This window comes from Glossina fuscipes, unplaced genomic scaffold (genome assembly GCF_014805625.2).
Source record: "Glossina fuscipes isolate IAEA_lab_2018 unplaced genomic scaffold, Yale_Gfus_2 147, whole genome shotgun sequence".
Lineage (NCBI taxonomy): Eukaryota > Metazoa > Arthropoda > Insecta > Diptera > Glossinidae > Glossina > Glossina fuscipes.
Window position 1 is genome coordinate 1,925,303 of NW_023998490.1, and position 67,289 is coordinate 1,992,591.

Consider the following 67,289-nt stretch of genomic DNA (forward strand, 5'->3'; position numbering starts at 1 on the left):
AAAATATCCAAACTACAGGCAAGCATATGTAATTTCCTCAGTGCTTTTGTATACATAAAAGTCATCACTATTTAGGGTGAAGACGTTTTAAAATTTCATTCTTCTCGCTTCTTCACATTCATGTGCGTACGTGCCCTGATGCCATTTTAGAGAGAGACTGAGCCTGTTGTTATCTTAAAACTTGATGATTTTTTTTATTTCTTTTTTACCCAAGTAACTTGGAATAGCATGTTAGGATTTTTCAATTGATCTAATAAATGATCAAAAATGCGCTATGTTTAGCCTTCGGTTTGTGAAGGGTATATAAGTATATATTCTTCATCAGCCTAAATTTCTGCATCAATTTATCTGTGCTTATTGGTCCGTCTGTCGGACATCTTTCATTAAATGGAACTAGAAAGTGAAAATATAACGTGTGTAGCTGCAGCGATTAGTGCGATTCGACCGCTGCCGGGTCTTCGTGAGCGGTCGAAAAGTTGCCAAGGACAAAAGAGACAACTTGACCCTCACGAGCAAGCACTTGAAGCCGGTCTTTCCAACACAGGAGGTGCACCACGTATAACAGCAAGCATATAAAATTTTCTATACGAGTATGCAGCAACATATGGTGGAGGCAAACATCGGCAAGCGCGTCTAAGCAACAGCACTGTTGCGGCTTGAATTTCTCGTGGCAGCAGGTTCCTGCACCAACTCTAGCAGCCACCGCATAAATTTGTTTGAGTACATTTTATTTATCCTTTCCACATGCAAAAACTTAAGAGAGCCCTTCGATAAGCAGCGCACCGCCCAGCAAAGCCTTATATAATTACTATTTATTTACGTATTTTCATTCCAATTTTGAATACGAAGGAAGCACACCGCTCAACACACCGCCAAACCATAGACGCTCATCGTCGGGTAGCATTGCTGTGTGCCAATGGTAAGTTGGTGTTAATCATTATTTATTATTATTTTTTTTATTAATTGATTTACTTTTATTTTATTTTAGCGTAAAAAAGACGTATACCGCCCAACGACACATCAGCAAGCAGCACACCCAACCACCCAACAAAAGAAGCACACCGCTCAGCAAACAACACACTGTAGATATCTCTCTCTGCCAATCGTACTGGAGTGTATTCATCATTTACAGGAAAATTCAGCAATCACTAAATTGTTCCATTATACAGATCATTGTCAACAAACACATCGCACAACATACTGCCACACTGCACACCACCGATATACTTTTGTATATTTATCTTATGTATGTCTGTCCATATTATTCGTATATTTTTTATATTGTATATTTATGTTATATATTATTATTATTATTTTTATAAATTTAGCCAGAGAATAAATTGTAAAACTAAAGTCTTAAAAGCCCTACATCTAAACGCTTTCGACTTTTATTATTATATTATTATTAGAAACTCTACCGCACTTGAGATTTGAACCCACGACCATTGAACTTGCTAGTCGAGACTCTTGCCTACTCGTCCACTCAGGCGGCTGAAATTATATAATCCATATTATAATTCTATTTTATATTATATACTATATTTATTTACGCATGCGTATATTGTAGCTATATACTAGTATTTTTATTTAAAAAAAAAAAACTTGCCTGGGGTTTTAATTAATATTGTCATTATATATATTGTGAGGGCTAAACTTTGCCCGAACCTGTTGCTGGGGTAGCTCAGCGACTCCAGGTTTTCACAAGGAATTTATTCAAAGTATTCGTTTGGATTTTCCTTATCCCTTATTATTTATTTCTCACGATGAGTTTTCTTTGCTCTAATTTTTCACAAGTCAATCCGTACTTAACCATCACTTTAACCGCACCAACCGAACCGAGATGTCCCCCCGTTAATACACCCCGCGACCAACCCTCCTCTCTAACTTAACTTCTAATTTTCCTGAACCTTGGCTTAAAACTCATTCTTCGTAACTAACTATTCTTTCTCTTTTCTCTAACTTCTCTTTGCTTAATCCTAACTTGTTCTACTTAATTTCTAGCTTACTCTAGCACCCTCTCCCCCTCCAGAGACGGAGAACCCTTGAGGCCAAAACGAGGAACGACTTTTGGTATATATATATATATACATATGTATATATTTTTATTGTAAATATTATGTTACAATTTTAAAAAAAGTATATCAATTGTAGGGCTGTGGGCGTACAGGGAATGCCAGCCATTTAAAATAATTGGCAGCGCGCATATCACGGTACCTTAAAAGGTGGTGCGGAAAAACGTGAGAAGAATTTTATGATTTGATATTTTTTATCCATCGAAAGTGTGGACAGAGCTAATTAATCCGCTTGTGTCAGGCCTTTAGACGTAAACAAAGCAGCTAATCGAAGTATAATTTGAATTTTTGTGGTTGTGTTATGTACAAAAAGACTTTGATCTTCGCAAGAGTACCCGGCGAAATGTGATCAACTAGTTGTCCATTTGTTAGGTAATTATCAGGCATTAATTTTCGCGAATTCATTCCCGATGGTAAACTTATTTGTTAAGCGACTGTTTTAATCTTGCAAACTGTTTAATGTTTAGGTATTTTCAGAATTTTCTAAAACTGGCGTTGAGATTCGATTAGAATGCCTGGAATATGGGTGTCTAATACCTTCTTATAATTGGACACGAAAAGAGCAACCATTACAACGCAATGCATACATGACAAATTATAATCGAGTTTTGATTATGCAAAATACAGCAACAAATGATAATGGAGGATGGATACTTGTACAATAGCCAGTTCTCGTAGAGCAGACGATTTAATGATGGACATTATTTATTATTTAGATAATGTTATTAATATAGCTGAGGCGGCAATTGATTCATTGGATGAAGCTGATCCTCAATTGCTCATCTTTGAAAATATTGTCGAGTCACGAGCCCGTTCACAGTCAATGGAACAGAATGAAGTTTCTGAATTTCTTTATGCATTTCATGAGAGAAAAGCTTCGTTCGAACACGTTTATGCAGAAACGTTCTCATTGTCTGAATTGTTACGATATTTCCAGAGATCAATAGGAACCGACTCATAACACTCACGTCGAGGTATTGGAAATTAAACGTATTGAACGTGGATGTTTTCATATAGAAGCTAATATAATTGGTCCGTCAACGCAAAAATGTTCAGACTATCGTGAACGCTATTTCAACTGAACTGACAATGATTTTATGCAGTTGTGGTCTTTATACTGCCGCTCTCAAATTGGCCAAGAGACTTTCTATATCTTACCGGACGCTTGCATGCGAAACAGCGAAGAAAATCCCAATGACGTCCGGACATGTTTGTTGGAAAACAATTCAGCTTATTTATCATATCGTAACAAAGTCGCTGATTATGCTTGGGGTTTATTGCAAAAATTACTGGAAGATAATGAAGACGAGAGATCCTCACAATTAAAAATATGCGTAGTTAATAAGCTATTAAGCTTACTGGCTTTCCTAACACAATCGCTTTCTAATAGCTACAAGTTAAGCAATTGCTCCAAACTTTTACGATTATTCGTTACACATAATCGTTTATTGGAGTCGTCTTCTTTCGTAAGTACGATAGCGTTTCATTGCATTCTTTTAAGATTTTAGATAACAGTTTACTGACACTTGGTCCGGAATATTGTCAAACTTCGGCTCGTCATATCCAAACGTACGATAAAACTTAAAAACATATTAGATTAGATTAGGGCCTCAGCGAAATGAGCAATTTAAGTTTTTGCGGATAACTCAGGAAATCTGGAAGTATGGCATACGTGCTGATGATCATTTAATCTTTATGGGCAATAGTAAAATTTCTTTCATAGAAACTTTGAATTTTTACAAGGCCCAGAATAAAGCAAGTATGACATGACATCAGTTTTTGAGTTTTGCCAATGCTGTTAGTGCTCAACTTTTTTTCTTTCCGTTTAAGAGTTTGCTTCATTAGTTTAAGAAAATTTTAATAACAATATTAATAATAAAAATAATTTGCTTTAAGGCATATTCCGCACGAAAGAACTGCTATGTGAGCAATCGAAGCTAGACCGACCTGTTTAAGTCACAAACTAATGAAAAGAAAAAAACCTCTCTGAACTTGCTTGGAAAATTTAAGTACCAGATACACTTGGATCTTTCCAGAAATCAATAACGAGGATAGAGCAACGAAGTTTATGGCAATTGTATGTTTTATTATCCACGATTGATGGTACAGATGTTTTAGTTCAATTTTATACTAAACTTTTACGGCTAGCACCGTCTTATTGTAATCAAGGACATGCGCATATACTTTATGCGCGCTTCTGCTTGTTACAAACCGCAATAGTAAACTTATTGCTTTTAGTGTGCTTCGGTGGTAGATAAAATTATTGGGAAATTCAAAGGCGAATAATTTCAAACTTAAGAACGATTATAACAAAAGCTTACAGTAGTAGCAGTAAGAAATAGAGAGAGAGAACGAGAGAAAGGGAGAGCGTTTACAAAATTATGCACGCAAGTAAACAGTTGTTTAACGATCTTTAATTTCTTTTAAATTTTCTCTTTCTCTCTCTGCTTCTCGCTTTCTTTCCAGTCTCTTTTATCTTTATATTAGAATTAGGAGAAGAGCGAATGCATTTCTTTGTTATCTCTTGAAAGAAACGGTTCTGTCGTGACCTGAATTTAACGTTTATTTCACGGCCTAAACTAATCGTGTGGCTTGTATTCACCAAACGTTTGATAAGAGTGCTTGTACGACGAGAAATTTGGAAAACTTCTTAAGGTATTAATAAGGAATTAATTTTTTGTTTTTCGTGTTGAGAAATAAGAATTGAATTAAATTTGAATGATTAGGAAATTGTATAACTAAAGGTTAATACCGGTTTTCAGGGTGCATGTGTTGCGGTGAGTGAAAAACTTAAGAATTACACAGAAAAAGAGAAAGTTCTTCAACTTGTACTTAAGACATTTATTATGTATTTCTGTGTGTGCGCGTCAAGTTGATATAAGAAGTTTATATAAATCTTAAATTTATTTATTGCAGAAAAAATGGGCAAAAATAATAATAGAACTGTGGCAAGAAATGGCAAAGTAATGAATAGTGAAGTAAATGCCTTACCGCCTCAGAAATCAGTGTTTCTCGCCTATGTATTATGGTTATTTGGTGGCATTTTCGGTTTACATCATCTTTATTTGCATCGCGATCGTCATGCGTTTCTGTGGTGGTGCAGTTTGGGTGGTTATTTTGGTATCGGTTGGCTTGGCGAAATATTCACTATACCGTCTTACGTTCGCGACGCTAATGAGGATCCGCGTTTCATTGAGGAGTTTATTAAAAAGCTGCAAACTCATAAGAAACCCCCGTACTCGGGGAAACGATTCCTTTTTATGATAATGATCGGGTATTTGTTCGGTCAATTGGCCAACATGGCCATACCAAATGATATGTACATGGCCATGGATTTTAATTTTCTACATTGGCTGATACCATTTTTTGTGGCCTTAGGCGTATGGACGGTGGGGAATATTGGTCGTGAACGTGGAGTTTTATGGCATTGTTTGCTAGCTGCTTTCGCCGCCTATCCAATACGATATTTTATATATGACGAAACGTATACCATACTTATAACCAGTTTGGCGGCAGCTCTTGTTTTCGATCATGCCTCCAAAGAATGGTTACGGACTCCACCGAAAAGACGCGGGATCTGTGAACGTTTCTTTAAATTCTCAACGGCCATGTTTATCTATTTCAGTTTATGGGGCTGTTTCTTTTACTTCAACGGAACAATAACCGACGAGAATGGCAACGAAGTGCCAATCCATGAGGCTTTTCAAAACTTCCTAGCTTCAGCCTGGTGGACGGATATTAAGCAAGCTTTAAAAGACATGTACACGTACGCGCAGCATCATGGTTGGTATGAAATATGGAAAGAATTATTAGAATCGATGGATGTTGACGGGGAACGTAATGCCTATAAAGTGTTGGGCCTTAGCGCTACCGCTTCACAAACTGAAATAACAGCAACGTATAGAAAACTATGCAAAACTATACATCCCGATACAGTTAAAGATGAATCGCAACGAGCAACCGCCCAACAGCGTTTCATTGAAGTTCAACAGGCTTATGAAATTTTAAGTAAAATTAAATCAGCTCGCATACGAAAAAACAAGAAAGTAGTCAATGATGATAATGAGAACGATACTATTGTGCTTTAAATTGACGACAGGGAGCATGTTGCGAGTATCATATAAATATCGTGCTCATCACATCTGTTTTTATCTACGTTTATAGTATGTTAATAGTCTTATCTGTTCCTTCTTCTATTCTGTCTATTCTTTTAATTTAAAGTTACACGTCCAATTATTCGGATAATATTTTTAAGAATAATTTTTAATAAACGAAATAACATAGAACTTACAATTACAATACTGTGGGCGTACAATCAAATTGAACGCGAACTTGCACTGTGTGAAAATTTGAAATCTTTACAATCATTGCTACTGCATAGTCTCAGAAAGGGAAGAAGGGCCTCTGGGCAAAGCCCAATGAATGAAAATTGAATTTTTTCTTTTTCGGAAGCGAAGGAAACGCAAAATTAACAATTAATTTAAATAATCCTATTTTACACGATATTATATCTTTTCCCTAACAAAAGTCTTAGTTGAGAGTTTCATTGCTAAAAGTGCAAAAATGTCGCTCGTTATTCCTGAGAAATTCCGGCATATATTGCGTATTATGGGTGCCAATATGATGGCAGACGTGAAATCGGTATAGCTACGACTGCTATGGACATCGTTAATCGAACGTTGCGCTTAAAAAGGCTGAAATTGATTTAAATACACCGGCCGATGAATGTACCGAAGAGGAGGTAGAGAAAATCGTTACGATTACTGGTAATCTCTACAAAGTACAAAGTGCCCAACTGGTTTTTAAACAGACAAAGGGATATTATTGATGGTAAATAGACTCAGTTGACATCGGCAAATTTCGATTCCAAGCTACGTGAAGATTTGGAACGTCTCAAAAAAATTCACTCACACCGTGGCTGTCTACATTACCGGGGCTTACGTGTGCGTGGTCAACATACTAAAACTACTGGTTGTCGTGGTCGCACAGTGGGTCTATCTAAGAAAATATGGCGGCTTGCACTATTTTACACTGCTTGTGGCAAAGGACTTGCCTCTTACTTTTGATAGGATAGGATATGTCATGATTCACCTTGTAACACAACACTTGAGATGGTAATAATTTTGTTTTTTACATCCATCACGGAAGAATGAGGGATATATTCCTCTTTTTTTATGAAAAGAAGAAAGGGAAAGACAGAAAGACAGAAGCGAAAAGCCCTCACTACACCTACGAAAAAAGGAAACTTTACCACACTTGAGATATGAACCCGCGATCACTGACTTGTTTTATTATGATTGTGTTAAAGGTATTACGCTACGGGTTAAATAATAGCGAGTAAAGCATTACAACAATTTAGACGATTGTCATCACGAGTCTTATGAACTGTTATGCCACATTGATCAAGAGAACTCTTAGTAACTTTGTGAACATCCTATAGGAATTTTGAACATTGGCGTGAGATATCTCTTGCAAAGGGACGAATACGCCCATTGTCAAGTTGACAGTCGATACACAGACTAAGAGGAATGCACGCCTTATTAACTTATAGTTTTCAAAAACAACTGTATTCAGAAGTTCCGGTGAACAAAGGTAAGCCAAAAATTTCCCTGAATGTGTCGAAACACGCAAAAGGTACACAAAAGGCATCAGCTTAATCCCACGAAGTACTAAAAGAAAGTTGATCTATTCTCGTTAAACGTTTAAATACTGGAAATATCAGAGCCTTGTGCGAATTATCATTCACTTAGAATTGCTGGACACCTTTTGTATTTGGCATATCCGAAGTCATGGATATGCCAAACCTTAGCCGTCGTCTTTTTGATTGGTATAGTTGAGAGACTAATGAGAATTTTCAATGGCGTTTTGATTTATCGAAAGGAAAAATTCACAAAAGTTTCTTGCCTTGAAACGAAGTTAGCAGGAAGGGGGCATGTTGGGCGAAACAATGTTTACTGGTGTTCCAAGCAATCGAAAATTTCTTGATAATGGCTGCAAGATTGTTTCAACAGCGCTTAGTGGAATTACCACGATGACGCAATCATCCTATCTGTCTTCATTACATAACTTGTTATAGCTTTTATTCCTAATTTTCAGATTTGATGGAATGGATGGGGTTTAAATTCATTCTGTTGGCATTTCTCAAAGTGAAAACTGCTTTAAGAAAATGTATAACATAATCGTGTGGACTTTACCGATCAATAGTTTATTAATAAATAGTTATCAACCGATGGATGGATGGTTGGCACCAGGGTTATTACCAGTATTTAATGTAAACGGATTGTTTTGCTCTATAAGCTTCGAAATTTTTATATAATTTTGAAAAGATATTCCGCGCGACACTTTAACCAAAACAGAGTCGGCCGCAGATCCTGCCTGCAGATCTTCCCAGTGGCCGATTGGCCGCAAGCAGGTAAGCTATTTATATTGAACACTAAATACTAATTGGGAAGACTGGACGAAAGCGTCCAGTTGTTGTTGTTGTTTTGCATTACTATGAAAAGCATATTAACACCAAAGCTAACGACGTTTTGTGCACACCTATTTCTAACGAAAGGTATCGTCTTGCCGACCATTTTGGTGTATTCGGTCATTGTAGTGTTAAACAAATAAAAGTAGAATTTTCCAAATATAATGAATTGAACGATTATTTAGTGACAAACAATGAAGTGGGCATGAGAAGCGAAGCCGAAGCCTTCCAATAGTCTACATAGAAAATAGAATAAATGGATATGTTTGCAAACAAACATTTATGTCGTGTTAAATGTCTCAATTAAAAAAGAAAGTTAATTGTAATTAGATTAAACTTTAGTCGATATTTATTTTCTTAAAAATGTTTTTTTTTCTTTTTTTCTTAATTTACGACATTGTGCGATATGAGTGAATGTTGCGAATGTTGTGCCGTATTAAACCCTTCTTTTATTCTACATGTTACGCACCATGTAGATAAATTCAATGGTTCGGTGACTTTAAGAAAAGTAACTGAAAACTAGCAACACACTTGCAAGAACAACAACAACGGCAATAAACTTTGATGACATGTTTATAAACTCAAAGTAATAACATATACATATATAGTATTAGGTGTTTGCAAAAATTTTGATCAGCGACTTCAGTAAAAGTAAAAATGATGAAGAACTGGGAAATACCAGTGCACTTAACGGTTGAATTCGATGGTTTTGTTCTTTCTCTACATAAAGCAGTTTTTTACAGTTTTCCATTTAGTGTAATCGATTTAGTAAGCGACGCCGACGCTAATCTTAGAGCATTCAAAATTCTTCTTCTTCCAAATTTATTACTTTTGTTATTTATTTGAAGAAATTTGCTGCGGAAGCCCACCAAGCACGTTCAGAGGCTTATGATGATGCCACTCCATCATATGCCAGTTGGCGGTTTCGTTTCCAACGGTTTAAAAGTGATAATACAAGTTGACTGGAAATGCCATCCGTTTTTCGGCTACTTGTTGTGAGAGTGGCAGCTGGAAAGGGAAGTTCTTTCTTCCACCCAGCATACTCACATGGCGGCTCCTAAGTACTACTTGTTCAGATCGATGCAGCATGGTCTGGCTGACAAGCGGTCAGTGGATGGATCGCTGCCAAACCATGATATCGCCACGTTGCCACATTGAAAGTATCTTGACTAATATATGTTGTACCCAATCTTCCACAATAAACGCCTTTTTCAAGCGAAAAGGTGATCAACATTTTTGCAAACACCTAACATATAATAGGTTCACCGAAAAGTTCTGCCGTATATTACTATCTGTGGGTGATATTACTTGTCTTATCAAGGCAAATGGGTAGAATTCGCGATGTGGGGTCTACTTTCAATACCCATTTACTAGTTAGTTCCGGGGTGGAGGTGGCTTGTACAAGCTTATATGACACGTCCAGATATGAAGATGTAAATGTTCGAATTTGCCCGAAATGGTTTGCCAAATTTCGTTGTGAAGATCTCTTAAAGAAGATCGGTGATCATGTTAAAGAGTAACTCACACCTAACCATTGTTCAAAATTGCAAAAGAACTCAGCACCGGCCGTTCGACTGCTGAGGAACACATCAAAGACATTCACATTCAAATGTTTTATTTCAGATGCGACAAAACATTCCCATCAACCTAATATATACGTGAAAAGTCATTGGTACGTCACTAGGAGAACTAAAATCACTGAGCAAACTTTATAGGAATCATAATAAAAAGAGAGTGCGCTGAGCGATATACACATACATTGCAGTCCAGGAAGATAGCTTCGCGAGTCCACTAATTGATAGCACACTTCCGTTATATTAATTGAAAGGTATTTTAATATATATTTTAATCAATTTGTATGTTATTTGCAACCAGAAGTTGACAATAATCGATCGAAAAGTAACGGGATTTAAACATTTTCTTTTCTTTTTTTTTTTGGTTTTGTAAAGTAATTCACAAAGATTGTTTTCCTTAGGACCCCTGTACTGAACTTTACGCTACAGATTTCAATTAGATTTCGAAATCATCTTATTTAAGAACCCAAGAGAAATGAAAAATTTATTATTCTTCCGCGCGGATTCTCATGAATCGATTGAGCTGATTTTTGTGGTAATCAAACATTTTTGTTGGCTTTGTTGCAATTGCATACTCGACACCATTGTTCTCTTGTAAAAAAAAAAAAAGAAATGTAGATAAATAAATAATATTTGATATAGATTTTACCTAAAGTTAATACTTGAAAAGAAATAATTGCAGATCGAGCTGGTTCTTATTAGGTATCGTCAATGTTCATTTTGATTGAAAGGACCTATTTCGAATCAACAAAAAAAAAGAAAGAGTGGAAAGGAGTGGGAGAACAGTGCCATTTCAAATGACAGGCACAAACTGAATTATAATTGTCAGGTGACATTTGTTGTGAAGTTGTGAAACTTTTGGCACGACTGTAGGCTAAAATGCTTTCGGAGTAAGAAAATTATATTCAGCTCCGACCGAATCTTTTAAACTCATCACGGTTGTGCTATAAAAGATTAAAAAAGAGAAGAATGTAAATTTATTATTGGGTAGATGCGGTTGATTTTTTTTCAGTTTTGTAGAATAATTTTGTGGAAATTTATATAGTGTATCTGTTGTACATTATGAGCAACGCGCAAAAGATACGGAAGGCAAGGTTCTTCTCAATTTTGGTTGCACGGGCTAGTGGACGTCAGAGGTGTGCTCTTTGACTTATTTAGCCATTTTCAAACTCTTTTGCGCTATCTTCATTCTTGTATATGTATCACTGATTCTACATAGTTGGACAGACGCACAGACCTGGTTGCTTTTCTAGTTCGAAGCTGGACAAGAATTTATATATAGTTTACGTGGTTTTTGAAGCTTTTTTCTGGGCGTTGGCAAAATGAATATATATACGACTTATCCTTCGATGGTGGTTATACAACTTGATCAGCTTTCTCGCACTTTTCGATCAATTCGCATTGCTTAGATGTATGACTGGTATCTTGACTGGTTGCCTTGCCTTTTCTCTTCAAAAAATATATATGCATATACATACTGTATATAGGCTTTCATCTGTAAACTTCCATGGTATCAAACCGTGTACTATTTGAACAGATTAGTATTTTTCTTATTAATATTTTTCGATCATTTTTTTTTTGATATACATACGTATTGTATATAAAATACATAGGAGCATATCTGTTAAATGCTTTAAGCAGTTCTTATCTATTTTTGACAATTCCCGGGACTTTTGCTTCAAATTCCAATTTAATTTTTACTATGTTTTAATGGTTTACGAGAAACACTATATTAATTTTCGATAGTTTTGTTATGAAACCACTGGATCTTGTCTTATTACTTGTTGAGGGAGTGATTGTAGTACGTCTTTGATACGTTTTAAGTTAGTTTTCATTTGTTTTCCAAAAATTCTCGTTACTTTTTGTTCAGATGCAGATGCCCCATTAAAATCGACGCATATCACTTAGTTTAAGCAAAAAACTCTTTTTCATGGAGACTATGTGAGTACATGTGCACTGGTTTAATAGATCCCGGGTACTGTCGTTTAAAGAGCAAATACTATAGATTGGATGGGTTGGAGAACTTTGAACGCAATCCCGTTAATTTTTGTGCAATATTAGTAGCGTAAGTGCATGGATAAGATTAATCAATCCCGATACTTTTTGATGAGATCGCGTTGCCTTTTGTATATAACATTTGTCAATATACCTACAAGTGTTTTTATAAGCGAGGCTAGAAAGATTATAACGAATTACAGGTGAAGAAGAAAAATTAACGAACTGCGCTCAGATGTGCAGAGGAAAAGATAAACAAACCGTAACTAACGCATCACATATGTGTAATATGTATGTGTGTGTAAATAAGTATGTACAATAAAAATAATTAACTCATATCTATTTCCCTTCTTTCGTTTTGCTTCCTATCTCTAAAGGGGGAGAGAAAACACCTGAATGAATTTAAATATCGGTACGCGATGGTAAAATGAGTGAAATTTTATACACGCGATCTCTATTTCGCTATTATTTCACCTACATATATATATATATATACTTGTACATATATACACATAGTTAGACTTTTTGAAGCAAAGGATAAATAAACAAATGGTTTATGCTGTTAGTTCTATTGACGTTTATATAGTGTGTTGTTGCCGTATGAGTTGTTTCGGCCACATGCTTGAAAACGTTTATTATGCTATGGCGCTTGGTCGACGACGAGCAATCGTTTGCTACACTGTTTTAGTGGCCGGGCGCAACCAATTGGAACGAAGTGTACGTTATTTTTATACATAAATTACACTCAACACGATCGGGCAATTTTTGCTCAGTTGTTGGCGGTAGTTCACATTTTTCTACAAACGGTACGGTTCAGTGTCTTGTAAAAAGTCTTGGTGAAAATTTTCAAATTTTGTGAATTTTACTTCTTTTTTTTTCGTTTTTTTTATTATCAATTTGTTGTGTTTTGCGTCTTTACTTTACTTAACTTTTGCACAAACCGTTTCTTAATCGTTGTTGCTGTTAGTGCTCTTTTTAAACACTATAAATATTTCCAAATATTAAAAAAAAAAAAAAAAAAAATATTCTATATATATATATATATATTTATATATATACTTTTTGGATTGTTAATGGTCATCGTGTCTTTTAAATGTGCGTGTGTGCATGCGTGAACAGTTGTGACTGTTTTACTTTTTGAATCATCGAATTTTTGCCTTTAGTTATGAAGTTTTTCATAATATTAACGTTTAGCTTGAGTGTCATTTTATTTCAAGGTAAAAACAAACAAAAAAAAAAAACAATTTTTTTAAATATATTTAAATAAAGTGAAATAAATTGAAAATGATTTCATCGTAGAAAATCTTGAAAAATTTTTCTTCAAATTGTTTAAAATGCATGAAAGTAAAAAATATGTGTGCGCCTGTGTGTTTTCGTGCTTTTGGGTGGATTAATGTATATATCGTTTGCTTTCCTGCACAATTTTCCTCTTTTCCTACAACAAATATCGCACATGCATTTCTTCTTGAATCATATTCCGATCAAAGGTTACTTGTTAAGTGTTTTCATTACTACACCCTTATCGCCCTCAAGGACAAATTTGTGTGTTTATGTTTGCAATATAAATTAATTTTGTGCCATTTGTATATAAGATTTTTGAAATTTACTAAAAATATTATTCATTATTGTTCTGATATGTCTGGCGGCACTTGAAAAAAATTCGTCATTTCACGAACGGAGTTAATTCTGCGAGTAGTCGTAAGAATAAAATCTCTGCTGCTCAAACAGGCCGTTAACCATTGCATGAAGTTAGTGAAAAAACTTCGGTATCATGTCTTCCACCACGTCTGTGCGGCTGTTTATCAACCCAATTATTTTCGTTGGCATTAGGTTTTATTTTAGTTGCTCGCTCGCACTTATAGCGTCGTCTCTTATCCCTCTTTGGATATTGTCGCCAATGATAATTTTCCCAAAACTCAAGGAAAGCCCGGCACTCTACTTATCCATATAATAGTTATTCATACGACGTTCTTTCAAAGTAAGGTTTCGTATGAGAAGCGGTCGAAAAAGTGGTCCGATCGCAATCATTTTCAGTATAGTTTCATCCTTGGACCACAACGTGTCGGTATAGCATATTTCATCAAAATATCTCAAAAAATGCTACCTGATGTCGAACAAAAGAGAACAAGGCAGACAGAAGAGTTTAAATCGGTTTAATAAATTTGGGTCGGCGTCAAGTCTTTTTGGTTACTGCATAAGTCCCGACAAACTTAATACACCTTGACATCAGAAAGTTGCAGGAATAAATTACGACTCTAAGACAAAATCATATCAAAAACAAATCAAGACAGTGGAGGCGGGCAAGGGCAAGCGTTAAAAAGCCCTGCATTAGTATTTTCATCACAACATACTAAAGAATTAAGCACAGCTGCAAAGCGTTATTTAGAATATAGTCTTGACCCGACTTGGTACACGCACTTCTCAGCTGCTTGGCTACGCAGAACTCATGTTAAATAGGTTTTAGCCTTGGGTCAAAATGTGTCAAACTTCTTCACTTTATAGATTTTTAGTTTCAACTTACACACACCGACAAACGGGCTTAAGTCGATCCGTGGGGTAATTTTAAAGCGATTGAGTTAATAAAAAGGAAATCTCTTAACATTACACAAGAGATCAAAAATTAATTGGCAACAGTAAGAGTTAAATAATTGATCGACCAGAAGAACAGTTATATCCACTTCCTGCAGATTTTAGCAAAACATTTGTACATAGTTTAAAGCCGATATCTGTTACGTATTGCAAATTGTAGTTTTACGTTCACTCGTCGTATTTGTGAGTTGATCACGACTTTTTCGCACTGAAATTGTGTCTCATGTCTCATGTCAGTCATGTCTGTTATAGACAGTAAATACATACTTAGGTCTATTGCAAGAGTAAGCGGAGGACTTATATGCAAACTTAAAATCGCTCCTACCCTTGCGACAGCGAATGTTCCAACTTCCGATTGCCAGCCGACACGCTGGCAGATAGACATTTAGTATATCCTCACTTTGACATCCCAAAAAACGTTGGAATGAGTTACACGATATTTGTTTAACTATATGCGTCTGGCCGTCTGTCTGTCAGTTTGATATGTACTTGAGCAGACTAAAGTTTTTTGTCGATTCATCCATGCCCACTTCTAAGTCACTAAAATTTAAAATACAATAAAAATTATGCTTCGAAGTGTCTCCAATCTGGCTATTATCATATTTCTTATAACAGTTTTACTGTCCACACCTAGCACACAGAGCTAAATACTCGCTGGGACCATTAAAAAATTGAATTTGAAATTCGGAGCGTAATCAATAGAACACTACGTCGCCAAGGGACCAAACCTCTGATACTAATCTAAATAACGTAGCGTCGAAATGGTTCGGTTTCACAAACCGATAAGACAACAGTGATCACCAAATGGATCTGTGGGGTACTAAAGATTAACCTAAGTAAAGTCGAAGTCATTTAAAGTTACGGATTACAAAAGTTCTACATCGAAGCTAATTTGGCTAGTGAGTCTGGCTTTCTTTTAAGATACTGGGGTTTGGGTTGTTATAATATACGTATTTTTATTTCATAGGTCTAGAATGATCGAAATAGAGCATCGACATTATTTAGAGAAATTTAAAAACCATTTGAACTTTGAATCCATTTAAAATCACGCATCAGAAACGCTTTCCAAAAATACGCTTTAAGGCAATCATTTGTTTAAATTTTGCTCGTATAAAGACCAAAGCACAAGTTTAATCCTTGCATAGGTAGAGAGAGAGCAAAAATGCCCTTCGGCGACGGGTATAAAAGTATGTGTATGAAATGATAGATGCCAATGTGGGCAACCTTGGGTACGCTACAGCACACATGTAGATAGTTTATGCATAGACAAAAATACAACCTTCTCTTCGAAAAACGGGTAACTATTTCTTTATACATTGACTTTGATTATTTATTGAAATTCTTAACTGAAATGTTAGATGAAATTTCGAAAAGGATCAAAACTTAAACGACCACGAAAATATATCTATTAAAACCAGAAATTTTTCTTCATAAAAAAAATTTAAGTAATAAGATATATATATACGAGGAAGCGAACTGATTGCCTCTTTAAAAACAAATTTCAATTGTTTATGTGGAGGTCTTCGGTTCTGCTTGGAAAAATGTATTGTAATGGAGGGAAAGCGATGTAAGTTTTTCTTATTTGTTTCTTATTGTTGCGTTTTGTTTTGTCTTGTTTCAGCTGCACACAGTATTACCTTACATGATATAGATGTTCCGCACATGGTGGTCATAGGTGATGATGATGAGAGTGACGATGTCATTAACTTGGATTGTGAATACGAGCTAGAAGATAATCCCACATATCTGGTTGTTAAATGGTTTATGAATAACAATGCCATATATCAATGGATTAGGGGGCAAAAACCGTCAGTCGTTGTAAGTACGCGTAAGAAAATTTATAAAATAAATATTATTTCGTCTCTAATACATATAAGCTATGCTAAGGTTTCCATTTTAATTAAAACCCCGCAAGTCGTACTAAAAATTTCACGACATATGTATATTTGCTTTAATTGTGGGCAAACGTCGACTTCGTTTGTCCATTCATTCTTACTTGTCTTTTTGTTTGACAAGCGTTGACAAAATTTTAAAATCCCGATTCGCGCACGATAACTGAACAAATGAAAACGTTATATTCGGCCAGAACTTGCCTACTATCGCTTAAGATAATTCTTGACTTCACACTAGCTTTTATGAGACTTTTATACGGCAAGAGGTCCAAAAGTTAAACCTACGTAGCACAAATGTCGCACTGTCATATTGCTATTCCGGATTTCATTTAAAGACATTTTAACCGCACATACGGTACCGGTGCGGTCATTAATTATGATAAGGTTTTGCGGATGGATGTAACACCCAGAAGCGCTTGTGGTGGATCCACCTTTTATTGCACCGATTATACCGATCGAGTCAGTCGAATTGTTTTCCGAATCGATCTAAGCTTGTGTGCCCGTCGGTGCATTTGATATGTGTCCACGTGCTTTTGTCCTGAACCTACAGGTTGCTATTATCTATTATAAGAACAAATATCGTAAGTTTTAGAATTTCGCGACAAAAGCTGCTTAGGAATAGTATTTCGACATTCTGAATGAGTGTGGAAACTTTGGATCGGAGGGGACAACTTTTTGAACCCCTTGCTATACAATCGCTCCTACGGAAATTGAACCTTTATATGGTAAAACGGCCTGCGTGATCTCTCGCGGGCATGACGTTCTCTGCACATTGAAAGCAGAGCCACAAAACTAATTTATATCGCCCGCCTCTGCAAAAACTCGATCACGCCTAAAATAAAGTGATATATAATCCTCAACACTGACTGATATCAGATTCAAAAGATCGTCTAACATCTTCCGGCCATATGAGATGCTCTAACGGATTTGATTGTATTTATTTGTACGAAATATTTAAAATAAAGAAACTGTTAGTCTAAACTAAGGTCATACAAAATAAGTAAAATCTACTTTCAGCCATGGTTCCGCGATCATGTGGGCGAAATTGTGGAAACGTCTACGGAGCCAAATCACCAATATCGAGGCCTTACACTAATAAACCCTTCGATTGAACTGGACGGTGTTTACAAATGCTTGGTGCAAACTGAGAACGATTCGAAATTTAAGGAGGAAGAGTTAAATATTGTTGATGTTAGCAACTTTACCATCCATTTTGATCATGTTCAAGTGCAAAATGAAACGCATCTGGAATGCAGTGTTCATAATATTTATCCTGAACCCATTATATCGTTCGAGTAAGTTCACTGAGTTCATTCATTGCAAACGTAAATTCAATACAATTTTTTCAAATTGATTTTTACTCTTCTTCTAGCCCTGATGATGAAGTGTTAATACATACGACGCCAATAAATGTTACTAAATTAGATAACGGCTATTATGATGCAATTGCGGGAGCAGTCGTTCAAAACATCGATGAAGATGAAGATAAGTTCGTGTGCAGTATAAAATTTGATGGCTTGCCGTACAATATAAACGTTGATGTTGTTTCTTCGGCAGATGCGCTAATCTCTTTCGAATCGTTTTCTCTCCTTTTGATATCATCTCTGGCGAGGATAATGTTTTGAAAGGTTTTTAAAGAACACTTCTTTTCCTTTTGCTTTGTTCTCTTCTCTCTTAAATTTTAAATCTCAACTATTTTCGTTGTATATAAATTTCGATTTTCATATGTATGTACATATATATGTGGATATAATGTGTATAATGTGTTTATAACCGTAACTAAAAGTAATATTGTTTTTGTAAATTAACCAAAAATTAATCAAAAATTAGTCAAAGTACTTATAAGTAAATAATTAAGAAAATTGAATTTATTTAAAGCGAATGTTGGAAATGTCCACCGCAATCATCTAAAGTCATGACTTGTAAGACGCCGCTTATTTAACTTTCCTTTAGAATCCATAAGTAATCAACGAAGACGTACCGAAACGATCACTTTTTTCCCGTATGCTACTTCCTTTCTTTTTTGTGTCATTTTGACTATTGTGGGCGTGTTTGTTGCTGTGATATTCAAGTGGTACTTGTAGCACTCTACTCTATTTTGAATAGTTAGTTGATTATCAGACCAATAATAATAAATACGGACAGTTGGATGAATGAACGAACGTATGGTCATGGAAAGGTATAAGAGCAACACGATCAGAAATGTCGTCAAAAACGCAGGTGGATAAATGAACGACGAACTTTTCTCGAGATGAGAGGAAAAGGGTAGAGAAAGGAACAGACAAATGCATGGACGACAGTGACAGGCACAGATGAGCAATGGGAAGGATGCATAGATGAGGAAATAAATGGGGCCCAATATATAAGATCGAAATGTGGACATTTTCACAGATGAATGTATAAATTGCGATATTAATCTATGAAAAGTTCATAAATAAAACCACAAGCGGGTATAAGGTGAACAGGTGACTAATGTCATGGATAACTAGAAAAATGGAAAAGTATTCCTCATGCTGGGGGTGGTGAATAGATGAACATCTATATGGCTGAGTGGAAAAGGAAAAGCATAGACAAGTAAATAGGTGAATAGACAAACGGAAGGATAGACAGAAAAGATAACATGACCTTGCAATCATAATTGTAATAGATTGTCGACATGTACATCGCTATGAGGCGCACTGCTAGTACCGATAAGACCAGTACAGCACCTAAAGTGGTGGCTGTAATAACATACTTTAGTTTATTTAATTTATTTTAATGTTTTTATAAGAGTATTAAGAAAAAAATAAATGAAAATAAAAACAAATTCCTAAGGAAACAATCTTGAGTCGTTTTTCTATTTTCTATTTTCTAATTTACTGTATGACCTTGCAAGGCAAATTGTACATTGGGCGAACTTATATGCGCGTAAATACAAATTTTCACTTCTTAAAAATAAATGTATAAAAACGGACGGATTCTAAATACGTCAAACGATTGGAGCGATTTGCATTCGTATTGGGATCATATTTATTTTTAATAGACCGTTAAATGCACACATACATATATATATATATATATATATATATATATATCATACATATATGATGCGTATCTCTCGTTAGCCTAAATAGACAAAATATGTGTATACGTTGGTCGGCCGCGCGAGTTGAAAGCATATTTTTCACTGTAAACATTTCACACATAAATGCTTAAAAAAGTCGATTCCCTCTGTTTGGAGAGAGCATCGTTTATCCAGCAAATTTCATTGCACACATAAATAATTTTATTTGTCGTCGTAATATTGACGTAAAAAATTAAACAGAAAATGAAACTAAACTGTGTCAGACGAGTCTTTCTCGTTTACTACGCATCCCCTTCTGGATATAGGCGATCACATTTTTTTTTCAATTAATTATTGCCTAAATTGTAGTGCTAAGTAAAGCCCAAAAGTCGTCTCGGCTCCGTGCTGTGTATATAATTTCACCGAGGTTTCTCAGTCCGAACATTACGCAGCCACGACATTTATTTTCCGCCCAAGCCTGTACGTCCTTCCCCTATTAACGGTAGGAGTTCATGTTTTTCTTCCACGCACCATATGTCCAAAAGGCGCAGTTTTGCCTTTTTTAATACTTCATAGTTCACGACAAAAGCTTATTCTTCTCAGAACTTGAATGTCGGATACGCGATTTGCACACGACATTTTTGGGATTTTACGATAGCACCAAACCTCAAAGGCTTCCAGTCCGTAGTGATTTTTCATATCCATGATTCTGGACCACACAAGACCACCGAACATACGAAGAATTTCATGCTAGAATTTTCTATTATTTCGTGTACGCTGACCGACCCATTTCTATTCTTCCCTTTATTTCCGCGTGTCTGCCCGTCCCTGTTTTTGCGCAACAAAGATTCAAGGTATATAGACTTGAGAATCCATCGTTTGCAGATCCTGCATATTATCTGCCAGGACAGTTGCGTCGTCCGCATTTCGCTGCTGATGTATCCGTTAAAGATGAATTGCCCATTGACTTTAATGCCTGCTTCGATCGTTTAAATAGCTTCTTGAAAGATTACCTCAGATCAGGCCTTAAAGAGAAAAAGAGACAAAATGCATCGTTGGCGAACCTCTCTGTTTATAGGAATATAATTTGTCCTGACATCATAATAACGGATCTCTGCTGTTTGTCTCCAGCAGAAATTTTTGTGCAGCGCATATCTTTTCCGTCAATGCTAGAACCTTTCAGGATATCTGTTGATTTATATAAGCTGTATTTTGTCACTCGCTTTTCCTTAATCTATGAAACAAAGAAAAACGCCTTTATATACACCTCTACAGTTGGGGACAAGAGCCTGAAGGTAGAACAAAATTTATCTGATGCCCGCTTCTTCCCAAAACACATATGCACACCTCTACAGTTGTGGACTAAGACCTGAATGCAAAACAAAGTTTGTCTGGTGCCCGCTCCTTCCCAGAAACCACATTCAGTACGGCCAAGTAATGATTCGAATTTACCATAGAGGCTTTGCTGAATCATTCTTTGGAATATTTTCGGAACCTAATTCATTAGGAACATAATTCAAAAATTTTGGCGTCTCCTGGCATCGTTTTGATGAATAATAATGAAATAATTTATTCAATAAATAATAATGTAGGATATCTACAGTCGGTATTTCATCGTTATCCACGGCCTTGTTTTTTTTTTTGAAACTTTTTATACCTCTTCTTATTTCATTTTTCGTAATGGATAAACTGCTTATCATCAGCTTCAAAGTCTACAGATCGGATGTCATCTGCAAATAATTGATGAATGTAATCTTCCCATATCTCTCTTTTTTCTTCCATCTCGACGACGGTATCATCATGTCAGACCAATACTGATGTCAAATATAATGCAGTACCCCAGCGTACAGGTTACTTGTTACAAAATGTTGGAATTATTCGACTCTAAGTTCGAGTCCAATATTTACCATAATGTGGCGAACAAGCCTACGCCAAAACGTGTTAATCGTTACTGAAGGGCGAATGCCAAAGACTTACTAAATCTCCAAATAATAGAAATGAAAAATTTAGAAAACGTCAAATACTTTAAAAATATTGAGTCTTCTGATGATGATTATGTTTCCAAGCTTCAACGCTGGAGGTTAGCTTTCGCTTTTGTATTCAATCCTTTTTTACTAAAAACCGGAATAGAAAACAAAAGCAACAGCCAAGCATTTCATAGGTGATTATCGTCCTGATCGATTTTTGAAGCGAGTCGGCTTTTCTTACAACTTAACTATGTCTTACTTCCTATTTGGTTCTTTGGTTCTTTGAAGCGAACACAGACGCTGTACAGGTTAAGGATTTTCAAAATCATCCTAACTACGGGCGAGCAATAGACCTGCGGAAAACGTAAAAATATATATTTTTCAAAAGTCATACATGACCGAATTGTCAACTATCTCGACATGGTTAAACTTATGTAACAAGGGGATATGTTCGTTTGAGAGCAATGACATCTAATTGAGGACGTTTGCTCGAAGAATGGTGGCGTGAAAAGGAAAGGAAAAAAAGCAATCAAATTTCGGATTATACAGATTACAAACATCATATTGACCTCCAGCGGAAAGGTTATCATACATTTTCGCTGAAATATGATTGATTTTATTAGATATGGAAATAGGAGTAAAATTCAAGTTTATTTAAAAAATACTCCTTACAAACCTTAACAAGCGAAATATTCACAATCATTATTTAGAACCTTTTGTCTCAAACCGGGCTGGCGGGTTTCCTTTGAATGCAAACTTGGTGATTTCGAGACAAAATGTTCAATGAATTATTTTCGCATCCATCTTCTGCTTTTGTGAACCGCTGATGGGTTAGCTATAGTTCCGCCAAACGGAGCTCCAGAGCTTTCCTCGTAATAAAGACTAAAAGTTTTAATACGAAAACTCTCTTTCTGGATTACTTACTATATTTCCATCCCATGCCAACTTAATAATTTCCGCAACAACCACCGATTCTGCGCTGAGTAACTCTCCTAAGGCTATCTGACCCTCGTGGTTCCTCAGTGAGTTGGCGTACTTCTTGGAATCCTATTCGATATTCCCTTTGCAGATTAAGAAGATCCAAGGAGAAACTATATGGTCTGCATACACATACGCCGCTTAAAGCCGCCACGTTCTCCGTTGATTGCATATAAACAACAAAATACTTCAAAGACACTTTCTCCGACTACGACGGATTCCGATCCCTATCGTCGACAAAAACTTTCAGATTAAAAGAAAAGGAATTTCGTTCTTTTTTTTTTTTTGGTGGTGAATATAAATGATTGGCCGTCTGCCGAATTGTTGCATATTTGAGTGTGAGAAGCATAGCCATATGACTAGTTTGGGAGAAATTGCATTTGCTTGAAACTTCCACGAAGACGTTTTTAGTCATTTCTCGAGGGAAAAGAAAATTCACCTCACGAGAATCATACGTCAATATATAGAACTATGGATCAGACATTGGCTTAAATTCATTGAAAAGTTACAGCCTACTCTAAAGGCGACAAAGTAAATTTGTTTTTTTTTTTTTTATCAATTCCTTTTTTATCAATTCCTTAATATAGCCATTTTTCTTACCCCAAAAGGTACCGCATACAGCTAAGCCATTTATAAATAGATTCATTCAATAATACATTGAAAGACTATTGATATAAAAACAGGTAAAAAAGTTCCAGTCGGGCAGAAGTGACAATTAAAAGCTCTGCGCCACTCCACCTTAAACAATTCTTTATTTATTCTCGCGATAATATATCAAGCCTTTGTACCTTCGCTTTATCTAAAAGCCCTTTTAATGGAGAGGGTCCAGTGGATGGACCGACGTAGTTTAAATTTATCAAAATTCATTTTCATTAGTTCCAGAATTACAAAAGTAATAAAAACTGGACTTTGTTGACATACTGAAGTTTTTCTCTCTTTGAAATCTCCATATGAGATGATATCCAAAATATAGACTTACGTGATCCACACGTTCAATATATCATTTTTAGATCAAATTACGTTTAGAAGATAAATTTTGGTCATAAAATATTTAAAATAAGAGCCTTTTGCCCTATGAAAGTTTACTTGTAGTAGAAAGCGTCAAACATTCACATTTCACATCAGTTGAGCACGCCGCTATCCTATTACTAACCGATTTTTTCAAAAAAAACTGGAATTTTCTTTTCATACAATACCTATTTTTTGATTGGGACCTTATATAGGGAAAGGGCATAAAAATGGCATGACATAATAACATTCCCCCGTAGATCAAGACTCAAGCTTAATGTATCAAATTTCGTGAAAGTATCCCGAAGATCGCGGACGGTATGTCAAACGCAACCTGCGGAGACAGACAACAGACAAACTTAGACCTTTTTTGAAAATGATTCTAATCTGATCTGATCGGCATAATAAAAGATATGTCTGTCTGTTATCCTTCTGTCTGGTTGATACATACCCTGAATAACATAAATGCTTATAATTTGTTTTTTCAGATACAGTTGTTCGCCTGGACCTGATGGAATTCCATCATGTGTACTTAAATCTTGCGCTGTTGAGTTATGTGGTGTGATCTCAAAGATTTTTAACATGTTCTTGTGTTCAGGTGTTTTCCCTTCATGTTGGAAGAGTAGTTTCCTTATTCCTATCCACAAAGGTGGAAGTAGACAATTTGTTGAGAACTACAGAGGCATAGCCAAGTTGAGTGTCTTGCCCAAGTTGTTCGAGCGTATTGTGACTCAGCATTTAGCCTTTGCCATTAATTCGTATATTTCTCCGCACCAGCACGGCTTTCGGAAAGGGCGGTCTACAGTCACCAACTTGTTAGAGTTTACCTGTCATGTTTTCAAGGCTTTTTCTAGTGGCTCTCGCACAGATGTTATTTACACTGATTTAAGCAAAGCATTTGATTTGGTTAACCATAGACTACTTATCTTTAAACTCCAAGCCTCTGGTTTCCCACCCTACTTAGTGAAATGGATAAGCTCTTATCTGCACAATAGATCCTTCAGAGTTTTGTTTAACTTCATTAGCTCGGATGAATTCCCCGTTACGTCTGGCGTACCTCAAGGAAGTCACTTGGGTCCCATTTTATTTAGTTTATACATTAACGATCTCCCATCGGTGGTTAATTCCAGCCAGATCTTAATGTATGCTGATGATGTGAAACTGTTTTCTTCCTTCTCTGTTGAATCGCAATCACATCAGCTTCAAGGTGATTTAGATAATTTTGTTGCATGGTGCTCTTTGAATCTCCTGCAACTAAATCTGAGTAAATGTAAGAAGCTTTCATTCTCAAGAAGAAAGTCATTCATTACTCAGTATTTCATAGATTCGCATAAGTTGGAGGACGTCGATTCGATTACGGATTTAGGCGTCCTATTTGACCATAGGTTACGTTTTAACTTGCATATTGAGCTCTCGATTAGCAAAGCTAGGTCCGCGCTTGGTTTTATAAAAAGGTGGTCCAAAGAGCTTGATGATCCCTACATTACGAAAAGGCTGTACATGTGTTTGGTTAGACCCATACTCGAGTATGCCTCAGTTGTGTGGTCTCCTTCATATAGGTGCTACGTAGATTCAATTGAATCTGTTCAAAAGCAATTCTTGCTGTTTGCCCTTAGAAATTTGGGTTGGGATCCGATTGCCTCTCTTCCTCCGTATGAAAATAGGTTGCTTCTGCTGTCCCTACCGTCTCTTGAGAAACGTAGATTTGTTCTTGGCGTTTCCTTTCTAATTAAAGTAATAAATGGTGCTATTGACTCGCCTTCATTACGCGGTGAAATAAGCTTTAATGTCCCTAACCGCTTCTCTAGGCACTTTATCTTGGTTAAGCTTAATCAGTGTAAGTTTAATTATGAGCTGTTCAATCCGCTCAGATTCGTTTGCAAGAATCTAAATGACGTCTATCACTTATTCTCGTTATCGGACTCTTTAAAGTCCATTACAGCAACATTGCTTAATACGCGCGATTTACCTATGTCGTATTTAAACTAGCTTTTATCCTTAAAAAGTCGTTACGTTTCGAAAATGAATTATTGTCAATTTATTATCGGTTGCCAGGCTTATGCATGTTTGCGATGGTTTAGGGGTTCATTTGCAATTTGGTCCTGTACCGGTTGTAAGTGTGTCCCTATGCTGATACTGTACATGCTTTTTTTTCTTTTTCTTTTTTTTTTCTTCTTATTTGTTTTATTGTACTTATACTAAATTTTATTATTAATTAATATAAGTTTTGCATTAAGAGCCAATTGAACTCGACTGTTATTTGTTTAGCTGAGTTTCTAGTATAAGTGGAATAAATAAATAAATAAATAAATAAATAAATAAATAAAGAACAAGGTGGAGACATTGTAGCTCTAACAATACAAAGTGTCTTTGGTTTAATTTGATCATTAAAATTTTTAAGAGAAATTCATCTGATTTCCTTTCAACGTTGCCGGCAAATTTGAAGCTGGTGTCCCATCTTCTACTACCAGCTGAATATTTACCACAGACATTACGCAGACAGACAGACGGACATACTTAAACGGATTCGACATTTGGTGTTGATCAAGAATATATATGTATGTTGAAGCCTTCTTTTGAATGTTGCAAACGTTCTAACAAAGTGAATATACTGCGATATTTCGATAATGAGAATGAAAATTGATTTCATTAAAACCATATAGGAACAGTGTAAATATAATTTAAGAATTAAAGTTGAATTCATTGAACATAGTTCGTACGAACTTAAATTTTGCGCTTAAAAAAGCAATCAGAGCACCTTGTGTTTTCCTCGTTAATCTGTAAGAGTAAGTAGTAGGATTACGCATTACTTACAGAAGCACAATACACATACAGTCGTCTAATAGGCACCACATTCACAAGGACCATTAGTCTAATATCGAATGTATGCATAAATGTAAGAATTATAATAAAACATTTGTTTAAAGCAGCAAGTGAAAGTGAAAACATTATAGTAGGCCAAGCCCTGTCGTTAAATACTCGTACATCAGCTCGCTTAATACAGTTATTTATCTTACAAAGCCCTTACAAAGTAAAGTGTTAGATGAAAAGTGAGCGAAAAAATGATCCGATGCCAAAGCACTTCAGTGCGCCAATCAAAATTAACCCAAAAATGCATGAACGAGCATCAAGCATGGGCAAGCAGGCAGACAAGCTTAGATCGATTCTTAAAGTGATTCAGAAAGTGATTCTGAATCGATTGGTCTAATAAAAGTTAGAAGGTAAAAGATATACGAAGCCTTTTTCTATATGTTGTAATCGATCCTTTGGTGTTGGCCCACTTACGAAAAAATATTCATTCGTTACAGTTACAAAATTGGCAATAATCGAATAGAAATTGGGGAAGCTCAAGCGCGGCCAACTTGAAAATATGGTTTGGAAGAAAACACGTGCAACCTTCAAAACACTTATATTATTGATAGACAACCATCTTCGGGGAAAGAGCTTTTTAACCACATTTCTAAATAATTTTTTGCTTGTATAGGAACTTTTTAAATCAATAAAAAAAGGCCTAAAAAAAAATGTAAAGAGAGTAAAGTGGTCCAAATCGCATCATTACATCTACACCTACATCACTTCGTTTAGTACAACCATTAATACAACAGCGTTTCACACTAAGCTGTTATATGGTAAGCGGTCGAAATAGTAACCCGATTAGAACCATATCACGCATTCCGCATAACATAACATTCGCCCTTAGGCCAAATCAAAATATTTTCAAAATTGCTACCTGTAGCTTAAACACAAGAGATTGAGGCGACAGACAAGACAGGCAGGCAGGCTTAAATCGATTCAGAGATAGTAGCAATGAATCAGATCAGAATTTAATAGAAGATGGGTGTATCCTAAGTCTTTCTGAATCTATCATACATCCGTACGAAGTTATTATACCCGTAAGTGGTGCAGGTATAAGGTCATACAAAATGGTGTAAGTCGACAAGTGCAAGCGTTGCAAACCATGGATCAGCTTTTTCATAAGCAATGCAACCCTATTACAAGGCTGTTGATGTTCGCAACAATTCTTGCGCCGCAAGGGGCCCGCAAAATAGACACATTTGATTCGAACTTAGTGCAATAGACAAGCAAAGCGTTATGCTGAAGCAATTTTTATCACAATATATTACAAATAAAAATCTGGATTATCTTTTATCCAAACCTATATACGGGAATGAGGTCAAAGAATTGTCCCATATAGTTTAAAATTTCCGCATAGACCTTTAGAATGCTAAAATCCTAATTTTTGAGTATTAAAAAGGGGAAAATGGTATTGATGTAATGACGATTTGTCAAGAGGAGAATATTATATAGGGAGCGCTTGTACACTTTATATATATATAAAGTCAATAGCATAATGGATGTCATTTCTTTTCTAAATCATCGTTTATTTATTTTAATGCTACTTACCTAACGCTATTAAAGAAGTCAAAGATGGACTCGCATTAAAATGAAACATAGTTTATGTGTTTTTTTTTTTAATATTTTTTACATTTTTTTAAAATTTTTATTAATATTTTTTGTGGTTTTATTTGCTTTTGTTTATATACTCTGGTATATATTACTAGGTTTTTATTTATGTTTTTATTTTGTTTTTGTTTTTTTTTTTTTTTTTTTGGCGCGAATACTTTATTTAAACTTAAAATTCACTAAAAATCTCTTTTATGCACGTATATGTGTAGTTACGAAGTAAAGTGTTTACTTTTAATTGTTGTCGCTATTGATATTGCTTTGTTGTGCGCATGTATGCATTCAAATCCATACACACGCACACACACATAAATGGAACAACAATTTCTTTACAAATAGTTTATAGTTTATATATGTATACGTATGTATGTATATACTTTCATGGTTTTCATCTACCGTTACTATATATTTTTTCTATATGTTTATAGCAGTTTATAACACATTTATAACAGTACATTAAAATAAAATTTGAACAAAAAAACAACAAAAAAGAAAAAAAAAAGAAAATTAAAAAAAATTAAAAAAAAAAAAAAAATAAATTATTACATAAAATAATATTCAAATACCGTTCACCTTTAACGAGGGAAACATTTCGACAGTTGTTGTTGTTATTGTTGTTCTTGTTGTTCTTATTGTTGTTGTTGTTCCTTTACTGGACACTATAACTGTAGCAGTAGTAAACGTAACAGTATATGGATAGTGTAGAGCAGTAAGACTAAAGGGATAAACAATACAAGTCTGTCTGTCTGTCTGTCTGTCTGCAGTGTTGGTTGTTTTACTTAAATAAGTCGTTTGATTTTTTTTTTCCTTTTTCCTTTTTCTGTTTCTTTTTTTTTTTTCTTTTTAATTTAAGAAATCAAAGTATTGTTTAATATTTTATTTACTTTTTTTGTTTGTTTTTGTTTTTTACACTTTATTATTTTTATGATGCAGATCATTACCACTTGTCGACAACAACCTCGGGAACTGCACGAAATGAAATTTTGTTGAGAAATTTGAAGAAAATAAAATAAAAGAATAAAGAATTATCACATGTTTACAAATAAAGATAATGAAATTGTTATTTAATTCGGCTTTCTGGCTTTAAGGCTTCAAGGCTTCAAATTCCAAAAAATTAGCGGGGGAAATAACTTTGCGGCCATTTAAGTACGGATAGGGGGATTATTATTAATTTGATATCTACACTTGAGTTGGGTTGTGTGTAGTAGAAGCTGTAAAAAGTAAAATGTAATCGCCAAACCAGACCAAAGCCATACTTCTCGCTCTGGTATAATATGAATAACACAACAAAAAATAATGCAGGAAATAGACGCATTTTCCTTTGGAGTCGATCAAAAGCAATTATTACTAAATTAAAAGTCACTCATATATTACTCTTGTTTTGTTTTTTTTTTTTTCTACAATTTTTCCCTAACCACCACCGATAAAAGCTTATGTGCTTGCTATTCATTGAAAAGCCGAAGAGACCAAAGCATCCCATTGCTACAGTGCCTTAATTCGGTTTAACTCGATTTCACTTTTACACGATTTTCGCAAGCGAACGATATTAGAAACGTGGCCAACATCTCAAGTGAAAAAGCAGAATGTATCGGATTTTTCCAGTAAAATGGTTATTGTTATCATAAGCGCTACACTTGAGAGAAGTAAAATTCTATCTTGTATAGATCTCGATGCTGATCGTTCTTTTTATGGAAACCTCACCATTACTTTTTCTCATCTCATATCTGTTGTTATCGAATCTTTAGCATATCTATTTTGTCTTTATATATTATTTTTCACTTCACACGATTTTCGTTTAGACGAGTTTTTAAAAACAAGTAAGTCCAGCACTTTATGGTAGTTTCATCTGGCCTTGATCGTGAAGATCTATTCGTTTATCTATGTTCCTCGCTAGCAGGGGCTCGAGTTTTTTCTCTTGCATTTTGCTTACGAAGAGTTTTCATTTCTCTGGCTAAATTAATAACAATAGCAATAATAATAATAGCAACCTCAGTGATCTTTTCACTGTTTGGGCCCACTTTCCGTATAAGGTCCTATTTTGAAAAGGCGTTACATGAATAGATGCAGGTGGTGTAGGGTATTTAATAGTGTGTTTGCTTGTTTCTAAAATAAAATGAAAATAAAATCATCGTTTGCATATAATAACCTTAAAGCGATTTCGTGTGCAGGGGGAGGTATGATATTGTATTTTGTTTTTTATTTAATGTTTTTAGATTTTTGTTGAAAAAAAAAAAGATGATTTTCAAAAATATAACAACAATAATGATTCGTGTTCGCCGTTGCGGTTTTTATATTCGTTTGCTTTCTCTTTCTTTTTTTGTTATTTTTGGTATCTGCGATTAATTTCGTTTTTGTTGTTTTGTTTATTGTTTTTTTTTGTTTTTTGTTTTTTTTATATATATATATATATATATTACTTAAGCAGCTAGCATCTTAAATTAATTAATTAATTATTATAAAATCTCTTTATAATTGAAATACATCGGGGGATTCAGGTGTGGGTTGAGGGATTGCCTTTTTAAACAAGTGCTTAAAAGCAACACTGACTGACGCTTGAGAAAGATAGAGCAGGAGTGTGCTTGACTGTCAGGGAAGAAGGGGGCAGATTTTTTTTTTTTTTTATATAAGTTCTTTTTATGTTTCTCTTTTTTTCGCAATTTAATGGAAGTTGGGATTAACTGTAGAATGGAAATTAATCAAGAAAGAGAAAAAAGATGAAATCAGTTTTAAAATAAAATCAATAAAATTCTCAAACAAGATGGTTTAGTAATTTCATTAAGTTACCAAACATTACCTGCATTAACAAAGTTAAGTAACATTTTTATTCTTTGAGCTTTTACCAGCAATCTTTTGGCTTTCAAGCCCACATGTCCATCATCGGCGGAAATGATGATAGCATGTTCTCTTCTTTTTCTTTTTTTTTTTTGTTTTAAATTATTAAAAGGAAAAAGCCAATATAGGTTAATGTATTGTTAGTGATAGCAACTCTTGGAGCAAATTGAAAAAAGAGAGAGATAGAGAGAAATTTGTTTTCTTACGTTTGCTTTTCTACTGAAAATTATTTAAATAAACTGAAACGATAACTATACAATCTAAACGTCTTTTTTTGTTTTTTTTTTTTTGTTTTTTCTTTTTTCGTAATTTTTACATATAAAATGCTTGAGTTTCATTTGAAGTCTTGGTTGGATAAATACATAAGTCTTCTATATATTTTAACTAAGTGTTTATGTGCATGTGTGTTATGTACTAAATGTTATGAGAATAATGAATTATCGTCTGACTTTATGCATTTAATATGAAATCTTCTATTTAAGGTACATCGTCCAAATCTTAGCAACGAGTAGGTTCACTATTTCAAACGATGACTTTTCCAATTATCTGAATAAACCTGAATTAAAAAAAATTTTCCAAGTTTAGGTCTAGAGCTTCTTTAGGTAAAAGAAAACTGCCCCGGACAAGCTATTTATTGCACTTCTTGCTGAAGAAAGAATAAGAGCTTTCTCAAAGTGGGCTAAGGTTTTGAAGCCAACTTTCGACACATGATCTCAGTCTTCATTAATCCCACGTAAAGAATACGGATACACTTTCATTTAATAAATTTGGCATACCCGCCAGCCTCCTTGTAAAGGATATGTGTGTACGTGTTTTTAACTAGACCTGAATTTTGATACGGTTGAAAGTTTATGCTCCTGTGTCTCCTTCAGACTTTCCGTCTGCGTATCTGCCCTTTAAGTTTTGGAATTTTAACAGCCATAAAAATGAAGCTAGAAATCTGACTTATGGCATGGATCATATATGCTGCATATACAGATCAAGCTCGAAATGGATGGCGTGGCCACAGCCATGCCAACAGCAAACAAAGGACTAACCAACTTGTAATCTGTAGCAAATGTTTGGTGACATCATCCAAAACAAAAACAAACAGCCCAACAAAAGATGTGATTATCCCGCTCATATACCCACAATGCAATTTTCGGCATTAAAAATTCTGTGTTCAAGACTGATATTATTTTCTTACTAATTTCTCATCTAATATCAGTAACAACAACAATATGGATATGAAAGATACGAGATTTCAAGAGTAAGAGTAAGAGGAGATCGTCAGGTTATGTGTGAAATGAAGAAGTTGTGGCGAAAAAAGCAATTTGCAGATTAAATACAAAAATCAATAACTATAGCCACAACTGTTTTGGACGGACAAACGCCCCTTTCCAGATTACATTGCTTCCCGCTCACTCGCAGTCGCATGAGGCGCAAGAACTTCCGAATTTCACTCATGGATATTTAGATGACATCTTTCCATTTTCGAAACTATTTATTTCACGATAATGGAAATCTTGAGATAGAAAATCAAAACCTGGCATATCTTAAATATATGAATCGTTTCAACTGATTGTGAGTGATTTGGAATATAGACTTGATCCACTTGCAATCAATCAACTCTGTAATGAGTAAAAAACTGTAACTTACAGTCGATATAAAATGTCGGAGAGAGAAAGTCTAAGCAATCATGCAATCCGTTCACATGCTTATATGAGCTGGTGGGTATCGAAAATGCCAAAGACGAATACATCTTTCATGCTTGTTTTCTACTACGAAAGTCTCGAATAGTTGTGAGTCTACATTACATACATACATTGGTATTGGCACCAAAAAAAAAAAAACACGCTACTTCTTATATAGCATGAACAGCGACCCGACATCGTCAATTAAGAATTCATTAATCTGAAGCAAAGGTCCGCATTAAGGCGGGTTATTTTAAACGAAAGGTCGGCGACCGAGGTGGCTAGAATTGCTGGCGTTTACTTAAAAAATGAAAAGTTTAGCATATAATTATGGGGAATTTTTAATTTTTGTACTCGTGGTCGCACACATGCAGCAGACTTTGTTACAATGACCTTCTCGCTCGCCAGTTAATTTAATAAAAAACTGAAGGATGATGTATATTAAGAAGTAAGTCTTGGATTTTATGGGCCCCTACAAGATACCTGCAACTGTTGTGATGAAGGAGCAAAGTAAGCGAAAATGCATGTAATGTTTTTTTTCTTTCTTTGTATCTCAGAAATGCTGCCTGATGTGATGGATCAACCATTTTATTATATTAATCAAAGCATTGACCGCCATTTGAGGGTTTTGAAAAGTGACCTCAGAATAGTTTCGAAACATTTATGGAAGATTGGAATAGCGTAAAAAATTCTCATTCTTAGTCAAAAAAAAAAAAAAAAATCAATCGATAGTCTTTTCCGACATTTTCGAATTTTTGAAAGGATCCCTAACAAATTTCTTTTAATGGTTTTTTAATGGTTTTCGTTTAATATAAGAAAGAAAGAAATAGGAAGGTGATGACGGCGACGTACTGGATGTGTGCTCAATCAGTAAGAGCTTTTACCGGCAGAGCACTCACCATAGTATATGACCAAAGAAAACTGTACGGTACTTCAGATTTGAATTCTCGAGCACTGGCTTGATAGTCGCGATCTTCATTGGATAAATGGTCTGAAGATACAATATATTTTTTAACTATTTTCCTTAAACTTCAGTAATCATCGTAATCTTAAATGAATTTATATTTATGAAGTTCTGATCATGGATGTGTTTCTCTGTGAAAATTATATTTAAAATAAACATATTAAAATTAAGTTACGACCTGTTTTTCTATTTGCTTTGTTAAACACATAAAAAATTACCTTAAAATATTTAATAATTTTATTTATTCTTTTTTTTTTGTTTTTTTTTTTTCTTTATATAATGTTTAACTTTAAAAACTTCTTTTAATTAATTTATCATTCTCTGCAGCCTTATTGAATAAAGGCTTATGTTTTGACTATTAATGAATAATTTACATGTGTTGTTGTTGTTGTTGTTGCTGTTGTTGGTGTATATATATATATTGTGTTTTTTTTTATTATTCCAGTTCTTATTATTTTGTGTATTTTTTATATTATAGATAACTAAATTGTGTATGCACGGTTTGTCTAACATATTTTAGTGCACGAAAAAGAAAAAAGAAGACAACATACACATATACAACATTTTAAACACTTTTTTTTTTTTGTTTTCATTAACAAGTGTTACATTTGCTTTATCTTCTTCTTCTTTTTCCATATGCCTACACAATTGTAGTGTAACGATAGTTACGTTTGTTTCTTTTACATATATGTGTGTGTATATATATATGTATAACAATAATATTTTTAATTTAATACTACTGCTATTATACAAAACCGAAATGAAAATAAAAACGCACGTAAAGAAAACCCTAATATGTTGAACTACAAAAGTGTACCAAAATAAACTGAATTTTTTTTTTTTTTTTGTTTTTCTTGGGAAAACATAAAGGAAATATAGTTTTGTTTGTAAAACACATAACCTCAATACAAATATTTATAGTAAAGCGCAACTATTGTCAATTATCATATATAAAAAAAATATTTGGTTAAGAGATTAAAACCTTAGCTCATTTTGGCACACCATTTATTTGACCTGCCGAATGTATAATTGAGATATCGATTTGTTTGGAGTACAAACACAAAAAAATGCAAATAAAAAAAAAAAAAAACGAAAAACATTCACAATATATATAAGTTGTAAGTACGTTTACCCACAGTAAGTAGCAAAGAAAAATGGAATTCTTTAGACCTTAACGGAAAAACAAACCCATTTCTTTCGTACGTACGGATGTATTTATGTTTAAATTATGCAATTTAGTTTCGCTAACTACTGTAAGACGCACGTGACACGATTTTATCTAATTTGAAGTACACCGTCACAATGAAAGAGGGTCTATTCAAGATAAACCTTCTAATGGATTTCGTTAAAATAACTTGTAGCTTCACTAGGCTCATAAGTGCTAGGTAATATCGCTTTGTGACCTTCTACTGTTTTGGTCCTATTGGCTGCAATGATCCCCTAAATATCCAAAACACGATTTTGCATTGATCTTATTGTTCCAGTTTAACACAGCGCTATCTTTCAATTTTCATCTGACGGCGTTCGAATTTGAATTGCAGCTTTAAAAAAGGGTCATCGGGGGAGCGTAAATTAAAATTTGCCGATTCTCGAGAAACGTCTTGCAAGAAGACATTCAAAATAGCGATATTTCTTTTTCAAAGAATTTTGTGAAGACACTCCCCACGCTTACTAGATTTTGGGCCGTGTTTTCGAAAAATGTTCGAATTTTTGCAAAATTATGGCTTGCAGTGGTAAACTGGGAGAAGCTGTTCCGAAAAGGGGGACTGCTTTGCTAGTGTTGTCAAACCTTTATTATATTTTTGAAAAATCTGATAAATTTTTTTTTATGTATTTTAGAATTTTTACTTTCATATATAAGGCCCGGGATATTAATAAACTTTTGTAAATTTTTTTATATAAATATTTGGAAAACTTCCCTATGTTTGCTGCACACATTGCCGATATTACCCTTTAAAGATTGAATAACAATTTTTCAATATACATGTTAAAGTCACTCCAAAATGGTAACCGACTGACTTTTACTACAAATCTACTATAATCCTGTTCTCCTTATATCTTTTTTTTTTTTTAAATTGAACGTTGTTTTTTATAGATTTTCAGTAACAAAAAAAAAATAATAATAATAATAATAATTATGCTCCTTTAGTGTGGTAACAAGAGTTCCATATGCATGTACGTTTTTTTTTTCAAAAGATATTTCCAATAACCTCCCATCAACCTAACGAATTTCAAGGGACATGTAAGGAAATCAATTTTTGTAAATTTGAGTATTAACTTAATTAATTTTTTTTTATTATGATTTTCTTTATAATTAATGTTATAAAATCGAGGTACTCTTTGTGTCATTCTGTATTAAATATGTCATGTAAGTAAATAATGATCTAACAAAAATCTATCGGAAAATTTTTTTAAATTAAATTTGCAAGATTCCATTAAATTATTGGGTTAAACAGTAGGAATAATTTAAGGTATATGCGAAGGAAAAGCACTTCTAAAGAGGATCAGATACTCAAAGGGTATGCAACGATCAGCTGTGATTCTAAAGTAGATCCGGCATAAATTTATTCTTATAATGATATATGAGGATACATATAAATTTTTTGAAATTGCACGATTTTATTGTATCATGAGAGAAAAGCTGAAGAAATCGCTAATACCGTAGAAATTTTGGAAGACTCATTGTTTTCATAACTGTTCGCCCCATCAAAAGAATGCCCGAGAAAGGAAATTGCAATTTACTATACCTAAGAAAGTCTACTTGATTTTACCATCCAACCGAAATTACAAGGACCACTGATCTACTTTCAGTGTGCATTGTCTTCACGTGGTTCTTGTTCTCATAAAATAAAATTGGTATGTAGTGAAAAACCGTGTAAAAAAGAACACGACAAAAATTGTACCTATTACGTAGTAGTTATGCATTGATTCGCCTTTTTTCAACACCCTTTGGCGCGCAATCTTTTATGTTTGCTCTGATCGTTGACTTTCCTTATCTCTTTTGAGTGTTTTATTTCAATAATCATTAAGATCAAAGGTCAAGAACACTCAGGTGGCCTTTTCCATTGATTACACTTACTCATGGTACAGTATTATGCGGCGAAACCCGTTAGCCTCATAGCCTCATATCGTTTCAAAAAAGGGACGACATATATTTGAGATAGAAAACTAAGTAAATTACGAATTCTCTTGGTTGCGTCCTAGAAAGGAACTTTTAGATCTAAATAAAAGATTTTCTAACAGAAAGTTGAAAAAAATTGTCCACAGTTATAAAGTATATAGAAAATATATTGCCACCTTATCACAAAAAAGAAAAAATCGAGGTTTATGTGAATGCGCTCGGATATAAGCGCGTCATGGAAGGGAAAGGAAAATTATAAACCCCAAAAAAAAAAAAAAAATTGCTTCCTCCTATCTCTTGCTGTGTCCTCTATATATTTTACAATAATCAATTACAGACAGGTCTAATTATAGTGATCTAAAATCGAACAAAAAAAAAAAAATCTTCCACATCGTTAAAGAGAGAGCCTCTCTGATTTCTATGACTATTTTATAAAGCTTTTGGATGAGATTAGATTGTTTTGTTTTTTTATTATTGTTATAAAAAATGTTTAATTGATTTTATTATATACGTTTTGTTTTCAACTTTTAAGTGTAAATCATGATCATAATTTTTGACTTATTGCCATCATCATCAACTATTAACATAACTATACCTACCTACAAATGTATTTATTGCTAAATAATTTTTTTTTTTTTTTTCAAATTAAATAAAATTCAAACTACAAAAGACCTACAAAGAAAAAAAAAACTTGCCTCTTTCGCATAGAAGAGTTTTCTAAGGGTAAAGCAAAATTGAATAGAATAAAGCCTTTGCAGAAGCAACAGCTTGCTTGGGAGTTAAAATAGCGCAATCAATAACTCTTTTTAAATATGATATGAAGCAATAAAAAAATTTAACAGAGATTCAAACGAACTCCAAACGTACATACAATTAAATGATAAATTTAAAAGAAAAATTATTTATAGTTAACATTATTTTAGTTTAACTCCTTTCTTGTCAACGATTTTTTCTTAATATTAGTTAAATATTAATACGATATCACTTAAAAAAAAAAAAAAAAAAACAACGTTAATATTAGAAAAAAAAACCGTCTTAAACGTAAATTTGTTATTTATGTAGATTTGTAGCAGTGTTTTCTTCTTGTTGTGTACGATTTTTGGTTATTTAACTTTTGTTTCAGGTTTGCTTTTGTATTCCGTTTGGATGAAGGTAAGAAGGAAATAGAAAAAAACATATAAAAATAAGGTAAAATACGGTATAAAGCAGTGAGTGTAAAAAAGTGTGTATGTAGCTGGTAAGTATAGGCGCACGAAACAAATTTAAATATTGAATTAATTAGGGTTTCTTTCATTTTGCTTTTTTCTTTTTGTTATTGTTAAAAAAAAAATAATAATAATAAAATAAGAACGAACTGCATTATTTTTAGACTTAATTAATTTAAAAGTGCGGAACAAACAATAGGCCGAAAAATACGGCCCACATAAGAATAATCCCATGCATTTTATAAATGGGACTCTCACCGTCTGCGATCTTTCTAGCGACAAATTTAAGAGTTTCATCTAATAAAACTACAGGAATTGAGAATTTCATCACAGTCATCCACTCATCGCCAGACAAAGGTGTTACTTGGAACACAGTCTATATAAAAAAGTAAATCAAATAATATTTATGATAAACAAAAAAAAAAAAAAAAAAAAAATTGAAATTATGAGATATGTAATAACAAAAGTACACTCACAGATAAGACTTCGACATAGAGGATGACAAAGTGCAACGAGAAAGACAAGGCCATCGAGCCAATTAACCACATATTAGACCATGGTGGCATTGTAATCAACGACTGATTTTCTGACAAGCTGTAATAATAATAAATTGTGATATTAAGGCAAAATTATCGCAAAAACGCCAATGTAAAGCGTTAATGATGTGATGATAAATTCTAACATTTGCGTTTCATTTTCCATAGAATTTACCTGTTCATGGCGTTAAGCATTTCAATGGTTACCAATACAGATAATGCCATGGTCATAGCATGTGGATCACTGAAGATTTTACAATCAACACCTTTGAATTCTTCGCCGCCGCCCAAGCAAGACAAATGATGAGTTAATTGCCAGTAGGACAATTTAGGACCATCGTCACAGAATACGAACCACCAAGCAGCAGAACCGACGGTAGCAGCACCAACATAACCACCAATGGCCATATAACTAAAATACAACAGAATGACTTATCGCTACATTTGGTTCTTCTTCGCTTAAGAGTCTCACAATTTTTAAAAATACTGTTACAGTTGCAAATACGTAAAACCCATAATTCGTCTTTCTCCAAAGTACATCAATTAACTTGGAACGCAAATCTTCGTACATTTCTATTTGTATTTTTTATGTGATTTTTACGGTTATATAGAAGATCCGTTTAATTTCTTTTTATACCCATTGCCGAAGAAAGTGGTGCATATTCATTTTGTAAAAATTTTCGCAATGTCCAGCAAAAAACCTCAGAGATCGCATAAAATCAATATATTCTGGCTGAGCATCAAGCTCCGAATCGACTTAAGCCTGTCCGTTCGCCTGTATAATGTCTGTGGTAAACATTGTCCTGCTTGCAAAAATGCAGCGTCAACTGGCTCAAAGCTCGAAAGTTCTTGCACATATTGAGCCAAATGCACGTCCAAAGTAACCCAATATTATCTTAGATCACTCGTGTTTTTAAAAATAAAACAACGCGCTTTGCTGGCCGTTACTTATGAACCACAACAGATACACCGATAAATAATTTGCATTTGTATTCTGCACAGGGATGCAAACAAATCGGAGGGCCTACTGTAGAATAATGAAATTTCATGTCTTTATCAAAACATTTGCAGAACCCGTGAAGAAGCTTCAGACACGACATAACGTCTACATATGATTGGCCAGTATCGAACCGTGGTGGGTATAAAAAAGATTCGGTCGTGGCCGAATATAGTTTTCCTACTTGTTTATGTCTCTACTTATTAAAAGATCCGCCTGAGTGGCCGAGTAGGCAAGAGTCTCGACTAGCAACTCAATAGTCGTGGGTTCAAACCTCAAGTGCGGTAGAGTTTTTAATAAAAGCCGATAGCCCTAGATGCTAGTGCTTAAAAGACTTTAGTCTTAGAATTTATTCTCTGGCTAAATTTATAATAATAATAACAATAATAATACTTATTAAAGAGTGGAATGAAACGGAATAAGCTTCAGCTGTCTTTGCAAATTAATCAAATTTCCTGATCGAAAGATATCATGCTCACCGACGTGATATATACACTCGCTATCATATGCGGACAATGGAATATATTGCGGAAAATTGCAAGTTGCCGCGTATTCTTCATCATGTGCTTAATACTTCTTTATACCGCATCTAATAGGATCAAAAAGGGCGGTTTTTGGCAATTATTTCATCGGCTATGAGTTCTTTTTAGAAAGTGCCCGTTTTCTTCTTATAGAAAAAATAGAAGAGCTGGATATCTTTGGCTCGGTGTATCGGACGGATGTGACATGTAATCCGCCATCTGATGAAGGTTGCCCTTGAAGAATTAATTGTCTTAAGAGCTAATCAGTTACGTGCAATTCTAAGGTGATTTTAATAACTGAACTAAACACGCTTTACCCATTTGAAGTGAAAATCGTATAAAAATGTTGTCTTTTAACGAAGAACTAAGTAAGTAACTAATGGATTTTGGATTACAAGCATCGCATTCAGTATTTATAAAAAGCTTCGACAATAATAAATTGTAAGCATTAAATGTAAGAAATTGATTTGACTTACCGGAAGAACAACCAGCCGGAAATCAGACCTTCATCGGCTTTACGTGGTGGTTTCTCCATAATATCTAAATCAGGTGGATTAAAACCAAGAGCAGTAGCCGGTAGACCATCAGTAACCTGCGCATAAAACACGTTTTTAACTTTTAAAGCATCTTCGGCCAGACAATTTTCTAAAACTTACCAAATTGACCCACAATAGCTGTACTGGAATCAAAGCCTCAGGAAGGCCAAGAGCAGCAGTCAAGAAAATAGAAACTACTTCACCAATGTTGGATGAGATCAAATAGCGGATAAATTGTTTCATGTTGTTGTAGATGGCGCGACCTTCCTCAACGGCAGCCACAATGGAGGAAAAGTTATCGTCAGCCAATACCATCTCAGCAGCAGATTTGGCGACCGCAGTACCAGAACCCATAGCGATACCGATTTCGGCCTTCTTCAAAGCAGGCGCATCATTTACACCATCACCTGTCATCGCGGAGATTTCATTCATGCTTTGCAAATATTCAACAATTTTGGATTTGTGCTGGGGCTCTACACGGGAGAATAAACGGGCTCTGGCGCAAGCAGCCTTCTGTTCTGAAGGTGGCAAGTCGTCGAATTCACGACCTGAATAAGATTTTCCATAAGTATCTTCGTCTTCAGTAAACACGCCAATACGACGGCAGATAGCTTCGGCGGTGGCCTTGTTGTCACCAGTGATAACAATAACGCGGATACCAGCAGCGCGGCAACGAACAATCGAATCGAATACTTCTTTACGTGGGGGATCCAACATGCCTACAACGCCAATGAAAGTTAAATTAACCTCATATTGATAGAATTTAGTAGAGTCGCCCAAATCCATTTCATCGGGACGCATAGGGCTATCGGCAACAGCCAAAGCCAAACAACGCAATGTATCCCTGCCAGTACCGTATTGACCAGTAAGGGTCAAAATCTTGCTCTTTAAGGCGCTTGTAAGGGGAACCTTAGAAGTACCGACGCGTGCATGTGTGCAACGTTCCAAAACACCTTCGGGAGCACCCTTAACAAATAATTTAGGTCCAGTTCCCAAACGAGAAGCCTTAAGTGGAGTGCAATAGGAAGACATGGATTTACGATCGCGCGAAAATTCCAAGGTGAATTCCTTCTTCCACTTAGTTTCAATTTCCTGGCGAACAGCAATAGCGGACGAACGACGATCCAAACCGCTCTTGTTAACACTGAAGGGATTCAATTTCTCTGCCAATACAATCAAAGCGGTTTCAGTTGCTTCGCCTACCTTTTCAAAAGCTTGTTTGAACTCGTTAAAATCGATGGCGGAGTCATTACACATAATGCAAATTGTAGATAATTCTTGCATAACATCATATTCAGAAGCTTTCACTCTTTGTCCATTTAAGAAAAGTTCACCAATTGGTTCGTAAGTAGAACCAGTTAATTCAAATTCCAAGAAACTGCTGTCGTTGCCTTCAACTTTTTCAAAAACGAACATACGTGAAACTGACATTTGATTGGTGGTCAAAGTGCCGGTCTTATCTGAACAAATCACAGAGGTACAACCTAATGTTTCTACAGACGGCAAAGAGCGTACAATGGCATTCTTTTTGGCCATACGGCGAGTGCCCAAAGCCAGACATGTTGTAATAACGGCAGGCAAACCTTCGGGAATAGCGGCTACAGCCAAAGCGACGGCAATCTTGAAATAGTAGATGGCACCTTTAATCCAAGAACCGCCGTGAGCGGGATCGTTAAAGTGGCCAATGTTTATGGCCCAGACAGCAACGCAAATGATGGAAATAACTTTTGACAATTGTTCGCCGAATTCATCCAATTTCTGTTGCAAGGGTGTTTTTATTTCTTCAGTTTCGGACATTTCGGTTCTGATCTTACCAATGGCAGTATTAAGACCAGTGCCAATGACAACTCCACGAGCTTTGCCAGCAGCGACATTTGTACCAGAAAACAAAATGTTCTTTTTGTCTTGATTAACAGCGCGGGGATCGGGCACAGGATCAGTGTGTTTTATAACGGACACCGATTCACCAGTCAGAATTGACTGATCTATGCGCAGGGTAGTGGAGAAAATTTGAGTGATGCGAATGTCGGCCGGAATTTTGTCACCGACCGACACCTCAACAATGTCGCCGGGTACGATTTCCTTCGCTCTAATTTTCTGAATGCCCGATTTGTCCTGACGGACAACTTTACCCATCTCCGGTTCATACTCTTTAAGAGCCTCGATAGCGGATTCGGCATTTCTCTCTTGCCACACACCCACCACAGCATTCGCTATTAAAATAAGTAAAATAACTAACGGTTCTACAAATGCAGTGAACGTATCTTCGTGTTCCTCAAAAAGTGCTAAGACCTAAAAAATTCAAAAGACAGCACATTATTGACCATTGTACAATATTAGGACGTTATGTGGGAAAGAATAAAACGGCTTCCCGAGTATTTCTCGCCTAAAAAGAGTTAGCAAATTTGAGACTTCTGACCATTGGAATTGGCAGTAGATCAGTCATTAAGAAAGTTTCCGAGGTTTCTACAACTTCTTTAAGTTATTTTTTATCCCATCAGTTAGTTCTCTTCTCCGTTTTAAAATGAACAAACCCTTGTTGTTTGCCATTGTCTTTCTAATACTCAAAAATACGCATCACAGACAGACCCACATGCGTCTCTTGTATCAATGTTAGGTCCCAGGCTGAGTTGGCTAAATTCGTCGTACTCTTCCCTTTGGACATCCGCTGTTTCCGGTTTAAAATCGCAGGTACGTACGAAACTCAAAAGTGTTCCTGTTATTGAGACCTAGCAACTAGCAAGTTATCATAGCTGGGAGATCTAACAAACATAGGCAATATTTTGCACATGCTTCTCCGTTCGCATAGCACTTTTCCATTGTGCTAATACAAATAAAAAATCTATTCTAAGCTTATGTGCCGCTATGAGTGGGAGTTAGTTGGTATTATGTATAATTCCATCCTAAAACAAAATGCTTTTGCTTCTGCAAAAATAAACCATATTTTATATAAAGCGGAAAAACGCAATTTTTAATTTCAAAACGCCTCATCAAAAATACCAGAGCCGAAGTTTTATACTCTTGGGCTATAACCAATAACGCTATAACTTTTGGCGACCACATAAAATCGGACAGAAAGCTTCGCATGGTAAACAAGCTCCAATTTCGATAGGAACTAAAGCGTTTCTACTACGAAATAACACAAGGAAGCAATGTTTAGAGTGGCTTTTAGTGATAAATTGGAGAAATATTAAAAACATAACTTACAAAAGAGATAATAGCAGCTAGAAGCAAAATTTTAACAAGAAGATCATCAAATTGTTCTAACACCAGCTGCCAAATGGTTTTTCCTATAATTAAGGATAAGAGTATAATTTATGCGAAGCTTTAATATTAAAAAGACAATCAAAAATAATAACTAACCTTCTTCGGTGGGTAGTTCTGTAAAATCGAAATGGAATACAAACGAAATGTATTGTATTAGTAAATGTCAATAAATATATCTTTCAAAAATTCTTTACCATTTGGGCCATATTTTTTTTGATTTGATTTCACTTGGTCGACAGTAAGACCACGTTCTCCGTCTGTGCCGAAGAATTGCAGAACTTGTTCGACGGTTTTAGCATGACCGTCCTCCATTGCTTACCGGTGAGAAGCACTCAACGTAATCTGCAAGCATAGACGAAAAGAAATAAATATTATATATAGAAAACCTTGATTAGTCTTTAATCGTATATTAAACTTTCCAAAATCGCCCTTTAACACGGTGGGTTTTATTTAGAGCATTTTGCCTAAGTCTTAGGAAGTTTTCATTGAAGCGCTGGTGTTTCATACCGTAATTATTCGATTTGTTTTATAATAAAGCAGTTTTTTGAACAGTGCCGATGAATATCTGAATATGCTTACTCCACTTGATAGTGTGGAAAGTGCAAGATAAAAATGTACTTAAATGTTTCATGAAATTACTGACTATGTATGTTTTATCAAAAAAGTAACGGGAATACATGAAGTTAAATATTTTTGAAAACTTAACCAGATAAACGAAGCAGATCCCAAGAACATCTCGAGTTCTTTCTTTCAATTTTCATTGAGACCATCTACCCTCAAATCAAATCGTCTCTCACGCATTTTATATTTCGAAAAAATGAATCATGGCCAGAAACTCCTGCGCAAGAATGAAGAAAATTTTAATCTCTTGGGAAAATGACGACACAAAACATTACCAAAAATGGTGCGAAGGGATTCATGGAGCATATTATGTATTTGAGCAAGACTACTGTTCTGATTTTTCCTCACTTTGGCAGCGGGAAAGGACAACGCAAAATGTCCTCGATGAGCGCTTTGTAGGGCTTGCGTATATGCCCGCATTTTTGACTTAAGCGCAAAAGACAGATCTGTAGCAATTTATTTTTATTTAAAGAAAAAAAGCAGAACTGACTAAGTTGGATTTTTGCATAGACTATTCGCGGTACTTTTTTGGCAGCAAATACCTATATAATAAATAAAAAATTTGTTTCTCTTTAAAAAATTGTTTAGTTAGTAAAATATTATTGCATCGGCTGGAATTGCCTACGTTAGCTAAATAAGAAAGGGAAATAATTATCTCTAGCGCGAACGTTGGCTCCTTGTTTATAGCAAGCAAAAAGCTTGAACTATTCCTCCTCATACATTTGAAACTTTTTGGTCTAATATTTTTAGTTGTTTAAGAGAAAAGCAAGCAAAAAAGGAACGAAAAGAACGAATTTCATTAAAATAAACCAAAGGTTAATGAGCGATAATATAAATACATATATCGAACATGTAAACTTGTGCTACGTCTACAAATAACCGTTGTGTGTGTGTGTGCCAATTGCGACATTCAAACTAAGCTCAAGTCTAACATAAAACGAGTCGAAAATCGTAGACGAACAAAGGTAGTGGATCTAATGGGTAATTCAGGTAAATGCGTTTAGAAGGAAAACATCTGTGCGAACAGTTACTTGAGCTTGTGCGGCGACGTTCTTAGAAAGTCTGAAAACGGACTTCGGCGTGTTTGTGAACCTTCGAATTGTAGTAAGTAACACGTCATTATCATCAATAAATTATCGTGGAATGCTAATGACCGAGCTATGAAGGGCTTTATAAGTGCTTGACAAGTGCTCTTAACGGAATGATCTTTATTAACACTTCAGCCATTTTCAGCTTTTAATTCCATTTTTAATTTTAAATCTGTCTTAACTAACCATGCGTTAAAAATAACATTGAAACCAATCTACTAATCAGCTGAGCGAATAGAAAACACAAAAGAGTTTTACTGACTAATCTACAATGTATTTTCCTTTCAATCTATAAACAATTTTTTCTAAAAAAATCTCATTTCGCAAAGAGGAACCCGCAAATCTTTGAGCAAATTAACCTATTAATCATATTGAAAATCGCTTTGTAATAATTAAATGACATGCATATATATATTTCTCGAAAAGAACACGTGTAACTTTAAAATATGCACACACATTTACACACAGATTTACATATTAAGCAGAAAGCGTCGACCAATGTCTACACTTCTTCCCGCCCTACATTACTGTGGCATAACCGAACGAATAGCGTCGCCGCAAACGTTGCTCTTTTTGTTGTCGTCATCTGTGTACATCCATTATTTGGTATTATTTGGTAAAGGGACTAAACTAAAGACTAAAATCACATTTTTACTATTGAGCATTTAACATTTAGATATTTAAGAATTGCGCATTCGTTTTTTCTTTTTTTTTTTTGTTTTTCAATAAAAATTTCAATTGTTTTTTTAGCGAAAATTGTTAAAACAACAAATCACTTGCCACTTTATGTCACCTGGCTTTCTTTTTACACAACACTAAATACAAAAACAAAAATTGTTATCTGCGTAAATATATTCTTTCAAAATATCGTCACAACCTTTTCACACCTTCCGTCCCTTATCAATATAACGTAGGTTTACGACAACAATTTTACAACTCAAACAATCTCAAGGATTTTTTCACGTCTACTACTTCTCCACTATCCACTTTCCGAATACTTTACGTTAATACGGTACCTGTTTTAATTTTTTTCTTAAAATTGTAACAATTTAAACCTAGTTTAATTAATTTCTACTTTAATTGTATAAAATATAAAACTGCAAAAAATGCTGATGTTTCTTTTATCTTTTAAGAGTTCTTTAAAAAAAAAAAACTTTATTGCTAATGTTCAGTGACTTGCTTTCTTTACGTACGTACAATCTTCTTCTTTTTCACTTTGCATTTTGTGTTAATTTAATGGTTACTAAAACGCATACTCGGTTACCCGTTTCCCACAGAATTACATATGGATTTAATGTCTTATTTAACAAATTTACGACACTAATTTTCAAAAGACAAATTTAGTTTGGGGACTTTTACCGACGGCTTTGCAAATTAGCGTAGAGTATTACGTTCGTTTTTCTAACATGATACATTTATGTATATTTTTAAATATCGTTTTATAGCGTTAAATATCGTTTTGATTGGTTTTCAATGCCACTCTTCTATGAAATATATCTTAGCATAGCTGTGAACCGCAAATTATTCGAGTGAAAAAACAAGAAACTGCAAATAAGATGGAATACTACGTATCGAACATTGTTGGAAAAAAAATCCTACGCCAATTCACTGTAAGAAGTAAAAAAAATAAATGATTACTAATTACTTTTACCTTAAATGAAAAGAAAATTATTTAATAATGACGTCCTTTTTCAAACTTATATATATTAGCGAGTAAAGGACCCTACAGAATTGCACGTTACATTGATAGCCAGATCGCCATCGAATTTTTTTGCGGAGTCGCTATGATATCAGCAACTTTCAATGATCCTCACGATGATCTAAGACGAAGCAAGTTAAGTTAACATGCAGAGATATATCGAAAAAAAAGGATAATGAAATCATCAAACCAAGACGTGCTACTAATTTTATTTTTCATTAATATTAATATTTCCTAAACATGTTCGATACCGATAAACCAAAAATGTTATTGGTTCATCGAAAAGAGATTTCAAAAGATAGTTTGCGGCGGCTTTAACGTCCATTTTTGACAGCAAACTTGTCAACATAAATACTGAAAAAAGAAGCTCTGCACTGAAAATCGTTTCGTTAAACGTTTGCCAAGCAAGAGAAAAAGTAAAATCTTCAAGACATGGTAACAATAAGCTTTGCGTTGGAAGTGTGGTAATTTTGTCCATCTATTTTTTTATTTCTTTAGCGTTTGATGAAACTTTTAAAATCACATAAAATTGACTCAAGAAAATTATTTGACATTATTCTGAACACGGATGACGACGCGAATACAAAAAAAGCTCCTGAAAATGTTGAAAATATTGTATTGGTCGGTAGAACTGTTCTATTATGTTCATATAACAAACAGTAAATAACACGTCTTTCACAAAGGCAGAAAATTCGTTTAATTTGTAAGGGCCGCATTAATTACTTTGCAACTTTGGTTAAATTTCACATCCACATGTTCATTAATATTACTATTTAGCTAGAATCGCCCCCCTAAATTTTATATAACCTGTGGACCTTCCGATGCATAACGAAGCCGACAAACCAAAGTGTAATAGTTCATTTACCCAAGAAGAACATAAAAGTTTAAAGGCAAACTATTGAAGAATAAGGCTAAATATGTCAGTCACAAATTTTCTCTGACTGAGTTGTAATTCTAACCAAGGGTCCGTTATCGAACTATCGTACGCTACAAGAGATAAAAACGATAGGACCGTTCGTTATATTCGCAACGGAAGATTTGTGATATCGTCGATGTGGGTATAACAAAATAACGCTATCGAGTACACTATGAAATCGTAACGGACCTTCGTTTACGAGAACAAATAATATAAGGTACAAGTTCTATATACTGCTCGCTCGATAATGAGAATGCAAACCGGCCGAGTGGTTTACTGCTACTAATATATATATATTTAGGAAATTATACCTGCTATTTCTTAATGCATAGCGTTTTGATTAAACATTGCCTTATAATGGTGGGGAAGAAGTAGCAGTAGAGTAGTGGAAGTAAGCAAAAAAGGAACAAATTGGTCAATGAAAGGACTTCTGAAATTTGAAAAACCGGGAGAATCGACTTAACCGTGTCCGAGTTTGACTGCCGTTGGACTGCGTGGTGAGAAAAGGAAGAAAAATTAAAAAATTACTTTTCCTGCAGAAGAATCAGGTTAAATGCGAAAATCAAGTCAAAAATAAGTCGATCGTTTTTCTTGTTTTCTTTATTTGACAGCGATAGATTTTGGAGACAGCGTGAATACTTCAATAGTGAGAACTTTAGCAATTAAATTGTAAGCATTATAGGCACTTTATATTCTGTATTGCTGCTACGAATTTTTTGTGTGAACAGCAAACTTATAGAAATTACGCGAATATCACTGAAAAGTTTTCTATGTATCTTCGATAAAAAAACTCGGTCTTTCAACGCCACTCTGTTAAAGATTTTTTTCAATTAACTTCTCATTCACTAATATTCACTACTTTTTGAAAGATTTTTCAAAAATCCATTTTCTAGAAATATTTAAGTAAATCAACAATAATTTTATTATGAGAAATGCAGCACATACCACCACTCTACTCGTTAAAAGTTCTATAAAGACATAGAATTAGGAGAAAGACATTCCGAGTCTTAAGGCCTTTTAAAAGGTTACCAATACTTAAAGTATGAGTACATAAACCGATACAATTGCAAAGCATAATAATTTCATATATATATATATGCTTATAGCAGACAGCTGTTGCTCTTTACGCAATAAAAATGTACGCTCTAGCGGCAGCACAGTGAAAATGATCTCTTGTTGAGTATGTTGAGATATTTTCAGAAATTGAGGCCATTAAGAATAATCAACATATTTCCAAGGTACACGAGTACAACAACAAATAATAATCTACACACATATGCATGCATGTATTTAATATAATTAAAATACTGTCTAAAACATATTTCGACACTCAAGAAATTGTAGTTTTTAAAAATATAATTGAAGAAAACGGAAAATAAAAGAATTCTTGGCAATTGTTTTTATCGAATTTGTATGATCCCTTGATGTCGCGCACACATATGCATATTTAAGTACATGAATATACATTTCTTAACGCGAAAAAGCAAAAAATTAAATCTAAGAGATCTTGACAGGTAGAATGGCAGGTGCTTTTCTTGTTGAATGTTGAACAAGAACAACTGCAACAAAAAAATGATTTAATTTAATTTAAAATTAAACAGTACCCGGGACTAATGACTATTGAATTATTATTCAGTTTATAGGCATATATAGTCTCACACAAATGAAAGATAAAAAAATATTATCTAAGATTTGTTTGGGTATTCACCTTTCAGAGATCAATTAAGAAAACAGCACTTAAGAAGACAATATTGAGAATTTTCAATAAATTTTATTACTTCGTTGCAGTTTAGCCTACGAGTCATCATATAATTCATTTAGATGCGCTAATGGAGGAAGATAGACTACTAAGAACTTTTCTCAGTATTTGCATTAAGTTGACATATGTATATGCACATGAATGTCTAAAGAAAATATAGAATCGGCAGGAGTAAAAATGTTGCTATAGAAACGAGAAACTCATCCTTGAAGAAAACCATAAATTAAAAAAATAACCATTTGTGTAGTTTAAGTCCGGTCATAACGTGTAAATTGATTGATTAGTTGAATGCTCAAGTCAATTGTCGAAAGCTCCTTTTTGTTTACCATTACATTAGGAGCTTTAATGCAAAAAATTAATTAAATTTGAAGAATAAACAAAATACTCCCTGAGTATAACTTTTTGCGACTTTTGGCTACTACCTGAATGTGTATGTACCGTGTGCCTAACTTCTCCATTAGGCTTAATACATATTTGAGTACCTGGCAAAGAACTGATTCTTTGCGTAGCATATCTTATGTATTTATTATAAAATATCTACGGTGTAGTTCTTATTAACCCATACGAATACAATGAAAGTACGCATTAGTTACACTCTTCTATTAATTATAAGAGATTATCCATTCGGTGATTTGAAAATTGTCAATCAAGCAATCCACTCTTACTGGTCGCTTTCAAGAGCGCCTATCGGCCTATAAACGTAATAGAGAAGTTGAAAGAATGAAAATTGTCCTTGTTTCTCCAAAAGATGGCTACCAAAATATTGAATTTAGTTTAGCTTTCTTTTATTTTTTAGAAAGTCATCTAAGCAGCATAAGACTATTTTGGTTACTGTTTGGGTTTAAATGTTGGAGAAAAGATTTTAAAAAAGTATTTATCAAGATCCGTGACTCATGCTTTCAAACCGTGTATATGTTCGATTCATTTCGCTGTTTTATTTCCGAAATGACAGTCTGAGCTTCGCATAAAAGTATAAATTATGTAAGAATATGTATGGAAGAATATGGTGGAAGATTTTTTGCGAAATTTTATTGATAAGGTTTTGATCTACCAAATGCTCTTCTTTCGGTTTGCCCGGTAGATACTACTAACCGACACTTGACGACTACTGCGGAAGCTGAAGATAACTTTCATGTCGATCTATTAATTGCTTTGAAATATTTTGTATTTGATGTTTACTAAATTTTTGGAATCAATCTATGCATTGAGTAACGTGAAAGTGTTCTCTGCTTTGAGTGACAACAAACCACTAAGGACTGAAAGAGCAGTAGCAATATAACTGAACGAACGGTTATTCTACTTATATTCGCTCATTCTCATATATCTTAATACTATGACGCATATCCATTGTAGTATAATATATGCGAATGAAGTCTTCGTAAATTGATCGCATCACAAACGGCTATATTTAAAATAAATGCAAACACACGCACATATCGATTTATATTTATTTTGCTTTTAAGCGAATAGTCGTTTCTTCTGTCATTATCTAAAGCCCGTTTTTAGTTAATAGAAAATATTTTTACGAGATTTTGAAATATGAAAATCGATTTCGATTGCAAAAATGATTTCTATCTTTTGATCATTTAGATCAAAATGAGTAAAATTGTATAAAAATGGGTTATTTAAGGCACGGTTCAAACTTGTCAATCTCGTCAAGAACGATATATAAGTGAAAAGTTTAGTAAATCCCGCTTTAGATAAGGAAATTCAAACCATATAGAATTAGGAAGGGTTTCAAATGAAATTTTGCTTCTCCAGTAGTCGACGGAGTGAATAATGTCTATGAAAATGTATTAAATCCGCGCTACTTTTATAGTAAAAAATTTAATAAACACATATGCGTATATATGCATACACATGTTTAACATGGGCATCGACTTGAAAAGGAAAATTACGGTTACCTAATATTCATCACTCGGTTCCGATATGAAGTCAGAAAGTAATAAATTATAATAAATGAGATTTATATAAACAAATATATATGATGATATACTCAATGATGATGATGATGATGATGATGATGATGATATGCTTATGAGGAATTTTTATATTTTTTGTTATCTTTTCATCATTTAGTGTTAAAGAATTTCTCATCAAACTTTTTAATATGGTTAATTTTGATAATTAAAATTTTATTTATTTCTAAAAATTACATTCAAATATACAATATTTAATATATTTTATAACCACATATAAAAACAAGTAAAAACATTATAGTTGGCCAGGGCTCATCACTAAGCCTACCAGCTTACGGTTATTCATATACCGACTTTTTAATAAATAAGGCATTGTATAGGAAAGAATCAAAAAAGTGGTCCGATCCGAGTCATGAACACGGAAATACATGAGCAAGCATCTGGCGGACAGATAGACAGACAAGCGTACATTCAGAAAATGATTCTCAATCGAACGGCATAATAAAAATTTCATTAACATATATCAAATATTATAGCCGGTACGTTGAACACTGGAAAACAAGAGGGACAGACGGACAGACACGCCTAATAATTATAAGCATAGTGAAAGGTATCTCCACATCAAGTCCTTCGGGATGCCGCATATATCCGTATAAACTCAATACACACTTGCACTGCTAGTGGCGTAGGATATAAAATTATAAAATTAAAAAAAAGCCTTATCTGCTACAAATATAGTTCACTTTGACTTGCAGTCAATTCCTTATACACGATATTTAAAGTCAAACGACACCCAAATACTAATTCTTACAATTTTAATTGTAAGTTAATAAAAGAAAATAAAACATGTATGAAACTTATATTCGGCGGGGGCCGAATGTCGCATACCCAAGTTCTTTTATTTAATACCCATATATCTGGTATTATTACGAAAAGAGTAATCGCGGTGTCTAGCATATTCATTTTGGAATTAACCCATTTTTAGGCAGCTAATGTATCTTCATTTGAGGAATGTACAAAATAGTTTTTAAGCATACTGTCTTGTTTGCCTTATGGTAAGTAAACACAAAACCTCACAAGAGTGAAAAAAATTAAATTTAATTATTTGTAATTTTGTATGGGCATTCTCGATTGTCCCCATCTTTGGATGTAAAAAGAACCGTGCTACGTAAAGTAAGCGTGGAAAATTTCAACCGTCTAACTTTAGCAATTTCCGCGTAACGAGCAAAAATCCAAAAAATTTTCTTTTGAAAATACGGAATTGCGTGCTTCTGTTCTCGCCAATTTGACCCATTTTCAATAGCAACCTGTGCGCAGAGACTTTCAATGTTTTTACCAAATTTGAAGTTTTTGCGACGGGAAGATCACCAACAATACACACCACATGGATAAACAGACGGAAAGACATGGCATGAAAAGCAACTCTGAATTTCACGCTGATCAAGAGTATATATACTTTATAGGGTCTCTCAAGCTTCCTTTTGGGTGTTACGTACGTTACTGAAAAAAACAGTGACCTAACCTAACTAACTAACAAAAAGTAAAATAAAATTGAAAACGAATGTAATTATTCTAAACATAAACATAGTTTGGATATCAAACAGACAAACAGAGAGTAGCGCCCAACATGCTCCGCTGTTATCGCTCATCAACACACACATCTTATGGATGTCTGTCTTTTATGTCTGTTTGTTCTCTTAGTGAATGTAAGAAACGCGCAAGTGGACTCTTTGCTAATCATAAGATAATAAATTTATTGTATAATTTTTTTTTTCGAGAGATTTTTTCGTGTGTACTGTGAAACGAGACCTAAACCGATCAATACCTTTATAATAAAAACTTTTAAAGTAAGCGTAGGCCTAGGCCATCATGAGCCCGAAATCTGATTTCTTCAGCAATTATGGGAAAATTGAGCACAAACTATTATTTTGTTGCTAGAATTCATCAATGATTATATGTCGACAAAAAAATGATATTTTATTTTTATAATTTTGGAATCGATGGTAGCTTACGAAATTTGAAGGGATTTTCTTGTTATGCTTTTTTGTGAATATTTGAAAGAATACGCACACATATATTTACTAGGCACTGGGCGTAATATGCTCAACAAACATTTAGAATCGTCTTTTGCACTGAGTTCTTTAGCATACATAAAACAAGTTAAAAGACCGGGGCCACTTTAACCTACCCTACATCACTCTACAGTTATGTACAGAGTCGAAAAAGTGACCGATCCGTACCATTTTCAATAGCGTTTGACCTTTGGCCAAAACACATCAGGGCGCATCAAAAGATCTCAAAAATTGCCTTCTGTAGGCAGATCATGAGAAGCTAAGACGAATAGGCAAACTTAAATCGATTCAGAAAGTGATTCTGAATCAATCGGTGAGTCTATCCATAAAATGTAAGTATACCTCAAGTCCTTATGAATGTTGCATACATCCACACGACCTCAACAGCCTCTTGCACCACAAATGGTATGTGGCATAGAAAGGAACTTACAACGCATAAACATTTAGAACATCCTTTGCTATAAAAAGAGGACGATCTTTAGTCATGTCAGCGGTCAATGACATGTTACGATATGATCGAGGCTTCGTAATAAAAGTTATTTAATAATTGCAAAAATCTAATGCTGGCTTCAAAAAGTAAACCTCTTGCTTACGACTATAATAATGCGCTTATAAACTATTTTAAGTTACAAATACGTTACGATGTTCCACTTTGTCTCTAGTGAGCATAGCAGAGCAAAGATAAAAAGCAATTTCGTTGAAATATATACATTTCGCCGTAAAGTAGGCAAGATTTGTTGCAAATCGTTAAAGTGTTTCTTAATTATTTCGAGTGCCCTCCCTCCCCATGGAGTGATTTCCATCGATTGTTTATATTCAATGTACGCCTATCTGTTCGTTTGTTTATTTTGTTCCGAATTACTTAATCAAATAAACAACTGTTTATGGAATTTCACGCGTAATGATTCGGCTTGAAAGCTTTAGTGAAAAAAAGAGAGAAAGAATTAACAGGGAATGAAAGTATATACCCGTAAACGAATGGCCTAAAAGAAAATGTTCCCTATCCAAGCGTATACATAAATAAACCTATAAATACATTTTTTTTTTTAGAGCGTAAAATTGTTTTTATTTGAATAGAAGACAAAAAGAATTATTTGATGCAATTATATGAATGCATGTGCAGGCATGTATGTGCAGGGTCTAATTCAAAAGCTGTCAAAATGATTTTTTTTCTTAAGTTTTCTAAATTATTATGTAATAAGAAGCAAACGGCAAGAAAAATATGATGATGCGAAGAGAAATTAAAAAAAAGCAAAAACGAAAGAAAGAAACATTGAACAACAATGAAGGAGAGACGAACATATATTTAAAAAAAAGCTTTTCTTTTTTTTTTGGTATATTCTTCAATTGGTGTGCTTACGCGCGTGCATGTGTGGATATATGTATATAAATACACTTGAATATATTTTTGAAATGGATTTTTTTTTTCAAATTTTTTTACATGCACACAGATACATATATATATGCATGATGTATAAATACACATATAAAAATGTACATCACTCATCAACAAACAAACGGTGGGCGACTAAAGAAAACATTATGAAATATGAAAAATTTTAAGAAAGAGCAGCAACAACAAACTTTTTTTTTTGTTATAAAAAAAAAAACTGTTAGACAAAAATGAGTTGAAATGAAATTTTCCTACAAAAAAAAAAAAAAAAAGAAAAAAACAAGAAAGTTATATTCGTATAAAGGCTTTCTTGGATTCTTGGATGAAAAATCTGGATCTGAAAATAAAATATTAAGAAAGTCTATTAATTGCGAATCAATTGATCGGTGGCTTAAATGGGACATCTGCTAGAATTTACATGTTCTTGATAATTTTATCATACTTTGGAGACTTCAAAATTGACGGACCACATTTTTTCTATTCTTGCTTTTCTTTAATGACTTCACTTTCTTCTCTTGCTTCCTATATCGTTTATATTTTTAAAAATAAGGAAAATTTCATAATATTGACTATACAACTAAAACCCGCGTCTTTTGCGTGTGTTCTTATTTACATCGACTTCTGTAGCTGATAAGAAAGGGTATATATCTAAATATACATACGTATGCACGTACGTACATAGGTTTTGAAAAGTGTCTATTTCTTGATCGTATATTATTTGAGAAAACCTTGAATTGTTTGTGCTGCTGTTGGTGGTGATTTATTTTTAATTCTTTTGGGCTGAGAATTATTGGTCTGTTATATTGCGATTGTTGTTTTTGTTGCTGCTATTGTTGTGATTATTAATGTTGTTGTTTCTTGTTCTTGTTATTGTTGTTTTTGTTCTTATTGTTATTGTGTCGAACTATATTATAGTGGCCAGAATTTATTTTTATTTTTTAACAGATAGAAAAATTCAAAAGAAAAGAAAAAGAAAACGAAAACGAAAAAAAAAAAATAAATACATTTTCAAAACACTTAAAGGTGACAACTAAGGTGAAATAGCTACTGATTGATGATGACGTTTTTGGCTCGAAAAGTAAAGCCAAAGCAAGTAAAGAACACAAGAGAGTTTAAAAATGTTGTTCAATTATTTTAAGATTTTTCAAATGTTTCATTTTGTTATTTATCATCTTTCTTCCCATTTGTTTATTCCTCTTTGCCTTAAACCTCTAGATATAAGAGAGGCTTATATACATACATGTATACATATATATATACATATATATATATATATATATACATGTAGTATTTCGTTTTTTTTTTATCCAAATTAGTCCTTTTCGATGTTTTCGTTACACATGCCTAAGTGTGCGTACATGTATTGTGTGAAATTTTCTATTTTTAAGCACTTTTTTTTTCTTTTAGGCTTATTTTAATTTATTCCAACACTTTTACTTAAGACACTACAGGAAACATTTCGTCCTTTCTGATAATAGCATCGTAATTTCTCCTTTCATTTTGAAATTTTTTTTATATTTAAAATTAATTTTTTTTTTTAGTTTTATTTATTTTTTTATTGTTTATTTTAATTATCAGTATAAAATCCAACTTACAAAAGTATTTATTCACAGTTTATAGAATTCTTTAGCCTTTTATTTGAAAAAAAAACAAAAATTTTTTTTTTTTATATAATTTTTTGTTTTTTTTTTTTGGCCCAGCCAAAAAATTAAGAACTAAAGGAAAAAGATCGCGCTTTTGAAACGATCGACGGCGACTAAACACAGGGAGAAAGTGCTCGTTGAGAGTGTCTATCCGAATCAGAAAAATGCTTGTTGCTTTTGGCAAAATTCCCAGACAGACGTAAACTCTCTACTGCCCGGGGAAAATACTTTTAGTATGTTTTGTTAGAATAAACGAAAATTTACGTTTAAAACGAAATGTAAAATGAACGAAGCAATAGATTGAAAAGCGTATATTAAAAAACCGTTATTGTCAAAAAAGTACCAAATACCGGCAAAAATTATCTCCTTTTGTAATTATAAGAGTACATACATTGTATACAAATTTGAAAATTTAAAGTTAATGAGGTTATTCAGCGCAATTTCTGTGGGTATTTTTTAAAAATGTTTTCAATCGCATCGTTCAATATTCCCTCAGAAACGAATAGAATCCTATCGTACTTAATTAATGGACAAGTTGTTTGATTGCTTCGCTTTAGAGATACCTCCAAAAGGATAAAGGCGGACGCCTGGAGAAGCATTATATGAAACTTTAAATGATGTATGGATAAGTTTTACCTGAAAGCTTTTCTTTAAAAGTCAGAAAGGTTGTGTTCCTCTTTATAAGATTTTTATATATAATTAACTTGCAGTGTCGAAAGATAGCCTTCCAAATGCCCGATCGTTTTAATATTTATTCTGACAATAGTCAGAACAAAGTCGTTAACTATGAGATGTTAGTGTGACTATTAGCCAGAAAGAATAAAGCCATGCATACGAAGGGATTGAAACAACTTATACAAGAAGGAAAACGATTTTTTTGAAAGCAAAACCTTTCATATTAAAGACACGAACAACATTCTTCGTTATTTCGTTCGACCTTAAATGATAACATTGCTTTTATTTTATCATTATTATTGTCATTGTATGAGTTTAAAGATCTATCAATTGCCAGAGTAACTCTTCAATCATATCAAAGACTTGCTCGATTATGCTGCTTATGAGAACAACCTTTTTCCTAATATTATACTTTCTTCATACTTTTATTTGTAGCAAAAATTGGAAAACGGATCTAAACATGATTATTGTAAGCTGTTGACACTGGGTCTAAAAGTTCAAAACATCACTGAAAAATAATTTGGCCACTGGAATGCTTATGCTTGAAGAAAGCTGCGCTCCATTTTTATATTATGTGAATTTCGTTCGGATATTGCCAAAAAACGATGACTCTGTGATATTAGTCAGAGAGCCTTTTTTCTGTACGTTGAACAAGATTTTTATCAATTTTTCCCGATACTTTTTTGACAAAAGTACTTAAAATATACAAAAATGTATGGCCGATAGCCAGCCAGCTAACAAACTGACCAGCCAGCCTGATTGCCCGTTTGCCTTTTCTATTTGTTACCCATACGTCTTATCATCGTCAACAACATAATGATTTTCATTCGAACAGCAGCTATATACACCAAATGTTGTCTTCAAATAAATGCTTTCATAATGCACTTGTGTTTGTTATTAATTTTTATTCAAATCTCTCTTTACTTTTTCACCCGTACGCGAGCCTATAAAAATTTATCGCTATTCTAAGATATATATAAATTATTATGTAGTTCTATCTTATACTGAAGGTATTTTTGCAGAGAAAAAAAGTAATTTTGTACACATATTGAAGCATATTTTCTTTACACTCACTACTTAGGAAACATAGCATACTGAGTTTATCTTCCCATTGGCAGAAGGACTTGATCGATCTAAGCTTGTGTGTTCATCCGTCTACCATGTTTTCTTGTCTTCAATCTACAGATCGCCATTTTTTCGAAGGTTGAATGAAATTTAGTACACCAGCGTGTTTTTTTCCCAAGCATGAAGACTATTGAAAGTGGCTCGGATCGTTCACTCTCCATATGAAGCCTCATTCGGAAAGATCGTTCTATGAATAATTGTATTAAGCGAAATACTGTAGGGTATTCAATAGTGGGCTGCGCCCCACAAAGTGTTTTCACTTGCTTTCTTTCAGATTAGTGGAATCGTTAAAATTGGTAATCGTCTAGCTCGCTTGACTCGCTTTATGTATAATCCTAGCTAACCATCTACACGTTTACGACGTTTATTTGCCCTGAGTGGGTGGTGAAGCCACTTCATATCTATGATTTGCTCACCTGTAATACGGACATTTTATGATTGGTTTCTTTTTAAACGTTTTCAAATATCTTTTTCCGATATATAGTCGATCGGTGTATGTATATTCATGCACGATGTGTACCCCGTATGTATGCCCAGTGTTCAGCAATACTTTCATTTTAATAAACTCTTCAAGATTTTACAAATTTTTATTAGATAACCGAAAAGAAAAAAAAAAACTAAATCTATGTGTATATATATGAATGAGTTTTCATAACTCATCATCTAAATTTCAGTAAGATTAATAAGCTTTTAACAGCAAAAGGAAAAAGGAACGCCTTTGTCGCAAGTCTTCGACTTCGAAATGCTTATATTTAAAAGCAATTAAGAAAACTATGTTCTCTTCGTGACCAAATCTTTCATATCTATCTTCTATAGAAAGACTAAAAAAAAAAAAAATGGAAAACAATTACATTTTCATAGTCTATAATACTGAATGGGCGGGGCTGCTTTTTTTTTAATTTTTAGAATGCAAATAACACGGAAACCAAACGTGTTCATAATTTTTGTTGCATAGGCTTACGGAGTGTAGGCGCGTCCTTGGACCGGTTTGGGAGAACGTTTATCACCGATACTACACAGTTGGGCAGAAGCGTAGATGAAGAGTCGAATAGACGGACATGTTCGTGTGCATTCCGAATTTGAAACTGGCGAAGAATTCGTGCCATTTAAGGGGGTTATGAAGCGAAAAAAATTGAATTTTGATGCACTCTAGCTTAGGGAAGGCGTGACCAATTCCTTTGCATTTGCATTTGTACGGGTACTACAGCATCGTTCATGGAATATATGTTCAAATTTAATTGGCTTGTGAGTAATGAGCAAAAAACATATTTTCTATTCCATATGAAAAGTAAAGATGTTCTTGGCTTACCTAACACTTTCGACCTGTCCTTCGACCGATTTGGCCCATTTTGAATAACAACGTGCAATCGGAGCTCGTTGTGTTTACTTCTTTAATCTTTAAGAGTCAATATATAACGATTTTGCAATATTTATAGAAGCACAATACGCACGCAGTCGTTTAATAGGCACTGCATTCAAAAGCACAATCAATCTAACGCAAACACACACATACATAAATATAATATAAAAATTATAATAAAATATTAGATTAAATACCGGACCAGGGCTTACCATCACTTTGCTTAACGCCGGACTGTTTTCCATAGCGTTCGTCCCTGGGGTCAAAGCCTGGCAGCGTAGGAATCAAAATGAACATAAATATATATGAACGAACGTCAGGCGGACAGTCAGACAGACAAGCTTAGATTTAAAAAATGATTCTTAATCGATCTGTATAACAAAAGTTTGATTGGTCTATCCCAACTATTTCTGGGTATTGTAAACATCCGCGCAAACTCGATGCGCTCTTGTACCACATATGGTGTACGCTATAAAGAATTGCGTCAATTAAAGTGAATACATTTCCAACGAAAACCGTCGCACTTTTTTAAATTTAAAATCTATCGATTAAGAGGTTGATAGTTAACGTGCGTTAAAAAAGCGGAGGATAGGCTTGATAAAGCGATTTTTAAGAAAAACGATTTTAAAGTTTATCAGAGATTACAGTCATAGCTAACGTTAAGTAGAAACATTTTACTTTGGAAAATAGAGTGCCCTAATTTTACATTGCATTGTAGGCGTGTCATTTGATTGATTTAACCCATTATCAGCTCTCTATGTCAATCTGCACACGAGAACTGTTCAAGTTTGGTAAATTGTTCGCCATAGATACATACAAAGGCAAACGTACAACCAAATACATATAAATTGATTTAATAATTAGTATTAATCAAGAATATATATATATACGCACACACACACACTGAATCTTCTTTCTGGATGTTGCAAACGTCTTGACAAAGTGTATGTATTCCGTATCGCTTGATGGAAAGATACTCTCCCCCATTACCTGTACTTAAGAATTGTTGCGAAAACAAACTTTACTACGGCTTTGATGCGCAACCACACAAAACTAACCTAAAAAGAATTAGGCAAACAATTTGTTATGACTTTGCTAATTGGTTCAGCTTCGGAGGTGGAGAATAATGTACACAAAGATCATTCGATATTGTATAGTTCTACAAATGCAAAAAAATGTCGAGTGCCGTGTCCCTTCACAATATTTCTCTTCGAGAAAAGTGTTGTCAACGGAACTTACATCTTCATCTTTAGAGCGGAGATTAAACCAACAAAATAAAATACAAAACAAGTAAGAGCATTATAGTCGGACAAAAACGACTATTACACGCCCTCCTACACTACCTCCTCTAACAGAGTTGTTGACTCGTTCTGGCAATAAGACACCACAATTACATATAATTTTCATGCAAAGGGCTACTTTTCATAGAAGATCGCATATTGGAGAATGCCCAAAAACCTCACATGACATGATCAAAATTTAGGAAATTTGGTTTGCTTCGCGAAAGTTTTCTTATTTTTCAGTTTCCGTCATCAAAAGCAACAAATTAGCCGTTTAACTAACTAACTTTCATTATCGTAAACTATTAAAAATTAAAACTTTTTCTGAATCACTCCGAATCCATGAGATATTTTATACGGAATAGGGTCAAAGAAATAATCGGGTCGGCTTAATTTTTATGTCAAATTACTATCATTAATAAATTTTCAAGGTAAGGCTTTACATTTTCTGAGAATCATTCTCCAAGAATGGATATTCAAGAAGCACATCTACACGGGCCGAATTGGGTTACAGTGATTTCTATGTCAATTTACTGTTGTGAACCAATTTTCATCATGAAATATTGAAAATAAGATCTTCTTACCCTAAAACGATTCAGTTTCCGTAGGAATGGTTAGATGAGAGGGGCCACCCGGTCCAAAGTTTTCACAGCAATTTAGAATCCCGAAATACTACTACCAAGCCACGTTGTCGACAAATTTTGAAAATTGCAATTTTCTTCCATATGGCGACTTTTCAAAGTACGACTTTGTATGAGGGATGGTCGAACGAATAAGGCGACCCGAAGCATTTTCAATGGCGTTCGTCTTTGTGTCAAAGCGCCTCAGTTTACGTCTGTATGCCTGATTTCAAAAAATCCCAAAAATTGCGAACACAAAAATACTCTGGCAGACATAAGATGAAAACACGGGCAGACTCGCTTAGATCGATTTACAAAATGATTCGAAATTGATGAAAGGTGAGTTTAGCTTAAGCCTTTTCCAGCCGTTGCGTACGTCCGCACAACTTAATACACCTTGCAGTTGTAGGATATAAATGGAGTGAAATAGAATATAATCGAAGTACCTCGCTCTTATGTGTCGCATTAAGAACGCTTTCGGAGTAACCTGGCAGAACCGTGAAAAAGGCTTCTTTCTCTTTACAGTTTCCATGACTATCGCTTCACGCAACCCTATAAGAAGGACGTACATGATTTTTTCTTATCAAAAGTGACCTGTGTGTGTGTGTGTGATCTGGGTAATAACTGTACGATGTACGATGTACTGTTTACGTAAATATATAAAGAAAATGATTTATTAATGGCGAACTTTTTTTCTGCCACAGTTACAAGATAACTAACATGGTCTACAACATTAATCAGTAATCGATAGTTCCAAGTTTGCGTTTAAGATAAGTATATGATATATTACGCTAAACAGAAAATTAAATTCAAGTTACTTTCGTAAGCTTTAGATTACAGTAGCTCGAGAAAAATAGTCTGCATATCGGAAAAGTGTTTATATATGAAAAAAATTCTCATTTCATTTTTTTTATTCCTTAATGCGTTTATTGGTTTTGCTATGAAAACCTAACTTTCAATATAAAGTCAAATAAAAAGGGTACCGGGTGGTGTTCCGCATTACGGAAGTAATTTAACGTGGAGAAGCCTTTGTAAATTTTTCAGGGGAAATACTTTTCTTTTATTAGCCTAATAGATATTTTAAGTTTTTTGAAAGGTGTGAAAAACTGTTGGAAATGGAATGTTGTTTTCCCCTTGACATTTTGGGCTTCTCGACTTTGCCTAACCGCTACAAAAAAAAAAAAAAAAATACGCTGCTGAGAAGTTACAGTGCAATGTGTACAAGCTGTTGATATGTAACTTCTCTAGAAGGGCATTTTTAAAATCCCAGGACTGCATACCAATTGTACTAATTATTACAAAAATTTATTGTAATAAAAAAAAGTTTTTATAAAACTTTAAATTTATTTCTCTCGAAATGCGATTTTTCAAAATAGCAAAAATTTTCATTTTTTCCGTTTGAATTCTCCTTGAACCCTACTCGAAAGCTTACTGCGTACATAACTTAATCTTTTTATACCCTACATGAACGTCGTACGTAGCACGCAGAAGGGCTTAAGATAGACCCACCTTTTATTATCGATCGATTTAGAATCATAATCTAATCTGATCTAAGCCTGTCTCTCCGTCTGATGTATGTCCATATAAATTTGTGTACAAACTACACGTCGCATTTTTCGAGATGTTTCTATGAAATTTGGTACACTGACGTCCTTTGACCCAAATACTGACGCTATGGAAAATGATTCGAATCAGTTCGTTTTTCGACCCCTCCCCATATAACGTCATACTCTGAAAATTCGTTATACGCAAAAAATTGCAATTTTCAAAATTTGTTGACAGAAGTGGCTAAGTAGTAGTATTTCGGCATTCTAAATTGCTGTGAAAACTTTGGATCGGCTTGGAAAATTTTTTTAACCCCCTCTCATGTAACCATTCCTACGGAAACTTAACCTTTATATGGCAAAATAGATCGAATTTTCAATCTTTCGTGGCGAAAATTAGTCCATAGTAGTAAATTGACAAAGAAATCAACCTTACCGAGATCGGACCACTATAGCAGGTCTATTTTTTGAATACCACCGCATATGAGGTTTCTCATGAAACCAAACCCTCATATGCCAAAAAGGGCTAATTGTTAATTTTTTTGTGATGAAAATTTGTTCAGGCTAGTAATTAAATAAAAGAATTTATTATATTATATTATCGCATGGGTCTATTTCTTGGCTGCACTCCATACAAGATATCTCTGCTTAATTTTTAATACTTTATGATGAAAATCAATTCATAGTAGCGCGTTTGAGTGAAAAAATTAACGCTAGAGAATTTGGATCACATTGGTCAATTGTTCTTTTTGAGCCCAACAAATACAGATGCAATCGTGAAAAACAAACTTTTATATGGAGAGAAAGACTAACGTTCCTGTATGAGGGCTTTCATGAAAACTATGGCTTTGCGTGAAAATAATCTGTACTTTATGGAATATTATGACCAAAGCCAGTGAATAACTGTACTAGATAAAGTGATATGGGGTATGTAATGTAATGTAATGTCGGCATTGCCCGACAATAAGGTTCTTACTTGTTTATTATATACATCATTTTGTGAGATCTTCCAAGTTGGGAAAAATTATTATTTTAAAGAACAACCGTCTGTACGGCGCATACGAAACGTAAATGATTCAGACATCTGGACTTTCAAATTTTAAGGGTGATCTCATATGTTGATATTACCAATTTATGTTTATTTCTTTATGGGAGGAGGGACAGCTATGTAATTTTAACATCAGCATCTACTTAAGCCTCAAAACCCATCTATAGACAAATTCCACGAGTAAAATGGTCGTCATAATAATAAATTCATTTGCAGAACTAAATGAATTGGGCTGACACCAATGCGGCCAAAGAAGCTTAACCTAACTTAACCTAACCTAACCTAAAGAAATAATTGTTCATCAATCGACAAGAAAAAATAATAATAATAAAAGATAAACAAAAAAGATACCAGTAATTATTTTTATTTTTCACAGTTGTTTTAGAAATTTTCTTATCCGTATATGTGTACGCATACACATAGACGTATTTGGTATTGAAAAGTCTAATGCTCCGCAAATTTGACAAATTTCCATAACACAAACTTATATATATAAAGAAAACAAAGCAGACATTGAACTTTGGATAAATGGTGGGAGTATGCTCTTTGAATGATGATTATGTTCCAAATTTTCAAATAAATTATTTTAAAGAATGTTGAGTCTATTCTTAAACGATTGTGTCAAGTGTATTTTTTGCTATCAAAACTAATTTTCCCGGTATACGCCAGTGTTTAGCTAAAATATTTATGATTTATTACACATCGTAATGTGATTTATGTAAAGACACAGCAGTGCTGCCTCTTTGCCTATATATATATATATATAATATGAAAGGTCTTTCAAGTTAAATAATATGTCCTTCTCTTCTTCGCAGCCTAAGTTTTTATACGCAAAGTAAATGCCACCGTTAGTTGACTAGTTTCTGGCCAGAAAAAGGAATTTATGCTAATTATTGTAAATGTATCTCAAATGCCTGATGGGTTTGACTAATTGCCATTAACGTCTCGCTAATGCGGTATGGGTGTGTAAAAAATATGCGGAAACAAAAGAAACAGTTTTTATATCGCCCACGCTAGCGCTGAAACAAGTCTTCCATATGTTTTCATGCGTGGGCCTTCGGCTTCTTCAACGATTATCGTTTTGCGCCTCGAACAGAACCGAAAGTGAAAACTCGAAAATATAATTCAATTCAAAAGTAATCATGTAGTGGGTCTGTATCAGGTTGTAACATCAGGCACGATCAATCGCCGACCCGCAGACTGAACCTTTTTGGGTTTGGCCTCCACGCGATGATATGAAAACTAAACTTGGCCCGTGAATGAAAAAAGTCGCCCACCGCTGATGTAGGCGGTGATTAGTAAAATTTTTTGTCTAACAGTACAAATAATTCAGTTTCTTTAGCACGCAGTGAAAACTCGAAGGGTTTCAAGTTCAAAATGTCGTGAACAATGTTGTACGCAAAGTTAAAAAGAATTTTGATCATTTGAGTTAAGACTATGAGAACCATATGATGATATTCTAGCAGAGATCACGATCATCTAAGGTCTCAGGGCTTAACCGAAGTTTGTTGCCTATTAAATGTTCTTTTAAACCTGTCGACCGTTCATATGTTCGTGCTGACAACGCATACGACGATTCCATCAAAGTTGTTCGCAATATTTTCAACAATTTCGGTTACAGTAATTAAAACTTAACTTAAGGCCAAGTCTGTGCCCAGTAAGTTTTTCCCTTTTTATTCGCCTTAGCAATGTGGTTAAGTAGTAAGGTTTACAGTTCATTTTTTGCACCATAATTGCACTCAAATTACTTGCTTCGCTGTATAGTCAACGGTAGTGGGATACCTTCGCTGCTTTTATTTAATATCTCAAGATGAACGATACAACAATAATGTTATCGGCCAACGACGGAATTTTCTATTCAACCTAAGAGCTATACATCTTTTTAATTGGTCTTTAAGGAGTAATAAAAAATGTTTCAACACACACTACATTTTTTATTGCCTATGGTACGCGATAAAAACGCATTTAAATAAGAAAAAATTTCTTCTCACTGTTAAGTTCAATTTTTCTCTATCACTACTTGCTTATTTTTGTTACTTTCATTTATTACTTTACTTATTTTTATTTGTTACTTTTTATTTATTTTTTTTGTTTTTCAAATTACGTTCTATATTAGGAGTGATTACAAGTTTCGCGTCACGACGGGAGCAAGAATCAAGCTCAACTTTTATTTTTAAAAATGCGTTATTCTACATTAATTTTCACTTCACATCCAATCAAGCACCTAATGAAGCCAGCCACCATATATTTGCAGTATGTGTATGTGCGATCAAATTGAGTTATTCGAAATTTTAAACGAAGCAGGCCGGATGCGGCCCGTGAGTCGGTATTTGCCCATGCCTGATCCCTATCTATAATTTAGAAATATTTTTTATTATTTACTCCCTTCGGAGTCCACGACTAAGTGCACGAGGATCCAAATGTCCTAAACACAATTGCCTCCGCCTTCTTTGATACATGCATTTATAGTTTGACTTTACTGTAATTGAAAATATGGTAAACAAGAAATGCCTTAGAAGCTGAAAAGGCGATGTGAGCGATTTATTAGTTAAGTTAACGAAACAAAAGAAAAAATTAAGTAAATAAATTCAAAATGTTGCTACTAACAACTGAAATTTTATGAGAAATACCAATCTAAAATCCGATACAATTTTTCTAAAAGTCAATTAAAAATTGAGTCCAAACGCAAATGTTGTAAAAGTTTTTCACTTTGTTGTACTAATTAGTTTTTAATATTCATTAATTTTAAGCACAACCATCTTATGTAATTTCTCTTAGTGATGAATTTGTATTTAAAGAAAATAATAGAATTTATTTAAAAAAA

General features: G+C 34.1%; 3 protein-coding genes and 1 pseudogene across 7 annotated transcripts; 3 read left to right on the forward strand and 1 right to left on the reverse strand.

Moving 5' to 3' along the window:
* Positions 1-4,598: 4,598 nt before the first annotated feature.
* LOC119641169 (dnaJ homolog subfamily C member 22) lies at positions 4,599-6,247 on the forward strand. 3 transcript variants are annotated; one of them, XM_038039686.1, is made up of 3 exons: positions 4,599-4,727; positions 4,799-4,849; positions 4,989-6,247. In XM_038039686.1, the coding sequence occupies exons 2-3, from the start codon at positions 4,840-4,842 to the stop codon at positions 6,158-6,160; spliced, it is 1,182 nt and encodes a 393-aa protein (XP_037895614.1). In that variant the 5' UTR covers positions 4,599-4,727; positions 4,799-4,839; the 3' UTR covers positions 6,161-6,247. The 3 variants fall into 3 exon arrangements, with proteins under 3 accessions (XP_037895614.1, XP_037895613.1, XP_037895615.1); XM_038039685.1 differs by having other exon boundaries at positions 4,599-4,849; XM_038039687.1 differs by lacking the exon at positions 4,799-4,849 and having other exon boundaries at positions 4,600-4,727.
* Positions 6,248-6,558: 311 nt separating this feature from the next.
* LOC119641171 lies at positions 6,559-7,180 on the forward strand (annotated as a pseudogene).
* A 5,950-nt stretch (positions 7,181-13,130) lies between these two features.
* LOC119641170 lies at positions 13,131-19,335 on the forward strand. The gene is made up of 4 exons (XM_038039688.1): positions 13,131-13,327; positions 16,321-16,517; positions 17,609-17,886; positions 17,964-19,335. Exons 1-4 carry the CDS (start codon positions 13,276-13,278, stop codon positions 18,214-18,216), a joined length of 780 nt encoding a protein of 259 aa, XP_037895616.1. The 5' UTR covers positions 13,131-13,275; the 3' UTR covers positions 18,217-19,335.
* A 9,094-nt stretch (positions 19,336-28,429) lies between these two features.
* Positions 28,430-56,951, reverse strand: LOC119641246 (calcium-transporting ATPase sarcoplasmic/endoplasmic reticulum type). Of its 3 annotated transcripts, none has more exons than XM_038039822.1 (9): positions 43,898-44,015; positions 43,800-43,817; positions 43,644-43,726; positions 40,557-42,728; positions 40,377-40,492; positions 38,558-38,794; positions 38,323-38,440; positions 38,105-38,222; positions 28,430-29,017 (listed from the first exon to the last, which is right to left on the reverse strand). In XM_038039822.1, exons 1-9 carry the CDS (start codon positions 44,013-44,015, stop codon positions 28,989-28,991), a joined length of 3,009 nt encoding a protein of 1,002 aa, XP_037895750.1. In that variant the 3' UTR covers positions 28,430-28,988. The 3 variants fall into 3 exon arrangements, with proteins under 3 accessions (XP_037895750.1, XP_037895751.1, XP_037895749.1); XM_038039823.1 differs by lacking the exon at positions 28,430-29,017 and adding an exon at positions 30,658-30,729; XM_038039821.1 differs by lacking the exon at positions 28,430-29,017 and adding an exon at positions 56,766-56,951 and having other exon boundaries at positions 37,846-38,222; positions 43,898-44,045.
* Between the last annotated feature and the right edge of the window lie 10,338 nt (positions 56,952-67,289).

Coding starts and splice junctions, on each gene's coding strand:
- LOC119641170 (XM_038039688.1), top strand. CDS start 13,276: ATGAAGTTTTTCATAATATTAACGTTTAGCTTGAGTGTCATTTTATTT. Junction 16,518..17,608: donor GGCAAAAACCGTCAGTCGTT/GTAAGTACGCGT, acceptor ATCTACTTTCAG/CCATGGTTCCGCGATCATGT. Junction 17,887..17,963: donor GAACCCATTATATCGTTCGA/GTAAGTTCACTG, acceptor CTCTTCTTCTAG/CCCTGATGATGAAGTGTTAA.
- LOC119641246 (XM_038039821.1), bottom strand. CDS start 44,015: ATGGAGGACGGTCATGCTAAAACCGTCGAACAAGTTCTGCAATTCTTC. Junction 40,493..40,556: donor AGCTATTGTGGGTCAATTTG/GTAAGTTTTAGA, acceptor TTTTATGCGCAG/GTTACTGATGGTCTACCGGC. Junction 38,441..38,557: donor ATGCTTAACGCCATGAACAG/GTAAATTCTATG, acceptor TTATTATTACAG/CTTGTCAGAAAATCAGTCGT.